General features: G+C 43.9%; 2 long non-coding RNA genes, 1 other non-coding gene and 2 pseudogenes across 3 annotated transcripts; 4 read left to right on the forward strand and 1 right to left on the reverse strand.

Annotated features, from left to right (window-relative positions):
* The first annotated feature begins 7,760 nt into the window (after positions 1 to 7,760).
* Positions 7,761 to 8,109, forward strand: LOC127697875 (peptidyl-prolyl cis-trans isomerase NIMA-interacting 4-like; annotated as a pseudogene).
* Positions 8,110 to 8,667: 558 nt separating this feature from the next.
* On the forward strand, positions 8,668 to 19,866 carry LOC127697348 (uncharacterized). The gene is made up of 3 exons (XR_007980452.1): positions 8,668 to 8,872; positions 16,312 to 16,464; positions 19,595 to 19,866. It is a non-coding gene; the product is annotated as an uncharacterized LOC127697348 (long non-coding RNA).
* A 5,247-nt stretch (positions 19,867 to 25,113) lies between these two features.
* On the forward strand, positions 25,114 to 38,040 carry LOC127697499 (uncharacterized). The gene is made up of 4 exons (XR_007980475.1): positions 25,114 to 25,200; positions 28,555 to 28,645; positions 29,441 to 29,527; positions 37,417 to 38,040. It is a non-coding gene; the product is annotated as an uncharacterized LOC127697499 (long non-coding RNA).
* Positions 38,041 to 41,135: 3,095 nt separating this feature from the next.
* LOC127697053 (60S ribosomal protein L17-like) lies at positions 41,136 to 41,699 on the forward strand (annotated as a pseudogene).
* Positions 41,700 to 70,939: 29,240 nt separating this feature from the next.
* On the reverse strand, positions 70,940 to 71,066 carry LOC127697972 (small nucleolar RNA SNORA17). The gene has a single exon (XR_007980632.1). It is a non-coding gene; the product is annotated as a small nucleolar RNA SNORA17 (small nucleolar RNA).
* Between the last annotated feature and the right edge of the window lie 1,023 nt (positions 71,067 to 72,089).

A 72,089-nucleotide genomic window follows, 5' to 3' on the forward strand; every position in this document is an offset into this window, starting at 1 on the left:
TTGGTTTCTTTTGCTTATTTGTTTTATTTTTCTGAGACAGGGTCTCATTGTCTAGTCTGGAACTCTCTACATAGTCCAGGCTAGCTCCACATAGATCCATCTGTTTTGCCTCCTCACTGCTGGGACTAAAGGTGCGTGTTCAATGCCCTTCTCAAAAGATATTTTTTTTCTCTGAACTTTAATATGCCCTTTAGGAGCTGGGAAATAAAATTGTCCTTTACTTGTTTTATTTATGCATTTATTTATTGATGGGTTATCATATATCCCAAGGTGGCTAGGAACCCATTATACAGCCAAGAACAACTTTAAACTTCATGCCTTCTTGCCTCCACCTCCTGAGTGTTGGGATCACAGATGCATGCTGTTGTGCCTAGTTTCTGTGGTGCTGGGGACTGAAGGCAGGGGGCTTTGTGCATGCTACAGAAGAACTCTGCAAACCATGTTACAAGCCCAGCCTTTGTTTGGCTCTTGGGAGTTTGGCTGATCATAGCTAATTTATTCTAAACTTCCCTTCCTCTCCTGATGACTTTACTTAATCAAAAGTGGCGCACACCTTTAATCCTGATACTCTGGAGGCAGAGGCCTGTAGATTTCTGAGGTGGAACCGTGCCTGGTCTACATAGTTAGTTGGAGGCTAGTCAAAGCTATTTAGTGAGACCCTGTCTCAAAAACCCAACCTAACAAACAGAAAAAGCAAATGGCAGTTGTGTTCTGAATTCTGAACTCTGTATTCTGTATGCAAGAGGTTTTTAGAAAAAAACAAATTCTTTTACCATATCCACACTTTCTCTGTGGTGTTAACCATGGTTCTCCTTCCAGCTATGTTTGCAGCTGTGGGCTTCCTGTTCACAGGAAGTCTAGACCCCCATGGTGTCCAGCAACTCTGCAAAGCACAACACAATTCCCTGGCCTATGTGGCAGTCACAGACACAGTTTATGACCCCCTTGGAAAATGCCCAGGCCTATGTTTGTGCTCCTATAAGAATAGGATCTAAGCTTTAGTATTGCTATGGAAATTAGTTCCACTTTCTCCTTGCTTGGCCATTTTCTGCAGTCTTGCTCCGCTGCCCTATGGCTGCTGCTTTGAGACAAGGTATCACAGTGTAGCCCATCTGACCACAAATTCAGGACACTTAGGCTGCCTAAAATTGCACACTTTTAGGATTGAGGGCATGCACCACCATGCCCTGCTTGCAACAGCTGTGCCATTTGCACTGTTACCGAGGGACGCGGCCTCACCTCCAGGTCCTACTAGAAAACCCTTTGACCATATGAATTTGTGTCCTTCCTGTTGCTTGCTTCCTGGGTTTGGCAGAATTTCACCACTTGTTAATTTTAGGTTAGAATATCTACTCTCTGTGACTTCGACCACTTTTATTCTCGGTATATTTTCTTAGTCCTTGATTTCATTTCCACCTTCTGAGATAGATTTTTGAATCTAGTGATAACAGTGGGGGAGAAAAAACATGGGCTCAAAGTATGTGAAATGCTAGGCAGAGGTTGGTGCCTTTTAGAGAGCATGTCCAGTGGAGGCCCCACTCAGAGGACACCTTTGAGCACAGTGCTGGAGAAAGGGAGGGACTGAGCTGTGTAGCTGCCTAGGGAAAAGTGTGTCTGACACAGTAGTACAGAGGTCCTGCGACAGGTGCAGACCGCACATGATCTACAGCTAGTCAGCAACCAGTGTGTCTGGAGCCCCAGGACAAAGGAGAGAACATGAACAGATGATTCAGGAAACAAATGCAAGGGGAGCAAACTCTATAGACCGAGGGTAGGAAGGACTCCTTATGTTTGTGCTCAGAGAATGACAGGATGCAGTTGGACACTGAGATGTCCTAGGAGACTTACAGTCACCCAGGCTGAGAAGGTAGAATGACTAAAATCTAGTGGACCGGATGACAAGTTCTTCCTCTTAAATGAAGAGTCGGGTAAGCAAGCAGAAGCGAAGAGCGCATGCGTGTGGCAGTCGCCAGGCTACAGGCTCAGACCCCAGCAGGCTGGGAGAGTTTACCGCTTGGTTTGCTGACAACTCTTCATTTTGAAGCTGGAGATGGAGAAGTGTGTGTCGGTGAAGAGGGAAGTGGAGTCTGGTCTCTGACTGAAAGCTCGGCACCATCTCTGTGCAGCGAGAGGATCTCAGAACTAGGAGAAAGTGCAAACGGAACTCTTAGGGGCCCCCCAGAATATCCTGTTCTGAGTCACATGACATTAAATCTTTTGTGCACTGCTTTCTGTGTCTGCTGTGTCTGCTGTAAAAACGCTTCTGAAGGTACATGTATTAAGTCAGCGTCTTTAATGAGAACCCTTCAGAAAAACCTTCCCCTTGTTGAGGACTTCGAGTTATTAAAGCTTCTAATATGTTCCAGGCACAGTTCTAAGAGAGCCGAGTTCTTGTGCTCATGATCTTACACATGAGACGAGGGCATAATAAAAGATTATCGTGTATACAAATAAAAATATTTTATGTGGTTCTTAGGTACGATGAGAAAAAGAGCAAACAAATTCTGGAGCGAGGAAGCAGAGCCTGTGTTTGAAAACGGGGTTTCTAGCTGAAGCAGGAATGTGGAGAACAAGTTGGGTGTGCACGTATGTGAGGGAAGAACATTCTAGAATAAAGAAACAAAGGCCTTACAGAGTCCTTGGGTGACTTCTAGTGACCTTGGCTTGATTGAGGAACAGAAGGGAGAGTATGAACAGATGGGCAGGTGCTACTGATGAAGTCTACGTTGGCAGCAAGGAATTGCAGGCCTTCTGGGTACATTCAAAAACATCCAAAACTTACAAATACCTGGGTAGTTTAGAATGAACAGTAGCCATATTTGTCTGAGCCTGTGAACTGTGTATCTTACTCCGTTTTCCACTTATCTGTTCAAACTCTTTGAGCCAGATCGCAAGCCGCCTTTAGTAAATTCCTAAGATTCTGAATGCTGTGCACTGTTTGCACCTTCTCCCAATTGTTTGCTGGTGTTTGCTTACTCTCTGTCCTGTGAAGATACAAGAAGACAATGTGAAACCTGGGGCCGAGCCTTCACCATGCCTACCTCCACCTGGGACTGTGACTAATAATGTCTGATGTTTAAATTAGCCAAACCCAGGAAATTTCTTAGAGGAGTCATAACCAAGGCACAACATGTGTTAAATTCATTCCTGGCTGCATCTTGTGCTCAGAACCATTGGCCTTTTTTCTTTATCTCTGGCAGACTTTGCTTTACTTAGGTTACATTGTCTTTCTGGTAGATCCTGACAAATGTATTTGAATGGAGGTGTTTGTACAAATATATTCATGGAGAAAAAATCGAGGAGGCAGAGAGGTAGTTGAAGTTTTTTCAGGAGCATCATCTTTAAGAAAAAAGCATTAAAGGGCTCAGGGGCTGAGGTAGGCAGCCTAGCTCCATTGTAGCCATTGCAGATGCCTAGGAACTGAGGCGCTTGTAGGTGCTAGGGTGATGTTACAGGCTGGAGTGGAGGAAGGTGGGGCTGAGAGGCTATGTGGACCTGGGGGCATATGAGCAACCTCAGTCAGTCCTGGACAACAGGACAATAGGACTTCCGAAGTACTCCTACTTGGATCTCTGGCTCTTCATGGGATTGTTTTGTTTTGTTTTGTTTGATTGCTTGTTTTTGACAGGGTTGTGGTTTCCTTTCTCTCTTTCTCCCTCTCCCTCCCCACCCCGCATGTATGTGTGTGTATGTGTGTGTGTGTGTGTGTGTGTCCTTCAGTGGGTTTCCTTGAGCAAATTCTTGAGTTAAGATGGGATTGTACAGCTGCAGAATTTCAAACCTCTAAGGGGTGGGCCTGTTGGTCTATCTGTCTGTCTTTTTAAATTTTGTGTATGAGCATTTTGCCTTCATATACGTATGCGCACCATGTGAGTGTTTGGTGTCTTTGGAGGTCAGAAGAGTCCTCTGCAAGAGCTACGAGTGCTCTTAACCACGGAGGCATCTCTCCAGTCCCAAGGGATCTTCCTTTTATTTGATATGCTTCAGGGCCAGTGGATGGCGCAGCAGCATCTGAACATACTTGATATGCAAGCCTGACAACCGATGCTGGTCCCCAGAATCCACAGGAAAGATAGAACTGATTGCTGAAAGTTGTTCTCTGATCTCCACACACAGCACACTCTCCCTCTCTCTGTCTCTCTTCTTTCCTCCTTCCTGCTGTCTTAGCTCCCCCTACCCCAACATACCATATCATAAATACATACAATAGTAAGATAATTTTTAAAGTTAGCCAGGTGATGGTAGCACACGACTTTACAGGAAGGAGGAACTCTGAATTTGAGATCAGTCTGGTCTACAGAGCAAGATTCAGACAGCCAGTGCTACACAGAGAAACTTTACTGTGAACTCATTCAAAGAACTACTTAAATGAGTTGTGGTCATACTCATCCGTTGCTAAGACCTCAAAACTAGAGCCTTTCGTTCATGTTTAAAAACATACAGGAGCTTCATATAGAAATCTTTGAACTTAAGGGTTCAGGATCTTTATTAAGACAGTGATGTTGGGCTGGAGAGATGGCTCAGCGGGTAAGAGCACCAACTGCTCTTCCTAAGGTCATGAATTCAAATCCCAGCACCCACATGGTGGCTCACAACCATCTGTAAAGAGATCTGATGCCCTCTTCTGGTGTCTTGCATATAATAAATCAATTTAAAAAAACAAAAACAAAAAAACCAAAAAAACAGTGATGTCTAACCTGTAAGGGTTAATCAGGTTAGATGAGGTGGAGACATATAAAGTTAAAAGTAACACCTAAAAATCAAGGGAGGGATTTAAGGGGAAGACCGGAGGGCTGTTGGAGCACACACACACACACACACACACACACACACAACTATAAAAAAGATAGCCCACGGAATATGGGCTCAAAGTTGTTTAATGTTTAGATTGAGACTCTTATGAGAAGACACCGTGGTAGGGAGGTTGATACAGTCATAGAGAAAGCAGATATAAGTGAAAGTGGAGTTATTAGGCATGTCCTTTAATCTGGATGCTGCCCTTAGACTGCAAATTCCCGAGCTCCCTATAAAATGATGGTGTGTTTCAAAACTGTGTTTCATGACTGTTATATTAAGTACACTTATAGCCAAAGCACATGTTTAAAATATTATTTATTATTGAGTGTGTGGGTTGGTTCCTTCCACCCTGCACCACAGGAACTGAATTTAGGTCACCAGACCTTTGAGGTGAGCCCTTGCTTATCCCAAAGCATTTTGCTTTAAAATGCCTATATGTGGGCTGGAGACGTAGCTCAGTGGTTAAGAGCACGTACTGCTCTTGTAGAGGACCTGAGTTCTATTCCCAATGCCCATGTCAGGCAGGCTGTAACTGACTGTAACTCCAGCCCCAGAGAATCTGATGCCTCTGTGGACACAAGCATTCACGTACACAGAGAGTCATACTTACATAAACAGAAATAAAATCTTTCAAAAATTATCCTAAAGTAATTCAGTCATGCCGGTGTGCAATTGACTCCTCTAACATATATTGGCTTCCTTACTGCAGGTATTATTTTAGACATGGCAGTGAACAGGACAAAAAAAATCTCATCTTAATGAAGTTTACCTTCTTGTTTATGTGTCATTTAAAAATGCAGGCAGCCGCCAGGCAGTGGTGGCGCATGTCTGTAATCCCACCACTCTGGGAGGCAGAGGCAGGCAGATTTCTGAGTTTGAGGCCAGCCTGGTCTACAGAGTGAGTTCCAGGACAGCCAGGGATATACAGAGAAACCCTGTCTCAAAAAAACCAAATCTAAAAAACAACAACAACAACAAACAACAACAACAACAACAAAAAATGCAGGCATACAAGATGGCCTAGATGTTTAAAGGGAGGCACTTGTGTGTAGGTAGGCCAGACAGTCTGGGTTGGATCTCCAGACTCAACAAGGTAGACTACCATCTTCTGGGGGGGGGGGGGGGGAGTTCCTTTGACCTTCACGTGTGTGCTTTGGCATGCATGCATCTGCACATACACACATGCATATGTGCATGCACACATTCAGAAAGATAAATAGATAGACATATACATGTCTATATATATTATATATAGTTTTCAATATATATAATGTGACTATGCTGTTTAACGGAACTTACTTTCTAAGGTTGAACAGCTAGCTCTTAATCAGAATGGCCACCACACTCCTGTATTAACTATTGTAAGCCCTTTACAAGTCATCCCCGTAGACTTAAAAAGTTTCACATCGGGGTATTAGGTCATGTGGCATGACTGCTTTGAGGAAGGAAAGGAACTGGCAAGAGGGAGGGCAGAGAGATGCTGGGGGAGGTGTGGGGGAAAGTTTGTAATTAGTGCCAAAAGGAAACCTGCCACTTTTCATAACCAGAAAATGAACAGAAACAATAGATGCTAGAAATTGATGCTACAGTATTTTAGATTTGTAAGTAAAGCCTGGGACTGAGTACACCCTTATCAGTTAAGTCTTCAGGATATGGTTGCATATGTGTGTACAGAGAACCGAGAACACAAGAACAGGCTAACTAACACCAACTTCACCCAAAAGATTGTGTGGCTACTTACCATGTGCTGCCTACTCAGAATTTTTTTTTGTTAGATGTTTAGTTTTTCATTTTTTCTTTTATGTATGTGGGTGTTTTGCCTACATGTATGTCTGTGTACCACATGAGTGTGGTGCCCACCAAGGTAAGAACGGGGTGTTGGACCTCTTGGGACTGGAATTGCCCGATCTGTTGTTAGCTACAATGTAGGTACTAGGACTGAAAGAAGGTCCTCTGGAAGAGCAGTCAATGCTCTTAACTGCTGAGCCATGTCTCCAGCCTCCAAATGTTTATTTTTATTAGATGAGCTCTTAGTATCTGACTGTATGATTGGGAATGGATTGAAAAGGACTCACTTGAGTCCTTTCTAAGGATATGGGCAAAGTGAAAGGCCAGCAATTGTTCAGTGGGACCTAAAGTAGCATATCTGTTTTTGTTTAAGTATCCTTCTCTCAGTCTAATGCTAATCTCAGCCCAAATTACTTCCATCCATTACTCTATAAGTATCTTATGTGCACTTTGCTGGTCACTGGGACAAACTATTAACCAACACATGCTCTTCACTTTCCTGAACACTCAGCTCTGAACTTGGTGGTTTACTGTTGGAACAATGAACAATGGATCTGGGAATGAGTGGAGTCAGGAGAAGAACTTGGGTATTAGTTCTTGACTGGCTCAACATTGTTGCTCTGTCAGGGACCCCATAGGCCTCATGGCTGGCTGGGTGACAATCCCAGAGAGGTGGAGAATGAAACTTGAGTCATTATTTGCACACACTGAGTCAAAACCCTTCAGAGTCTGACCTTGTGGCTTATTCTTCTTACACACTTGAGCATAGTAAAACTTTGGGAAGGAGTTTCCATGTGCTGATGATCACAACAAAGTTTTAGGCATAGCTACATAGACATTCCCTAGCAAGGTAACAAAGCACCTGTGTGACCTTTATAGTAAAAATGAGTTCTATTAACTGATGAACAGAGCTCAGGGCTAGGGCCTAGAGGAAGGATCAGTGATAACTATAAGGAGAGACTCTGTTGGTGGGAGATGCAAAGTACTTGGGGTCTCTTTCCTAGGAATGGCTTCTGGGAATGGCCTGGGCAGCAACAGTCTCAGGAAGCACAGGATTGAAAGACAAAGCTCAGGGCCAGGGCCTAAACACCGCTCAGGATACCGGAGGAGGACGGATCCAGGTGGAGGTTGGCTCCTGAGAGAAGAGCAAAGAGTTGAGAGTTCACCTGAAAGCTTAAGAGATGCCACCACTGAAGGCGAAAAGTGGTTCTGGAAAAGGAGGGAAAGAAGGTGCAGCCTTTCCTGGGAGTGACAGTGCTGACAAGAATCTCAGGGTCCTAAAGGTGGTGGCAATGCAGTAAAAGGCCACACATTCTAGATCCAGTGAAGTGGCCACACAATATAGTGAAGATAAAGCCAGCCAAGGGGGTGACTTGGGTTGGATGACCAAAGCATCCATGGCGGGGCCATTTCAAGAAGCAGCATTTGCCTTGCCTGTAAGTGGGATGGATAAGCCTGCGTTTACAGACCAACCAGTTAAGACACAATTCGGATGTCATTATTATGGTTGAAGGGAGAAAATAAAATCACATGAAAGACTGAAACAAAAAAGAATAGCAGAGTCATTAGGGAGTTCGACCACTGTCGCTCTGGCATGAGGTGACTGATTAGGCAGCATTCATTCCCTCACTTTGAAGAAAACAGGCCTGCAAGATTGTGACTGACAATCCTGTTCTCTCCAATGCTTACTCTAAACTGTCATATGGTCACCGGGGATCAACTCCACAGTGGCCCTGGCTGCTTTCTGCACACTGCACACTGCATACCGCACACCACGACCCTTCTTTGCAAATGTTGCATGAACTGACTTAGTGATTTTTTTTTCTTCGATTCATTGTCTTTTTACCCAGGACTTTCTCTTTTCATGGTTGCTTTTTAAAAAGTCAGAGATAAACCAGCTTAAAAAAAAAAAAAAAATCAAACCCTAAAGCAACTCAAAATAGAACAAGAAAAACTGGAGGGCATATTCCTTCATCGTTTTTTCCGGTCACACCCCCTCCATCTGGCTTTTGCCACAACTGGCAGCATAAATGCTGAGCCAGCACGAGAAAAGCTCCTCTTGGGACATGTGGCCTGGGGCAGCAACAGTAGCAGGAAGCACAGGAAATCTCATGAGATGGCCTGTTCGTGACCACTTGCCTCTCTCTGCAGATTCATGCGGTGGACATGTCTAAGTCTCTGCAGAGGCTGCTGGAACAGACTCTCAGCTTTCAACTGTTTGAGCCTCATTCACAGCTGACACAGTAGCTGCTGCAGGGCGCAACTGTCAAGAGCCGAGCCACAGTCTGTGAGGACAGGGTCAGGGGGATGGGGGAAGGTGGGAGTGGGTGGGTGGGGCAGGCTGAGATCTTGTTTGAACCCTGTGAAGCATGGGGAACCCAGTAGCTAATGTTGGCAATGAATGGAAATGAAGCACACGCTCTGCTAGTGCTACCATGAGCCAGATCAGTCAGAAATGCTACGGAGTCCTTGTGAAGTTATTGAGAAGGAGGAAGGCATGACCTGTTGCTGTGGTGCCAAAGAGCAGCTGATCACGAGGGAAAGGGGAATGGTTAGGTTAAAGGCCAGAGCTGACTTGTTTGAAAGGTTTAGGGCTCGCTCAGGCTTTGTAACCACTCACTGATTTGCATTTGGGGACAATTTAACTAACTAGTCATACATGAGTGTAAGCTTCTGGATGAAGATGCCGGCACCAGGACATCAAGCCACCAGACAGCCAGAAGTTTCACCATTTATTAAGAATAAAGAGGAGAAAGTTTGGGTGAAAGAGAAAGACAGAGACAGGTAATAGACAAACAGACAGACAGACAGACAGACAGACAGACAGACAGACAGACAGATAGATAGATAGATAGATAGATAGATAGATAGATAGATAGGTAGGTAGATAGATAGATGGGTAGATGGATGGATGGATGGATGGATGGATGGATGGATGGATGGATGGATGGATGGATGGATGGATTTCTTCTGTTCCTTCTAAGGAAAATGTTTCCTGACACAAGTCCCTGCTGTAGTCACAGCTGCTCTCTGCAGTGTTTGCTTGGAAGTGCTACATAGAAACCAGCCTAGAAAGACTAGATCAAGGAATAATAATAGGGCAGGTCTCAGTCCACCAAGCCACATGCCCAACTACAGCACCCAGTTCTTGTTTTGGGCTGTGTCTGATCACCTGCACACACATCTCAAGAACTGGAAACCCGAGGTGATTTGATTCTGTTGTGCCAAATAGCAGGGCCGGACCTAGCTTCTAGTGAGGTCAGAAGGTCATCCATCTTCAGCCAAGCTCTTAGGGACAACAATTCTTCAGTGAGATGTCAATTCATACCATCCAAGCAAATCTACCTTTAAACAAGGTTGGCTCTGCTAACCCTGGCTATGTCTCACATGCTTAAGAGAAGGGTCAATGTTCAGCTTGCTAAACAGGGCTTACATTGCTGTCTCTCTGGTTGAAGGCTAAGCACAGGCACTTGGGGAGGCAGGAAGTGCACCAGAACCTGGCTACACAGGTTTCCGGGCTGTTTAGATACAGCACAGAGCTCTCATGCATCACCCAGCCTTACAAGGCAAAGGTTTGGGATTTTAACTTTACAGAAACTAAGCTTGGTTCTTTAGGGTCAGTTTTATTATTTTCAGTATGGATTTGGCTTCTCTAGGGTCCCTCACTGGCTTTTTGAGCCTATCCTCTCCTTCTAGGGACTTAATGGTCCAGGATGTAGCGTGTACATAGTCCACATAGAGAACATGCCAAAACAAATCCCTGTGAAACTTCATCCCCTGCTCTGGGTGAGGGCCCCACCTGGCACGGACTTCTGAGAAACTGAGCAGGGGCCATGTGATTTTCAGTATCAGGATTAGCTAAGAATAATACAGAGCCATTGTAAATACACTTGAGGATATGGGGGAATGTGGTGAAATTTGCATTTATAACTGATCAAGCATTGGGGGTAGAGAGAAGAGATTCAACTATTAACTACTTTAGCTTATAATTTAGACCTTAGTCATGTTAGGGGAAGATGAAAGGCTATGCTGAGATATTCTAAGACAGTGTTCTCAACCTTCCTAATGCTGTGACCCTTTAATAGTTTTTGTCACCTGCATGTATGTGTGTGCACCATGTATGTGCAATGTTCAAGGAGGTAGAAGAGGGCATTGGATTTCTTGGTCACAAAAAGCCAACCTGGACTACAAAGCTGGGACTTCTTCCTCTGTTTCTCAAGGTCACCAAGTCCCCAGGAAAGCTGGTAAAAAAAAAATGGCCAAGCAAGCTGGGAGGGGGAAGCTCTTTGAATCTTCCCTGTCATAGTCTTCTATTTTTATTTAAAAGTTATTTTACTAAGGTACAGCTTGTTATGCTACAAAGCTAACATTATTTATAATAGTATACAGCAAATAGTGGGTCAGACTTTACAGGTCAGCGTGGGCTATGAGGTCAGCATGAGCAATGGACATTCGGGCAGGCACATCACAGCTGCCTGGCTATAATCAAGTTAAGTAAAGCTTTTCCATGCTTTCTGTAACACGTTGCCACTGTTTGTACAGCTCTGATAATTCTGTTCATGCCTCCTTTGCTCTACCTGATCTACATATCAGATGAAGACCACACCCAATACCACCACTGGTGAATAACCTTAAAGCTGGGTTTATGTATCTTCAAAGCAAAAAATGTTTTGAATATATTATGATCTTATTAGTGATGCTATTAATCTGAACCATGTGTCCTCAACTGTTATCTTTGTCATTTAGGGTTGATCCACACTTTGGTAGTCTTTTGACAATCTAACATCTGTCTATCTATCTATCTATCTATCTATCTATCTATCTATCTATCTATCTATCATAATCCCTTGGTTGCCAAGCAATGCCTTGACATCAGCAAGAGTGGAGAGCCTAGGGCCGGTCTATACCCTCCAGGTCAGTCAGTAGCAGTCAAGTGACTTCACAGCTGCATCCTAAGTGATTTTAGGGTTTTAGTGCTTGAGCTCTTTAGGCAGCTAGAAAGTTATTAGCAGGCTTGGAAGCTGTCGAGGACAGACTTTCCTCTCACAGTTTTCTCCTCCAAAACCTCTGATACCAGACACTGTCTGAGACACCTCCCTGCCCCCCATGAGGATACTGCTCCCATTTTTTGCAGGATATTGTTGAGAAAATGACAACTTTGCCTTCACCTAGCTAATAACACAAAAGTGTGGATGTCAGCCAGGGCCACACCGTTTTGTAAGCTCCTTCAGATTGGTTGGACTGTGACAGACGGTTACAGTAAATACAGTCACTTGGGGCCTAGAAGTAAGTTACCTTGGTTCTTGGGATTCTTGATTTCTCTGCCCTAGGAAACCCCAGCCAGGTGTTTGTCGATCTTCTAACATTCAAGTGACTACTCAGCGGGTATTCCTAGCAATGACCAACTGTGAGTCCCAAAGGAAAGTTCCCAACCTCCTCCCCGACACCCTCTTTGTGATACAACTACCCAGCTTGATAATAGAATTCTGATTCATACAGATTGCTCCTTCTGCAGCTTCCCCCACAAATAAAGACTTGCATCACCATTAAATCACCGTCCTCTTGTCTGTCTTCTTTCACTGGCTTTTCAGAGTTGATAAGTCATTGTGTATGTTCAGAATGCACTGTAGAAGTTTTATAAAATTGAATCAGGGCAAAATATGCAAGAATTCTGATGACAGTCACAGTGACAACATAACACTTTTATCTTTAGTAGTTAGCTTTTATTTTTAAAAAGTCAAGTGGGATGTTTTGAATGTACAAATATGTGCCCTCTGTCTCTTGGGATTAAGATCTTTTTTTTTTTGTTTGTTTGTTTGTTTTTTGGATTTGGTTTTTTTTCGAGACAGGGTTTTTCTGTGTAGCCCTGGTTGTCCTGGAACTCACTCTATAGACCAGGCTGGCCTTGAACTCAGAAATCTGCCTGCCTCTGCCTTCCAGAGTGCTGGGATTACAGGCGTGTGTTACCAACGCCCGGGCGATTAGGATCTTTTAAAAGAAAACAAACAAACAAACAAACAAACAAACAAACAAACAAACATTGTTTTAGGTTAAGAAAAAGTAATAGGACTCATTGTGGGCCTTCCTTTCCCTCCAGAGGAGAATGAAGAGAACAGAGGGATGAACAGGGTTTCAGTCGGCCTGTGGTATGATGGAAATGATGTCATATTCTGGGACCAGCTTTGGGGAGACAGATCAACTTTAACAGGGGTGAATCAAGGGTCATATAGTTTTGGGGAAGGGGGTAGAAATATATAGGGTGTGAAAAGGTCATTGGCTGAAGGCTAAGGTACTGAGATGCCTCATTAGTATGGGGAAGCACTCCAGGAATCTCAGGAGCACTAGTTGTGTTCTAATCCGGAGAAAGGAAGCTGAGATTGTAATCTAACCAAGGCATTCCACAGCTAAAGGTGTGTGGGGGTTTGAGATCTCCAGACAAAGTCAGGGAAGGAGAAACCCTGCTTACTAACGAGAGTCCACCATTTTGTGCTGAGCTTAGAAGATTATCCAGACAATGCTGGATTTCAACCTTAATTAGAAGGGTCTTTATCATGAACTTTATACATGAGTCCTTATACATTGTTCCTGTTCGTCCTTTCTATATACTGCCCCAAGATACAGTTGTATGATTCTAGGAAGGGGATATCTTATAATTTCATAGAGTCCCATGGAAACTTTAAGGGGAGCCTGGGTGGGAAACTATTGAACTATTTTGACTTCTACTGTTTAGTTCTATCCCCACAGGAAAATATTCACTGTATATATTTATGTCTATATGTGTGTTGGGGGCACTAAAAGAACTATAAACAAGAGATCTGTAGGAATCAGGTAAACTAAAGACTGCTATTAATGACAGTGTACTCTGTACTTTGGAAAGGTTCTTTTAAAATACATTATTGTAGTGGGCGGTAGTAGAACACACCTTTAATTCCAGCACTGGAGAGGCAGAGGCAAGGGCAGGGGTGGAGGGTAGAGGACAGAGGCAAGAGGATCTCTTGAGTTTGAGGATATATATATATATATATATATATATATATATATATATATATCCTCATATACACATTCACATATACACTTATACACATATATACATATATACATACACATATGCATACACACACACACATATATATATGTGTGTGTGTGTATATATATATATTTTTTTTTTGGCCTATATTTTGGAAGATCTTCCCTGTAGCTTTAAGTCTGTGTTCAGTCTTTCTCCCCCAAGTATTTTGATTCTTCTTCTCCTCACCTGCAGGAACCTGGAAGTCCCACATTTTTATTGATTGACCAAGAACCAATATATCAATGATTATGTATATGTAGATGTCCATATTTCAAATGTTGTGTCCAGTTATTTGTTGATAATTGGTCTGTATTAGTAAGGTTAATGTTTTATGACTTTTACTTTAACTTCATAAATGAGAAAATTATTGAGTGTCAAACCAAAAAAAAAAACCCTATTGTCCCATTTTATTGACACTTGTGCCCAGAACCTCTAAGACACCTGGACTTCATATTGCTCTGAGGTTGTGACCAAGGTGTTTGTCTTGTTCTTGTCCTTGATGCCACTGAGTTATACACCTGGAAAATTTTCACCTTTGAAGTGGGCATAATAGAGACTGGCTCAGGGGTTGAGAGTACCTGCAACAAGCCCGATGACCTCAGCTCCTTCCTTGGGCTTCTCCTACAAGAGTAATAGAGAATCTATAACTCCCTGAAGTTATCCTCTGACCGACAGATGTGCACTGTGGCACACACACACACTAATTTTTAAATGAATATAACAATGATTATTTTAATAACTTGAAAGTACTTGTAATGTTAAGTTAGAAGCATTTTTCAAAGAGCTAAACACTTACCTGCATTTGTATCATTTGCAGTCTGTGTTCTATTTGTTTCACATATAATTCGACCCATGGGTCTCAATCCTGTAGCTGGTAGTTTTGGCTACTCCCCTTTGAGCTCCTGGTAAGTCACAGCTGCACACCAGCCCAGGAGCTACCTCAGATCTGTGGATGAAAGACACACATACATGAGCTCATTTTTGACCTGCCTTACTGGCTCAATGGCTGGTCTCTTCTAAGCCTCCCATGGCTAGCATGCCCTTACCTTTACTCCTAGCTCAGCACCTCTAAATCTTCCCTCAGCTTAGTTGCCCAGTTACCTTCTGTGAAGCCCATGGGCCACTTTCCCTTTTCACCAATATTTTAGAAGATCTCCCCTGTAGCTCTGAGTTTATTTGTCTTCCCCTACCCCCCAGTATTTTGATTCTCCTCCTCCTCTCTCCTAGCCTGTGGGAACCTGAAAGTACTGCATCTTTACTGATTGTTCAAGAACCAACTGGGGAAAAGGACCTTCAGCAGCAGTACCCACAGATTCCTGATTAAATCAAAGCATCAGAACCCCTCCTCCAACACAATCCTATTTCACAAAAGGAAAATTTAGCAAATTCTATTACTTAGGCCTGTATTTTTATTTTGGTTACATTCTTATCTCAGTAGCAAGATGATAGAAATATTAACAAAGTGTTCTCAGCAAACTGACTCAGACATATATCTCCTAGGGGCCTCCCTTTTCCAGGTTATTCAACAGTATTCTGTCTTACCCCATCTTTATTGTTATACTATTAAAAATATCCACTTCCAGGGCCCAAGGAAAGTGTAGTCGTTTCATTACACAGCACCGGAGCAGCGGAGTGGTATTGCTGTGGGCATGGATGAGCAAGTGGTTATGAACAGAATGTGCATACCCACTGTGAAGTACCGAATGCATGTCAGTGTTGCTCCTGTTGGCGGTGATGGTGGGGATGACAGTGTCAATAAGAGTGGTACCCAGCAGAGTTCTAACCACAAATAAATAGGAAAGATCATGAACTACCTGGTCCCTACCTGAGTAGGAGATATACCAATGGAGTCATGGCAGCCCACAGTGAAGCCAAGACTGACTGGCTGGAATGATGGTGGTTCCAGGCTTCCCTGTCAACCTTGTCTGATCTGAGAACTACAAAGTGCTTGGCCTTCCTAGCACACTTGTCTTATATCCTTCATTCTGAGCCTTGTATGCATCCTCTCTTGTTTATATCCCTCTTCCAACACCATATGCATGACTTCCATCCTCAGAGGCCATAGGATAGGTGTCAGCCTTGGTCACCGAAGGGTGCAGAAAGGCAGGACGGGATGGCGAGGAAGGAGTTTCACACTCTCTAGTTTGGTTTGGATGCTCTGAATCTATGTCCCCATAGCGACATGCTGAAGACATGGTCCTCAGCATGGTGAGGTCTAATGAAAGCAGAATGGGTGAGTTTCCTAAACTAAATAAAAGCAATGATGTCCACTTTCTCTTCATCTCTCTCTTTTCTTTTGCCCTTCAGTCTACTACTAAACAAGAACCCAGCAGGGTCATTGCCAGATCTCTATGACTTTACAGTCTCTTGAAGTATAAGGGAGGATAGGGGGACAATCTTTTATTATAAACCACCCAGTCTCAAGTATTCTAGGTTAGTCACACAAAACAAAGTAAGGCACCCAGGATAGTTGCGTGGCATACCACTTACAGCCCACTAACTGCTCACCGGATTGGCTGAGTTCTCTGGAGACTGTATACTTGGGAGGACACCTGGGCTTGTTGTGAATCAGCAGTCAACTTTATGTGTGGCTGTGCTACGTCAGTCTTGTTTCTTGTGTGTCAACTGGGATTAAGTGTACCCACACTGTCTTTCAGGAGTCTGCAGGCTGAAAACTGCCCTGCTCGGTCCTGTTGCTTCCCTAAAATGTCAGTCTAACTGAAATGCTCAGTGAAGGGAACTCTCCTGATGGGATGGACCAGGGCTGTTCGCTCCTTTGAGGAATATTTCACTGCTCACCAAATCACCAGGTTTGTGTGCTTGGCCCTGGTCTTCTGGGGAGGCAGAGAAGGTGCCGTGGTAGAGATGCAGGAGTTTCTGCTTTGTTTGGGAGACAGCGCTTGGTAAAGCATCTTTAAAAAGTCTCTGCAAGTACTCCTGGGACTTAGTATAGGCAGCTATAATCCCATTTTGGTGGGAATATTTAAACAAGAAAGTTAAAAAAAAAAAACCCAAACAGATATCACAGGTAAATGAGCACTAGAAAAATCAAAAACATTTGTTTTAAAACAAAACAAAAAAATATTTTCTAACATTCCAAAGACCTTCTTTTTTGTTGTTTTTATCGCTGTTGTTCTGAAAAAAAAAAGGAGGGGGAAATTTGCTATTTTAAATTGGAAAATGTACCCCCAAAGGACCTGAATATGGATAAAGTCAAAACAGAGAAACCTTTCTGGCAGAGAAACCTTCCTAGGCTAACGAATTCTCTTAGTCTTTAACAATGGTCTTTAGTTTTTTCCCCTGCCTGAGACTGACCGCCCCTGATCCCTGCAAATCCAGCTTCAGATTTAGATTTTACTCTTGGATCTCCCAGACTCCAGCTGTCCTTGTTTTCATGCAGATGTGACCAAAATATTATTCTCCCCCTCCCTCTCCTCTTCCCCTCCCCCTTCTCCCTCTCCCCTCCCCCTTCTTCTCCCTCTTCCCCTCCCCCTTCTCCCTCTTCCCTCCCCCTTCTTCTCCCTCTTCCCTCCCCCTTCTTCTCCCTCTTCCCCTCCCCCTTCTTCTCCCTCTTCCCCTCCCCCTTCCCTTCCCCCTTCCCCTCCCCCATCCCTTCCCCTCTCCCTCTCCCCTTCTCCTCCCCCTCCCTTTCCTTCTTCCCTCCCCGCTCCCCCCACCTCTCTCTCTCTGTACTTGTGACAACCACAGATCCATTCTGTGCATCCTTTTCTATTGCTGTCGGCTTTTTCCCATTTCACATGGGAAAATCTACAAATTTTTGTGTCATCTTTGAGCAGGGCCATGCTAATAATGTTCTGTATTGTTCTGTGGCACATGTGCTGCCAAAATGAGGCCTGCTTATCCTCTTAAAATTAAAATGTATTGTTAGTATGTTATGAGGGGACAAGTACATGCTGCGGCATGTTCGTGGGTCAGGCTAGCTGGCCCATGGGCCTCTTCTTCATTCTCTCGTGGTGGTCTCCGCCTTCCAGCTTACCATAGGACTCTGGAATTACTGATGCACACCTGCACATGTGGCATTTTTACCTTAGTTCCTGAGATAGAATTCAGGTGTGGGTCGCAAGTCCTTTAGCCACTGATCCATTTCACCAGCAGCCTACCCTATCACATCATCATCATTACCACCACCACCATCACCACCACCATCTTCGTCATCATCATCATTATTTGGAGACAGAGTCTCTCACTGACCCTGGAGCTTGTCATTTCGGCTAGACCAGCTGACCAGTGAGGTCCACTCCCCCATCTTCTTGTCTTTACTCCCCCATAGCTGCTGTTAAAGTTTCCCATGTTTGCTGGGGGGTCAGAATTCAGGCACCCACACTTGTGTGGCAAGCACTTTGCACACTAGGCCATTTCGCCAGCCCCTTCTTAGCATTTTACTTTAATTATGTGTTTTATGTATCTCAGTGCTCTGTTTGTATGTAAGCCTGCAAGACAGAAGAAGGCATCAGGTACCATTATAGATCGTTGTGAGCCACCTTGTGGGTGCTGGGAATTGAACTCAGGACCTCAGAAAGAGTAGCCAGTGCTCTTAACCACTGAGCCATCTCTCCAGCCCCTACTAATATTTTAAAGTACAAAATGTGGTGAGCACTTAGCAGCTCAAAACTAAAGACAGGTCTAAAAGAATGCTTTGTAATCTGCTGTAAGACCAAATATTCTCTTGTGCCTTTGCAGCTTTGAACCACTGTACTCTTCCCAGGTTTTCCGCCCTGCTTTGAATGGGGGTAGAGGGGAAGGTGGAACTCTAAGGAGGCTTCCAGCTTTTGCCCTCTCTCAGCCCTGCTGGCTCACTGCAGAGTTGTGGCCCTGAAGAGTCTGTTTCCCATGTGATCAGTGCGGCCTCCCACAGAAAGCTCCAGCTCTGTAGATGAACGCTCTCACATGAGGCCACCAGGGAGGGACATTGTGTCCTCTCCCCGTCGGGAACATGGCTTGATAAAAGCAAGCCTCCTTCTAACATTAAGAGCTGGTAGATAGAGGGGTTAGTTTGTTTCACCTTGGGGAAGCCAGAGGTGACAGATTGCAAAGTTAAACAGCAGAAGCAAATAGCCTCAGATTTCCTCAGGCAGCATCAAGAGTGAATGAACAGAACAGGTAGGGAAGATAATTTTTTAAACTAAAACAAATAAACAAATAAACAAACACAACAAAGCCCCCCCCCCCAAGCCCACCAAAACCTAAAAGCCAACAAACCAACAACCAACCAACAGCCTCTGTAAGACACAAAGGCTCAGTGAAGAGAGAGTGGGGGTGGGGCGGGGAGGATGCCCTAGTCCTGAGGAACCCTGCTTGGTATTAAATGGAGGATCAGCTCTGCCTGTGAAGACAGGGACACACAGGTGAACAGATTAGACACCAATCCAGCTAATATTCTTTTGAGCATACAGATGTGTACATGCACATGCGATGTGTGTGTGTGTAGTATGGGTGTATGTGTGTAAATGTGCACACCTGTGCCAACCAGAGGTCAACGTCAGGTGTCATTCTTCAAGAGCTGTCTATCTTGTTTTGGGGACAGTTTTGTTTTGTTTTGTTTTTGTTTTGTTTTGTTTTTCCACAGGGATGTGGAATTCACCAGTTAGGTCAGGCTGGCTACTGGCCACACTCAGAGATTCACATATTCTCACGTGCTAGCACTGGGACCATAAGTGTGAGCCACTATGCACAGCTTTTTTTTTAAACACAGGTGCTGGTGGGGGGTGGGTAGGGGGGAGGGTGGGGGGGAGGGGGGTGGGAGGAGCATCAAGCTCAGCCCTTGTGCTGGGGCAGAAAGCACTCTCCAGCTCCGTAATATTCTTTTTCTACGAGACTCTGCACCTCTTGGCAGTGTGTTCTGACAGGGCTCTGTGCAGAAGCCCCCTCCAAAGGTGTGCTACTCCGTGGATTTTTTACTAGGCTGCCATTTCCCTGAAGGTATCTTGGACTTTACTCCAAGCAACTTGCATCCAGAAGAGCCCTCCTTCCCACGGACAGCAGAAGCTCCCGATAGTATGGACACTTTATGGAATGACAGGAGCCCACCAAGTATCATATCAGGCTTGGCGAGGAGCACCTGCTCTCCTACCCTGCCTGTACTGCTGACTGGCCATGACCATGAAACCAGAGCAGGTAGCTTAACCTGTTTTGTCCTTGTTATTTTTACTTGAACCATCTGGGAGTTTTGCCTAAATAAACTCTGAGATCCTTCTCGGCACTGATACTGGATCATTTGCTGTTATTTGTGTCCTGTCTGTGCCAGAGCTGACTTGAGTTCAGAGGCACATTAACAATGACAGTTGCTGCTCTATAGATCCTAATGTCCTCCACTGCTCTAAGATCTCTTTCTACTATATTTCTAGGACTCATCAAGAAACCCCATACGAGTGCTCTTGTACCTCTGCATATGGCCTCTGCACGGGCTTTGTCTTTGGCTGTGCCCCTCTTATTGACATTCACTGCCCAAGAAGTCATGTAAGGATCCTTAACAGCACTGCTGTTAAGGATGACAGTGACATTCCTGATGGTGCTGATGTCTGCTAATGACACTGTCACCAAGCTATAGACCAATGAGATATTAGTCTCAAAGATCATTATCCCTCAAATGCCTCGACACTTGTACAGAAGAATAGGACTTCTCCCTAGTGTTGGCTGCCCTTTGGCACCTGGTGTCCCACTGATCATGCAGCCGATATCCTCTCTAGGTTCTGGAATGAGCAAGGCTGTTGTACCTTTAGCCTGCAGCTCTTCTTTCCTTCTTTTCTGCCTCTTCTGCTCTCCAGGATATGAGAGGGCTCTGCTGATGTCTGGGAAATTGAACTCTGTTCTGTCCAAAGATCTCTGCTGCCACCAAAATCTCCTTCTCAAACCACTCTTGCTCCACCTTTGGGTCACACTCACCCAGAGAAGTCTGAATTCCTGGAATGGGCACTCCCTAGGCTGAATTGGGAGGACTTTGATGTGCTATTTGAGTGGGGGAGGGGAGAGAATCAGGAATTTTGAAGCTATTCATCTTGAAGACTATTCATGGAAACAGAGGAATTAAACACTGTATCCTTGAATATATACCATCCAAGAACGAGGGCTGGGCTATTGTTTTCCTCATAATGACAGTGTATCTCTGGGGGCTTGTGAAGTGGGCATAGGCGTCTGCTCAGCACAATGGCACAGCGCCTATCAGGTATCAGAAGGAAACAAGAACAAAGCAGTATTGTCAGGAAGCCTGAGGGCTGACCCAAACTCAGCAGAAACTCAGAAAGCTATTTTGGAAAATAGTTGCTATACAGCTAGCTGCCTGTGGCTATTCAACCTGATTCTTAAGTCAGCCTGGGCTGGAAGGGGAAAACTACTGATCACTCAGGCGAGGGGCCTTCTTGTTGTTTTGTTGTTTGCTCCATAGAGAAGACAAGAGCAAACAGAAGAGTAAGGAGAGTAGGTTGGGCCACAATTCAGAGGAGTCCATAGTTGTGCTTTTTTTTTTTCTTTCTCTAATTGCAGATGTCATTAAAGTGACTGATTCTAGTTAAGCAGTGAGTTGGTATTAAAGAGTTCCTGCCTGGTTACCTGGTTACTTGATTATCTGGAGGGTCAATAAAAGTTGGGATTCTCAAGAGGGTGAACCCAGGATCTCTATTAATTATGATTCAACATGGAACCTCTGAGCTGGTTATCAGTAACTCCTGCTCTTTTTGACCACGGTCTAGAATGCTCTAAAGTAGATCGGATGCCTCAGTAGAGGACACAGAGGGTATTATGACTGTTGGAGCGAAAATTTGAATCAGGATTCTGTGGTCAGATTTTTCATGTTGCTCATAAATCAATTCGTTCCTTTAAGCATGTAGGGGAAAGACCATTTGGAGGAGTCCTGAAAAGAAGTGGAAAGATGGAGCTGCCACTCTTGAGTGGGTCGCCTCCTGCGGATGGCAGTGACCTCTGGGAGAGCGTTCATCCATCCATCCATTCAGTCCACACACATTTATAGAGCCCTGTGCCATGTCAAGGGATTGAATAAAGAAGTTCACTGCTTCTGTGAGCTTCCAGCCTGGCGGAGGAGGCAGAGCAGCAGGAAGCAGAAGCTTATGTAAGGGTACTTGTAAGTTCGAGGAAGGAGAGGCATAAGGTGCTATGAAAACAAATAGTGAGAGACTGGTCAGGGGTTAGAAAAATTCCCATGGAGGAAAGCTGAGCCCCCTGAGGGATTAGCCAGATGCAGGGGGTGGGAACCCAGGGACACTGGAGCAGGAAGCAGTCGCAAGAGTGAAGGGAGGGGCGGCCAGGGAATGAAGTAAGGTCAGAGTGAGCAAACACAGGTAAACGCAGAGGAAACAACATCAAACCAAGAGCAGGGTAAAAATCCTGCTACCGGCAGCTACCCGCTAAGGCCAAGAGTGTGCAGGACCTCTCGGCTTCCCGGAATGGCTTTGGCTCGTTTGTTTGTTTGTTTATTTATTCATGCATTTATTTATTGTAAGACAGGGACCCACTGCATAACACGGGTTGTTCTTAAACTTATGTCTTCCCATCTGAGCCTTCCAAGTCCTGAGAGTACAGGTGTATTCTGGTTCAGTCAGTGGGTTCTTCCTAGTGTTAATGCAATTGTCCAATGGGGGAGCGGCAGTGCAGGAAGTAGAGATAAAACCAGAATGACTGAGTACCTGTGATGGAACGGGCAATGCCAAGACACGCTATCTTTCCTATCTTATTTAATATTCCAGTACACCTGTATGTGCATTATATTCCAGAGAACTGAGCCCCTGGGAAGGAGAGTAATCTGTACCCTCCCCCAAAAAGGAAGGTGGAGACAAGCCTAGGGTGACTTCTGTATTCCCACCATGGGTCACAGTGTTACCAGAACGCACAGCCCATCAGATCTGAACTGTTACTTTCTGGAGAAGACAGTGGCTCACAGAGCCTCTTAGGCAGGAGGAACTGGCACAGAAGGTAGGACTGGTTCAATGTTGCTATTCTACGAATATCCCTACTTCTTTCTGTTTAAAAATAAATAAAAACCAGTAATACACATTTAGTTTGTTAATTATATGAGTGCCCAAAGGATACATGAATTCATATGTATTCTACATTATTTTCCATGAGTTCCAACCCCTTCCCTTTTTTAAATGGAAAACTCAGAGTTAAAATATATAGTGAAAAGCTGGCTGTGGTAGTGCATGCCTTTAATCCCAGCACTGGAGAGGCAGAGGGAGGTGGACCTCTGAGATCTAGGCTAGCCTGGTCTATAGGGCTAGGTCCAAAGCAGCCAGGGCTACACAGAGAAACTCTGTTTTGAAAAACAAACAAACAAACAAACAAACAAACAAAACAGAAACAAAAAAGGAAGGAAGGAAGAAAGAAAAAAGAAAAGAAAGGAAAAAGAAAGAAATATGTAGTGAGAATTTTCTATTATAACACAATACAACAAACTAAATGACACATTTCTAAGGAAGCAATCACACTTCAATGTGTTTTTAAACTTGGAGTTTTGTATTTTGAGGTCTCTCAAGGGAGTGTATACTTGTATGGAGCAGTTTACTTATGCTTTTCAATAAGTCCTTCCACATTCTTATAAAACACAAGTGCAACTACTTAATTACCTAGTAAAATGCTATCCTCAGAAGAATATCCATATTTTGAACTAGTGGAAAAATACTGTGCTATGGGAAGATGAAAGCAGTGCCCGTTGCTCCATCAACGGGCGACTCTGACATTTGCCGTTACACATTGCTTCAAATTAGGTCTGACTGAAGATGTGTCTTCCATCTTCTGGCCACAGATTCAGCATCTGGGAGAATGCGAAGTTGTACCCAGTGTCCCCTGTGGTCACTTACAGCTGTCATCTCGCCTGCTGGCTCCCTTATTTTAGTCTCTAGCCCTTCCTTCCCTACTGGATCTTGAAATACTAAAGGGAACAGTTAAGATTTTCAATTCCTGGACGGGAGCGCCCCCTGAGGCTGTCAGAGCTAAACTGTGAGGTGCTTCGACTGACTCAGGATTCTGGGAAGTTGGTGACCAGGGTCTGGCTGATGTCCGCATCAGATCCTTGAACTTCCCGGTTTGTATTGTGAGGCAAACACCCTGGGACTTTCCTGATTTGGGCAGGGAGGGTGCAGGGAAGGAGACAGGGGAGAGGAAGTGGTAAACCCTGTCCAAGCAGGCGCTGGAAAGGCTACGCAGGGTTGTCCCTGTGTGGGGCTAGAGTGGGGGTGGGAGTGAAAGAGCTACTAGAGACTCAGGAGAGGCTGTCCAGCAGGAAATATTCAGCAGCCGGTGAATGCACGGGGACTGAAGAACCACCACTTAAAAAAAAATCAGCCTTAGAGCAGCTCAGTGTGGTGTTCACCTTTAAACTCAGCATTTGAGAGGCAAGAGACTGGAGAATCTCTGAGTTTGTGGCCTCCCTGGTCTACAAGGACTAGGACAGCCAGAACTACACAGAGAAACCCTGTCTTGAAAAAAACAAAACAACAACAAAAACTTGTTAGAACAGAACAACCCATTACATGTCAACTATGTTCCTGGTACTACTCTCTTATGAATCTTATATGTCCATTTTAAACAATGATTCTTTGTGTTTATAACATTTTTGCTGCATTTTAATTTTCTTTCCTCTTTTTTTTTATTCTTATCTCCAATATTCAGAGATAACCAAAGCTTTGTGTCATTTTGTCTCTGTATGTATACATTGTGGTGATCTAGTGCATATGACATGTGTGTCTCTGTGGTATATGTATGTGATGCATACCACATATATGTATTATATGTTTCTATGTTTGGTATTATTGAGTGTTGTATGATGGTGTGTGTGGTATCCATGACTTTGTGTATTTGTGTGTCTGTTTCTGTGTGGAGTGAGTGTTACTATATGTGTACTGCATATATTTGTGGTGAATATATTTCTGTTTCTGCAAGTATGGTTTATGTATGTGTGTCCAAATATGTGTGTGTTAGGTGAGTGTAAATGTGTATGTGTGTGTGTGTGTGTGTACACTATGTGCATGTTTACCCACTCTAGTTTTTCAGGTCCACATTCAGGCCTCAGTAACCATTCTGGAAAGGGAGACTTCCTAGGAGCGTCTGAGACTGTGGCTAGCATCTAAGAGTTGGGTAAGGCACTTTACATGGTAGATGTTTGAGAACCTGCACAGTCATTGTGTGTGCCGCAGCTTCTGCAGAGACCAGCGTCTGAGTTATCAGCAGTCAGCACCCTCAAGAGCCATTATCACACGCCACAGAGTGCTTGACTTCACACGCTATGTGTTTTTCCTCTAAGATACATTTTCATTCCCTCCTACAGTCGAAAAATCTCTTGGGTGGATTGGTCAGTCCTTTTCCTCACTAAGTCAGTCGACATCAACACCCGTCAGCCTTTTTGTCGGAGCAGGAAGGGGTGGAACGTATCCAAATCAGCAAGGTGGCCTTTCCCCTAGTTTCTAGACACAGTTCTGACTTGTGTACACAGCTCTGCCTCCCTCACCCAGCACAGTGAGCATGTCCTTCTGTGTGGTTCAGTCAGCCTCCTGCCTCCTGACCTGGCTCTTACCCAGAAGGTGAGACAATCGTGAGGCCAAAGCATTTAAGGTTTAGTTTAATCCCATAAATGGATTCCTCCAATAACCACCAGGAGGTGTGGCCATACCCTAGGTTAGATGCAGGGAAGGGAAGAAGACGGATGGCTGAGAGCTTGACTCAGGGTAAGCTAGAACCCGTGCCCATCCAGGTCACTCCTTACTCTGTGACTGGGATACACAGGATCCTTGGGCTCTGATTCCTCTGTTGTCCCTGCCTTACTGAGCGTTGGGTGCAAACCTGGTACAGGGTTCATAGTGGAGTACATAGACCATGACCTTTAGTTCAGTGTATGGGTTGGCTTCCTGCCTTCAGTCTGAGGGAGAACAGGTTGGGAGCAGTGTTCTTCCCAGACTCCTCTGTAGTCAAGGTTCTTGAAATAAGTCATCGTTTATACTCCAACTAAGGCCGGGTGAGTGTGTGTGTGTGTGTGTGTGTGTGTGTGTATGTGTGCGCATGTATGCATGTATGCTTGAGGGGTTGTGTCCATGCACAGAGAACAAAACCAGAGGAAGATGTCACTTTCCGGCCTTTATTCTCTGGAGACAAGGTCTCTCACTGCACTTGGAGCTAGGCAGCAGTCAGCAAGCCCGGGAGTCTTCTGTTTCTGCTCCGGTGCTGGGGTCGCGGGTGCTTGTGCAACGATATCGGCTCAAGTTATATGGATTCTTATGCTTGTGACAAGAGTGTCCTCACCTGTGAGCCATTTCTCCACCCCTCCACTACTCACATTTCAGCTCTTTCACCCTGACTTCCAGGGGCCAACATCTCCATATATCTGACCTTGCACGTCTCTGCCTCCTCCAGCTCCAAGAAAATGGGGTTCCCTGAACTTGGTGCTTTCTTTCAATATTTAAAAAACAAAACAAAACATCCATCACCACCACCAAACTTTTCTCAGGAACTGAAATCCTGAATTTCTCTTCACCTAAATTGAAAAGCATATGCAAAAGCTTCCAATATGCTTCTGAACTATTCTTTGATGAGACAAATATGACCTTCTTTTTGCCACATCTCCAAATGGAAGGTGCAGCTTAGCAACTAGGGACAGCTGGCTTGCATTTGTTAGGGACTTGGGCATCTCTGGTAACAGGAAATAAATAAATTTTGTGTGCTTAATAATTTATGTTAAAAGTATATAATAATAATAACAATAACAACAACAACAACAACAATAATAAACATAATAAATCCCCCAGGAGCTGGAACAATGGTTGGTGGTAAAGAACACTGGGTGCTCTTCAGAGACCTGAGTTCAATTCCCAGCACCCACCTGGTGCTTCACAACTGTCTGTAACTCTAGTTCCTGGAGATCACGCCGTGTCTTCTGGCTTCAGAAGGCACTAGGCATGCATGTGGTACACACAGAGACATGCAGGTATGACATCCATACACACAAAATAAAAGTATTAAAAAGCAAAATCTCCCAACTGATCATTGCACACCTAGGATTTTTAGAGGTACTGTTCCTGTTCCAAAGGGGGCAGGCTGTAAACTGGGGGCATGGTGGCTGTGTGCCTCATCCTTATACAGCCAGGGTCCCTGAACCTTGACTAGGAGTGATGAGGGAATGAAGAAATGACAACCACAGAGACACGGAAAAGCTGGGATTGGATGGACTGGACTCTGATGGAGAAGCCATGGCACCCTGAAGGGCAGCATTTTTTCTATGTACAGTGACTAAGGAGGCAGGCTTACTATCTACAATAAATGAGAAGCAGGGCTATGGTATACGGCTGAACAAGAAGAAAGATTTAGCCAATCTCAGTAAGGACAGGCTCTGTAGAGGAGCGTAAATCTGGGGGAGAAAGCTAGGGTGCGCATGTTCTGTAGGCGATATCACTCAGACCAGGAGAGGAGGCATTACCATGTCCCTGAGCCTAGCAGGGTTTGCCACACCTGTGGAGCTGAGGCTAGGTATTGTAGTCATGGCCATGGCCATGCCCTTGTTAAACAATACACATCTGATGAGGACTTTACCAGATCCCCAAATCCCTGTCTGTAATCTTAGCACTTAGGAGGTAGGTGCTGGGGATTGAACTCAGGTCCTCTGGAAGAGTACCCAGGAGGATCAAAAGTTCAAGGTTGACAGACAGTAGTGTAGATGCATGAATGGAGTTCTCAAAAAGAACCAACTAACCAACCAACCAACCAACCAACCAACCAACCAACCAACTAACCAACCAGCTAACCAAATAAATAAAACTATTTTGAAAAATGTTCGTTATCCTTGGCTAGTTTTTGTATAAACTGAGGGCCTGACTACTCCATGTTCTTGTTAAGGGGAAGATTTTTATTGTGTGTGTGTGTGTGTGTGAGAGAGAGAGAGAGAGAGAGAGAGAGAGAGAGAGAGAGAGAGAGACAGAGAGACAGAGAGACAGAGAGAGACAGAGAGAGACAGAGACAGAGAGAGAGAGACAGAGAGAGAGAGAGAGAGAGGTCAGAGGCATTCAATAGAGTCTAGGGCAGAGAGAGAAAGTAGCAGACTGAACATGACCATAAGAGAAGCAGGAGTTGGGTATAGAATGTGGGAGCGCCCAGCAGGAGGGAGATAGAGAGCAGAAGACAAAGGCAGGGAGAAATAGCAGGGTTATAAGGACACCGAGTAGCTGGGGGTGGGGTGGGGCGGCGGGAGCCCGTGAGCTGGAGGGAGGTTAGGGGAAAGGAGGAGGTGGGAAGAGCTAGGATGCACGGACTTTGGACTGTGTGACAGGTTCCTGTGGTACCCAGGGCCACCAGGGCCACCATGGGCACTGCTATGTTCACGGGCAGCTCAGCAGCCTTTTGTCCCCTTTGCCTTTTGGAATTTGGGGAAATGGAGTTTCCTTTGGACCTGACAGTTCTGAATTAACTTGAGATACTCGAGATTTATCTTACACACACACACACACACACACACACACACACCAAAGGGCCTGGCGTTGTTTCCCTAGGCTGCACAAGGGTCCTTGGGCCAGCCTATGGTGTCAGCCGGATGGTGAAGCAGGTCCTATTGAGGACATGGGGTCACACTCTAACCCCTCTCTAGATTTTACCACCATTTCCTAATCTTCAGGTTTTGAGTCACATAAAGTTTTATAACTGGAAAAGGCAGTCCTTTCACTTTGAGCTCAATCCTCCCACCCTCATCCTCCTCCCACTTTTCCCCAAGATAGGGTTTCTCTGTGTAACAACAGCCTTGTCTGTCCTGGAACTCATTCTATAGACCAGTGTGGCCTTGAACTCATAGAGTTCTGCTGGCCTGTGCCTCCTGAGCGCCAGAACTAAAGGTGTGTGCCACCACATCTGGCTAAGTTTTCTTTTTTTTCTTTCTTCCTTTCCTTTGCATTTTTGAGATTATCTCCAGTATATGCAAGGCTGACCTTGAACTCTACATAGCCAAGGACCCTCCTGCTCTCTTGAACTCAGGAACATAATGGAGTCAAGGTAATTTCTGGATAAATCCTTTGTATTTAAAGCTGATCAAGTAAGTATATTGGACAGCCCACAGTTCCTCAGTGTCTGCATGTTCTTCTTTAGATGGAGGTGGGTCCTACTCCCAATTACCAAGCCTACTATGCCAGGCAGTGTGACTTAGGCAGCAGTGACCCAGCCATGCTCCAGGTAGATGCAATTCCTTGTTCTCTTGAATCTAAAACTCTGAATGGTCAACACGCCTGAACTTTTCATTAGAACGAGTCTTTCCTGCTAAATGGAGCCAGATTGTCCACTATCCTTCCATTCTCTTACCTTTATCTTCTATCCTACAGCTTAAAATGAAAACTTTTCTCATTTTGAGATAACTTCAGTATCATATACAGCTAATAATATAGAAATAGAGAAATAAAGAAATAGAGAAGTGAATTTGGGTCTTTTGGACGCAACCTTAACCACCGAGCTGTCTCTCCAGCCTCCATGTTGACTTTTAAAAGACTCTTACCTTTAGCCCTTGACCTAGGGAATTTACAAGTCTGTTCTGTGTTTTTACAAATTTATCATTTTGAGAAAATGACACCGAGAGAATCATATATTACATGACTTTTGAATCAGACTTTTTTTTTTATTCTGAGTAATTTTCTAGTTCTTTGGGAATTCATTGAAACTGTTCTATTTCTCAGTGGATAGTGTCCCATGGTGTGGCCACAGCACAGTTTATGATGTAAGCATTCTTTCTTTGTAGGATGTTTGGGTTGTCTCTAGTTGTATTGTGGTTTATTTTTGTTTGTTTGCTTTGCTTTTCAGTACTGAAAATTGAACCTAAAGCAAGTTTTCTACCATAGAACTTCGTCATCAGCCCTTGTCAGTATTTGTACTTTAGTCAGAGTTGTGGTAAGTTGTGTCAGCTGGATTTGAACCCTTCATGTGACCAGGCAAGCCTTGACTTTATGATGCTCCTGCCTCAACCTCCCAAGTAGCTTAGGGTATGGGCCTGTGCCATCATCCCAGGCTGTGTTTCCAGTTTTTGAGTGTTAAAAATAACCTGGCTTGCTCTAAAGGCTCACAGGATGAATGCCTAAGCATGCGATTCCTAGGTCACATGTAGCTTCGTGTTCAGTTTTAACAGCGTCACTAATCTGCAGTCTAGAGCATCTGTGTCACTGAGTAGGCCCATCAGTAATGCTGAGTGACTGGCTTCCCCACAGCCTCAGCAGCAGGTAGATGTCTGAGAGCTGTTCTAACAGTAACCCAAAGACTGGGCATCTAAGAGGGGACACTATCTTCTGCTCCCGGTAATCTCTTTAGTCACATGCAAATTAACTTCCATTCAACCCTGGCGGGGTGCAGACATGCCTGAGGCCTCATCTGTGGTCAGTCAAAACAACTAGGCCAAAGTCACAAGTTCTTCTATGTACAGTTGGATATTTTAGGGTTCTAAGAAACAACCACTCCCATATTCCTTCCTGAAAGTTACCCCCGGAGGCCAGTTTGTACTATAGGACCCTGACCTACCCATATGGCTTAGGGGTTGAGGGTAGCTTTCTGTATGACTTTTAGAGATAGACCAGTCCCCTTTCTTGGTGTGTGACTACTATTTTAAAACTCTATCAGATGTCTCTCTTCTGTAGCTACAGCCCATCCCATATTCCTCCTTTTAAGTTGCTTCTCTCAGATAATCTTGTTATACTGGTGAAAAACTAACAAGATGCTACTGACAGATTTTTATTTGTTGGGGATCTTTGAGTAATTTGTTTATTTTATCAATATAAAATATTACTCCTAAATACAGAATATAGGTTGCAGATATAGTACCAACACTTTCTTCCTTAATTTGGGGAGCTATACATCTGCAAACAAGCAAAGGCCCCAGAGACCCTTGGGCAGGTTCTGTCCTTGTTGGCTGATTGTTGTTTTCTGAGAGGTTATTGGCTATCACCCCATCCTCCCTCTCGTGTGTGTGTGTGTGTGTGTGTGTGTGTGTGTGTGTGTGTGTACTGGAAGCCAACACACCTCTCTCATCTTGTGCTATTACAAATGATTTTTGGGCAGGAAGGAATTTATAGATCTATACCACATCTGCCTTGCTAGCTTCAGCTTGCCATTAAAATACTTCTGCTTCTTGAACCAGCTTCGGATCATTCATGTGAGTGATGACAAGTCGGCTCAGACCAAAGAAAGTTCCAAATGCTGAAGAGGACAGAAGTGAGGTTCACCTCGCCTACAAACTAACATGCTCATTTAAGCTTCTCAGGGCTCAGACGCTTAGTGAGCCAGGAATTCACCCCGGGTTTCAGAAGCTTCCCTGGGAGAATGTGGTGATCTCGTTAGTCAAAGGTTTTCTCGGACCAAGCTACACTGCATTACTTATTCTGTAAATCCATCAAAAATGTAAATCTATATTCAATGGGACTTGCTTTTATGATTCCTAGTTGGTGTCTAGCATTTGCAAACGTTTTGTAGTGCTCCCTTGACTGGCTCTGCCTTGAACAGTTAGCCTAGACTTCCTTTGCCTCTTGCCTCACTGAACACAAAGAAAACAATAATCTCTGTTGTCTTTATGTTTTTTAAAACCTTGGCTTTCCCTAAGTATTATCCTGTTAATCTTTTGTATCCATTCTTTTAATACCCGAGTAGCTCCTGAGGGCTCATGTGATGGTTTAGTGGGAAAAGGTTCTTGCTGCCAAGGCAGAAGACCTTGGTTCAAGTCCCAGGACCCACAGGGTAGAAATAGAGACTTGACTCATGCAAATTGTACTCTGATAGAAAACACACACATCCACACACACACACACACACATACACACACACACACACACACACACTTGAGAAATAAGGGAACAAAAGTAAAAGAAAGAAGAGGCTTGGCTAACAAGTGGGCTTTAAACTCAGATAAACTTGGGTTAGGTTTTGGGGTTCTTTATCATGTGCTTGTACCTTGAATTAGCTTTCCTGTTTACCCTTCAGCTTTTTCATGTTTAAAATGGGGGCGCATTCTTAAGACTGTGAGAGAATTTCAGTAATTCCCAGTGCATTGTAAGCATCATTGCTTATATAAGTATTTATTTCTGTGTTCAAACTTGCTATTTGCTCAGTAAATGGAAGCTATTTTTGTTTCATGATTCTTGCACACATGATTGACATCATTGCTCCTCTCTTTATATACGAAGCTTGAATGGCGTTCTGTCCAATAAGGTCCTTGTTTCCTCAAGTGTCTTCTGCTTCTTTAAGGAAGGTGTTTGCTAGATTACGTTTGGAGACTCAGGCTTCCTGGTGTTCAGATAGGATTCCTTCTCAAAGGCTGTTCTCTTACTGGAGTTTGTCATGTAAAAGCTCGAGCTTTGGTAAACCTAACAAGTTGTTCTCGGCCACTCATCTGCGATGTACTAATTAAAAAAGTCAAATAGTGAAAAGCAGATAAAGGAGATTTAATCAATGTGGTCATATTGGAAAGAGGACCCAATACAGATACCCGGCATATTTTGAGATACCGACAGGAAGTTTAGGCTTAAGTTAAATAGGGAACAAGAGGTATGCATCAAGAGTGGTCTGGGTCATGGGGAGATCCCATCAATTGACTCATCTTTGTCTAGATTAAGTCTGTCCTGCAGCCGGGTGGTGGTGGCTCAAGCCTTTAATCCCAGCACTTGGGAGGCAGAGGCAGGCGGATCTCTGAGTTCGAGGCCAGCCTGGTCTACAGAGTGAGTTCCAGGACAGCCACACAACTTCACAGAGAAACCCTGTCTTGAAAAACCAAAAAAAAAAAAAAAAAAAAAAAAGGTCTGTCCTGTAGGTTGGTCTGATATGTTGTCAGAACTGTGTAAAATCTCCTTCTGGGAGACAAGTTCCCCCTGTGGCTACTACCATCAGGGATCAGCCTCTCCTTCCTCTGTCATGGGACTGTGAGGATAGGACAGCCAACCCTAACCTGATGGCCCTGTGTTTTTGCCTGCCCAGCAATGAACAACTCTGTCCTAACCTTTAGTGTTCAGACCTAAGTGATGATTTACAGGTCCCCTGGATAATACTTAATGTGGAACCAGGAATCCCCTAAGGTCTGCTGACCTTTTGTTCTGGAACACCTGGGAGAGCCCAATGGCCTTCAGGTGAGATAAGATAGGCTAATGGGCTGTGAGGTATTAACAGCTAGCTAGCTGCCTTTGCTTACCTGCTCATTGCTACGGGAAAGGGATGAGATTGTCTTTTTTATTAAGATATCAGGAAAGTAAGGAACAAATGAGGAAAAATAATTTTGCTGTCCAACTGTGGAGTTCGTGGATGTAAGGCACACCTTTCTGATATCTGCCTTTAAAATCCTACCTTACCCTCATGCTTCTGTGCAGTATACTGTTTGGCTCTAAATCTGCTGTCCTGCTAACAGTAAGACTAAATTATTTAATCTAAATTTGAATTGAGTCTAAGGCTTTGGTCTTTCAGTGGATTCAGCCACAACGAGACTCCTGGGGAAGTTCCAGTTTCTTGGGGACCTTCATTTCAATACTGGTAGTTAAAGGGAGGGCCTGTGAGTCTAGAGTGTCTCCTCTCCTGTTAGGAGGCATTTTATCATGCTAGTTTTCAGATCTATATTTAAAAAAATGTCTTCCACATCTCTAAGTGCTTCCCACAGTCTAACAATTCTGCTCTTTCATCCTCCTCTAAGATTTCGTAGCCTCTGTGCTGTTGACTCTAGAGCTGGAGGTAATGCTCTCAACATTGTAATTTCTCCATTTTTCCTCCAGGTAGTTGTGATTACTTTGGGTAATGAAGGCTCCAAACTATGGCAGAAGTTACTTTTTATAATTATTTTGTTATCTTTTAAAATGCTTTATTTTTAAGACTGTATGGTAGTGGTACAGTTCTTTAATCCCAGAGCTTGGGAGGCAGAGGCAGGAGGATCTCTGAGTTAGCCTTGGCTACAGAGCTAGTTCCAGGACAACTTGGACTGTTTCACAGAAAGATCCGGTCTCTGGGGTGTGTGTGTGGGTGAAGGGGGACCAAAAAGAAAGATTTTTATTTTATTTTATTTTTTTATTTTATTTTATTTTGGTTTTTCGAGACAGGGTTTCTCTGTGTAGCCCTGGCTGTCCTGGAACTCACTCTGTAGACCAGGCTGGCCTCGAAATCAGAAATCTGCCTGCCTCTGCCTCCCAAGTGCTGGGATTACAGGTGTGAGCCACCATGCCCAGCTATTATTTTTATTTTTAATTATGGGAAGAGGGAGCTGTGCAAGAATGCTCAACAGCTAAGAGTTATAGCGTTCTTGCAGAAGGCCTGATTTCAGTTCCCAGGACTCACATCAGGTGGCTCCCATAGCCTGAAACTCCAGCTCCAGAGGATCCAGTGCCCTCCTTTGGCTTCTACAGGCATTGTACTCACATGTACAGCTCCCTCCCTAGCGCCTCTTAATATTTTTAAAATTACATCTTTCTATCTATCTATCTATCTATCTATCTATCTATCTATCTATCTATCTACCTATCTATTCATCTTTCTAACTACCTTTCATGCACACAGACTGTAGAGGCCAGAGGTCAACATCGGGTATCTTCTGATTCCTCTCCTACTCTTACTTGTTTGAGATAGTGTCTCTCTCTAGGCAGGCTGGCCAGTGAGCTCCAAGGATCTACCAGTCTCTGCTTCCCCAGGCCTGAAGATTACAGACATGAGCCTCTGCTCTCAGCTTGCTATTTATTTATTTAAGTGCAATTTAAAACTCATTCTTTGAGAATTTCATATGCATTATATAATGTATTTTTATCATATTCATCCTTCATTTATCCCCACCCCCAACTCTTCTTGGTTCCTTCTGTCAATTTGATGTCCCTGCAATGTTTTTTTTAATAACTCGCTGAGTCTAAGCAGTGCTCCCTATACGCCCATGGGCATGAGGCTATCTAATGGGGCACTCATCTTACGAGGGCCACACCTCTAAAGAAAACTGACCATCCCTTCCTAGCGGCCAGCTCCACAGCTAGGGGTGGAGGCTTGTGCAATCCTCCCCTATGCATGATACAAACGTTGACTGAGTTTGATCTTGCTTTGCTCACCATGGCTGCTGTTAGTTTATCAATGCATGGTCCTGCCATGTCCAGAAGACACTATTTTGCATCGGTCCTCCCTGATCTGTCTCTTATAGTCTTTCTGTCCTTTGCGCCACAGTGTTCCCTGAGCCTTGATGGAAGGAAGTGTCATAGACACGCCCAAAGTATGGCTAAACGCTGCACACTTACTCTTTGTACCTTAACTGTAATGAGTCTCTAAATCAACCACTGTCTAGTCCACAAAGTGATGTCTCTAAAGAGGGCTGAGACTGGCACCAATCTATGGGTAGAGAGATGCAAATTTAGAAGGCAGTTTAATACTGTATCCAATTGGCAAAATAGTAGTAGTGGGATCTTCCCTGGGGTTTATAGCCTACTTGGCCATGCAGTTTGGGCCAGATTTATAGAACTGGACATCCATTTCCTTCTGTGGAATGTGCATGAGCCTTAAATGTAATCAGAAAGTGATTGGCTACCCCTGCCACATTCATGCTAGTATTGCAAAACTAAGTACAAACTGTAACTTGTGGGGTTTCCAACTGGGTAACACTATTAGTAACTTTTCTCCCTAAGAAGCTAGGACAGCACCAATGGTATTATGAAAGCTCTGCAGCCTAGGAGAGCTTCAAGAGCAGTAGTAGCTTTTTATGTATGCAATGGGGATCTCAGGTCCTAACTCTTGAGTGACGGGCACCTTATCAGCTGAGCCTCTTCCCAGCCATTATTGAATTGCTTTATTTTTTTTTCTTTGTATTGGAAACATTACAACTACATTCTTATTAGTTTTGCTATTAGGGGAATTGGCTAGGTGGATAACAAAATAAATATTCCATCAGTTTCCTTTTATTTTTGACAATTGAATAAATATATACAACATATTGCAGTCATACTCACTCCCCCCATTACCTTCGTTTGTTCTCTTCCTGCTCCTGATGCTCCCTTCTTTACAACTAGTTCCTCTCCTACTTTCATATCTCCTACTTTCATGAGCAAGTGCTTGTGTGTTTGCACGCACATGTGCAGGAGTCAAACTTTTGTGTAAGCGGCCACAGTTGGTATAACTGCAACAGGAGAGTCGCATCCAGAAACTATGACTTCATAGGGCCTCTGCCATCCTCCATCTTTCTCCTTACATCCTCTCTGTCCTCTCTTGCGTGGCGTTCCCTGAGCCTCAAAGGGAGTGATACAGATGTCTCATTTGGGACTGAGTACCCGACCTTCACTTACAGCGTTTAGTCTGAATCTGAGTATCTACATCGACCATTATCACCTCTCACAGAAAGGAGCATCTCCCACCAAGGCTGGCAGTAATGCTAGTCTATGGATATAAACCTAAATACTTAGAAGGCAGTTTAACTCCATGTCCATTTAGCAAAGGATCAGTATTTCAGCCCTAAGGCCTGTTACCTTCCCAGTCAGATTTACAATTCCAGGATACAGATTCCTTTCTGTGGAGCAAGCCTCCGATCCAGCCAGAAGGCGGTTCATTGGTTGCCTACCCAGCAGTCAAGCAAAGATTGGTTGGTGCTGCTGTGACCTCATCCACAGCTGTGTAAGACAGCTGAGGACTCTTCTTCTCCGAGAGCCCACATAGCACTTTCCAGAACTGTGAGTGTTACCAGCAGAGAGGAAGCTTCTGGCTCAGTTCCAGCCTGATTCCTCTGAGCCCTGAATCCGAAATGTGCTGTTTCTTCAGCAGTAGGTCTTGCCACCCTGGTCTGGTGAGCAGCCAAGGACAAAGGTCTGTGCTGAATCAGAAGGCGGCTGTGTGTCTTCCCAGGCCAGGAACTCTTGGGATGATATTCCACACTGTGCACTGGGATATTTTTTTAAATTTATTTAAAACCTATAGCTTCAATATATATTTGGAAGCATGTTTATACATAATAAAACATGATTGGAGTAATATTGTATATGGGGGCTAATTTTTTTCTTATTATAAAAGAAGTGTTCTTCCCTTTCTGTATTATTGATGGCTTACATCTCTGAGAAAAATGTCACCTCTGTCCTAAGTAAGCCTTAATTCTAAACATCTCTTCTAAACTAGACATTCTTGCCACTGGGTTTTGGGAGGATATGAAATGGCATTGAACCTTTATTTGATTTGATCCATTAAGACTTTTGCTTTTGGGGCCAGAGAGATGGCACTGCGGTTAATAGCACCTGCTACTCTTGCAGAGGACCTGAGTTCAATTTCCAGCACCCACTACCATCCATAGGCACACACGAGGTACACATATACACACACAGAGAAAACCTTCCTACACATACAAAAATAAAATAAATCATACAAAAACAACCTTTGCTTTAAGATGTTATGTGTGCATTTTGTCTACATTTATGTTTTTGCTCTATGTGCTTAGTGCTCAAGGATTCACAGAGGACACTGAATCCCCTGGAACTATAGCTACGGATGGTTAAGAGGCATGATGTGGGTATTGGGAACTGAATCCAGGTTTCTTGCAGAAACAGCAAGGGCTCTTTACCACTGAGCCATCTCTCCAGCCCTACATTAAGGCTTTAAATAAGTTTGATTATTTAGTATAATATCCTAAATTTATTCCTTCAGAATTTTATATGGAAATACACAATGTATTTTGATGGTATTCCTTGTCTACTTTCCTCTCCCACTCTTCCAGGATTCTCCACTCTACTCCACGAGAACAAACTATGTAATGGCTCTAATATACTTCATGATTTACATGATCTCTTGCTAACATCTCCCCTTTTCTTTAATTACAGAATATCATTTTTGCTCTAGGCAGCTGCCAAAGGGCTGTGTACTTCTGTGTGCCTTGCAACCAGATGTGGTCACGTATATGACCTCTGGCCAGTGACATAAGCTTCAGAACACTTATGAGAAGATAACCAGGACAATCTTGACCCTTACATTGACCTAAAAAATGGGAGCTATCATCTGGACCGCTTTCTTGGAGTCCTTTTATGTGGCCTAATAAGTGAAAAAAAACCCCGCTATTGTTCAGGGAAAATCAAATCAAAACGTTTATTTAATTTGAACCTGCCTGTTTCTGGGATCTATATGAAAAGTGAAAGATTATCAGTAGCTGTGGCTGGAGAGATGACTCAATGGGCAAGACCACTCTTGCAGAAGAACATTGCAGTTCCCAACCGCCTGAAATTCACACACACTTGGGACCATGTTACAGGAGCCTTCCTAGCACTGTTGTCTGAGTAGTGAAAAGAGTAGGAAAATTACCTAAATAATGTATACTTACAGATTGGACTAAAAGACAGCACAATAAATAAGGACTTACACTCCAACAACAGTATGAATTAATTTTAGAAATTTAGTGGCCATTAAAAAAAATAAAAGCCTCAAAGTATGCCTTTTAATTACAATGTATGTAAAACAGAATAAAAGATTAAAAATCAAGAAAGCTGTCACTTGAGGTTTTGGATTATTTCTACGAAATGTAAGAGATGTGACCTACTTATGGCACAGCTAATGTTTCTCTGCTTTGTTTGTTCTGCCAACCACCTTAAAAAAAAATGAATCACGAGTCTGCACAAATATCTTCAGAAACGAATTTATGAAGCCTAAAGTACCGTGGTACTAAAATCTGACAAAAAACCCTCTAAAAGTAAATTATAGATCAAGATCTTTCATAAACACAGATGTAAATATTTTTCATGTTTTCATGGGGAAGTCAGGCAGGCCTATCAGCACAGTTCCCAGAAAGGAAGAGAATATGCTTGTGTATGTAGGAAGCCATAAAAGAATAATACTGAGTAAAAACAATAAGAGCTGAGGTTGGGAGATGGCTCAGTGCTTGAGAGCACTGGCTGCTCTTCTGGAGGATCAGGGTTCAATCCCCAGCAGCCACACGGAAGCTCACGACCATTTGTAACTCAATGTCCTCTTCTGGTTTCTGAGGGCACAGCACACACATAGTATACAGATACACAGGCAGAGCAACCATACGCACAAAATAACAACATTGAAAAGTCCCAAACAACTGTGATATTGTTATGAAAACAACTATAAGGCTCAATAAACAAAGTTAATAACAAAGTTAATAATAAACAAAGTAAATAAACAAAGTTAGAGACTACAGTTACTTGGGATGTTAAACAGTAATTCATTTTTTAAAAACTGGTTGCATTTTTCTATATTAGAATTAAAAACTGGAAATTGAAATAAAATATATCAAAATAATATTTAATAATATCAAAAATACAGACCATGATGTTCCAGAAACAGAACAGTACTTAAAGATCCTTACTACTCTTGCAGAGGACCCATGTTCAGTTCCTAGCACTCACAGAAGCTGGCAACTACCTGTAACTCTAGTTCCAGAAGATCCAATGCCCCCTTCTGGCCTCCAGGAGTTTCTGTATTCATGTAACACACATAAACTTATGTAAGCACATACACATATTTTATAAACAAATCTGATAAGCAGCAAAGATCATTCAGTATATTTAAGTAAGAGTAATATATTTGAAATTACAAAATTTTCTGAGAGAAACGAAAGCATACCAAATGAAATAGAAAACTATACTGTGATTATGAGTCAGAAGTCTTAATATTATAAATTTATCAGTACTCTTCAAATCAATCTGCTGACTCAACAAAAATAAAGAATGTCTCTTAGTATTTACATTTCTACTTCTTTATCTTTGGTATTTCAGTTTTAGAAGTTCCTCAAGTCAGGTACTTTTCTTCAAAAGCACCGGTTGCCTTTCCATGTAAATTTCAGAATCCATCTGTGAAAGCCCCTTCTCATACAAATGAAAAGGATCCCCCAGATGCCCTTTAAAGACACTTGCCACCAAGCCTGGTGACATGAGTTTGATCCCTTGTGTGCACAAGGTGGAAGGAAAGAATTGAGTCAGCATGGAATCATTTATAAAGCACACCTTAAAGGTTTTTGAGAGGCAGCCAAGAGAACTGGCCTGTGCGGTTTTGGGGGCCATCCGGGACCTCCCTAACCAATGACTCATAAGAACATGTTCCATGCCCAGCATTTTGGTAAACTTTTAATAACCTATGGCTTCTAGGAGCAGTGGTGCCCACTCATGCAGGGGATGCTCAATTCAAACTCCAACTCTGAGCTATGTTTGCGTCAGCCATTGCATTGGTAAACTTTGATATGCATTGTATAGATTCACCTGGATCCAGGTAACTGTTAGCCATCTAGAGACATTTACATTTTTTCCTCAAAGGATCTTCACATCTTCAAAGCGGGAACCACTGTATATAGAAAGAGAAAGCAGAAAGCACCCTCAACATTCTGTAGTCCAGTGTTTCTCAGCCTTTCTAATGCTGCAACCCTTTAACACCGTTCCTCATGTTGTGGTGATCCTGAACCCTAAAATTAATTTTGTTGCTGCTTCATAACTGTAATCTTACTACTGTTATGGATCATAATATAATATCCGAAATGCAGCATATCTGATATGCAATACCTGTAAGGGTCCTGACCCGCAGGCTGAGAAATATTGCTCTAGTCAACTCTGTTCCGGAAGACAAAGAAACTAAGTCCCAGGAAAGTAGAGGAATGCTCATTGGGAAGCACTAGAAGCCACACTTCTCTCCCTGCTCTTAGCTGACAGTGTCTGCCCTCAGAGGTTCACCTATTAAGAAGAGAGAGCATTGCCTGCCTCCCTCCCTCATTCCGTGCTGATCTACGTGGAGTTCTCAGGTCCAGGTGTGATGGCACACGCCTGTACGAGGCTGAAGCACGAGGACGGAGAGTGTCGGGGCTTGTGGTTCTCTGAGGACAGATCTGGTCATCTTAACTTTTTATTTATTTATTTTTTTGTCTGTCCTCATGACTCACCATCCTAGGCAGATAAATACATTGAGATATGGGGAAAGTAAAGGTAGTTTAATTTCTCTCCCTCCCTGTTGATCTATTGTGTTTTTTTTTTTAATGATTTACTTTTGTCTTCAAATTATTTGTATGTGTGTGGGCAGGGGTGCGGTAGGGGTGTGTGCATGTGTGTGTATGGGACCCTGAAAGGCCAAATGCTTGCATCCTCCTGCACATGGAGTTAAGGTGCTGGCAAGCCATCGATATGGGTGCTGGGCATTGAATTTGCATTCTCTGCAAGAGTGGCATGTGTTCCTAATTGCTGAACCAGATCTCTAACTCCCCATCTTTGTCTTTGTTTTAATTGCTGAGCCAGTGCTCTTGGTCCCTTGTCCTTGTTTTTTAATAATGTATTAAAGGAAATACAAACCTTCAGATAAAAAATGATTTTAATTGTCATGGTGTGGGATAAGTGCTTAGCGGGGATGGGAAAGAATGAATTTATATATGAATCTGTAGGGGTAAACATAATACATACAGGACTTGTCACCACCCGGAATTTAGGAAACCCACTGAAGGCTTGGAACATAACCTATGGATGAAGGAGAATTCCTGTATCAGTCTCACAGTGAATAATAGAGGGAATTGAATAAAAATCTAGTTCTTGCCTGTAAGCGGCCAGAAATGACCTGTGACGATGGTTCGCGCTACTCTCTTGACCCAGAAAATGCCACAAAATCATGCAAATCAAGAGGTTCAAACCTTTGTGCTCACTCTAAGATCACCCAGGACATTGTCCAAGTCATCAAGGGCATCCACAAAGCCACCAAGTATCTGAAGGATGTCACTTTAAAGAAGCAGTGTGTGCCATTCCGGCGGTCTAATGGTGGAGTCAGTAGGTGCACCCAGGCCAAAAGTGGGGCTGGACACAGGGACAGCAGCAAAAAAAGGGGGGCTGATTCCTTGCTGCACATGTTTAAAAATGCAAAGAGTAATGTTGAACTTAAGGGTTTAGATGTAGATTCTCTAGTCATTGAACCCATCCAGGTGAACAAGGCACCTAAGATATGCCAATGAACCTACAGAGCTTGTGGCTGGATTAACCCATACATGGGCTCCCCCTGCCACATTGAGAAGATCCTCACTGAGAAGGAACAGATTGTTCCAAAGCCAGAAGAGGAGGTTGCACAGAAGAAAAAGATATCCCAGAAGAAACTGAAGAAACAAAAACTCGTGACACGAGAATAAATTCGGGATAAAATATATGTAGATAAAGAAAAAAAAATCTAGTTCTTTCTCTGTGTAGCCCTGGCTGTCCTGAAACTCACTTTGTAGACCAGGCTGGCCTCGAACTCAGAAATCTACCTGCCTTTGCCTCCCAAGTGCTGGGATTAAAGGCCTGCCCCACTATTGCCCGGCAAAAATCTAGTTCTTGTGTTAACTTTTGGTAGTTTTATTTTTTTAAGATGATTAATGCAAAAACATTTTTTGGGGATGGTCAGGTGATGATGTTCGTGTACATAGATTATTGATAGTCTAGCCTAATCTGGCAATGAAAAAATGGAGGAGTTAGCGCCATCGTGTCTCTTAGCCTTTTAAGTAAACCCAGTGTAACTCCCTGCTGGGGTTTTTGATGGGGGTTGCTGGAGGCTGCTAGACTTTCAGAAAAGTCTTCTCATTTACAGAGAAAGACAGATGCACATGATGTGTGTACCGGAAGGTCAAGGTTTCCTATAGCAACCGAGAAGCCTATGAATAACATCACAAAAAAGGAAGGCATGCCTCGCCCAAGGACAGGTAAGCCATTCGAATCTGTGTTTATCAGAGGCTCCGAAATTCACCTCAGAGAGAACAATGTGAGCATTTTAAGTCAGGCCACAAGAGCCTAAGGGAAACATCTGCAGGGTCTGGACAGACAGTCTAGTTCTAGGAAGCATGGCTTCTCTCTGGGCTCCTGGAATGAATCAGCCACCAAACAAAGAAACACAAGCACACGCACATGCAAACGCGTGCATGCACACACAACTCTCAGCAAACTGTAAGCACCAGCTTACAGAAAGAGTTATGCATATTGACCAATAGATCTTATATCTGTCCCATCTGAGGTCAGTTGTCTTTGTTTTGCTTCTTCGCCTGGTTAGTGCTATGCACATGCACACTCAGAGCAACTACTTAAAATCATGGCCTGGAGTTGTCAAACCCGTTCCTCCCTGCTGATTTTAGCGGTGGAGTTAGAATGCAGATTGTGCAGTTCTGTCCAGGGGACCTACATGAAATTCTTCTATGGCTTAGTTCACGAACATACCCAGTGATCAGGAAGGATTTATTCCTCCTATTAGCTAGACTCAGAAAAGATATTAAAGGATATTCTTGATTGACTGATTGCCTGATTGTGTTAATTAGAGGACTCAGATTCAGAAAAAGCTATTCTTATGAGATGTAGCGGTTACTTTCTGGTTGCCATGACTGAACATCTGACATAGCCGACTCAAAGGGAGGGGGGATTGTTCCCCATCTTTGAGGGGAAGCCTCAGGGTGGACCCAGATCCTGGACATGGTGACTGTGGCATACTTCTTGCTCATGCCTTAGTAGATGAGGAAGCACGGACAGGAATATTAGCTGGCTTTCTCCTCTTTCCCATTTTTTTTAAAATTCAGGTTGTGACTTCAACCTATGAGATAGTGACACTCACATTGAATATGAGTTTCCCCCACTCAGTTAGATATCACAGACATTCCCAAAGGCAAACTTCGGGAATAACCCAGATATTTCCTAATCCAATGAGACTGACCATGAAAATTAACCACCATGAAGATCTTTCATAATGTATGTTATACCAGACAGGCATTCAAGCCAAAAAAAGGTTTCATGTCTCCTCACTACTCTTTGGTGAAACAAAATTTCTTTACTTGACCCTTTGGGCTTGTGTACTTTGGCCATACTATCTATCTAGTCATTTTCTTTGCAACACTAGACTGTCATTATCTGTCCTACAAAAGGGCATCTTCTACCCCGCTATTCCTGCTCTTAAGAATGCCCAATGCCTCCTGCTAATTCTTGTCTTTGTTGTCTTAGGTTGAGTCCCTTCTCTCTCCAGTTAGATTCTCTCTATGCTCACACACACAATTCGCTTTTCCCTTATAAGCTATACCATGGTTTTAATGATTTAAATAATTACCCAAACAGAGTATAATTACTCATGCATTTGTTTGAGTAATGTACAGTTTGCCAGTAGATGGCAAGTTTCAGGAAGGAGGTCAGAGACCTGTTGTGCTCAGAGCCCAGTGCCCATGTGGCAGGAATTAGAGTTCCTGAGTGTCAGGTTATTAGTTCCTATAAGAATAGCTGTCCAATGAGGCACTGTACTTGGAATATTCATTAACTTCCTTGCACAGAGTCAGTTCTAATCATCACTTTAGAGTGGAAGTTATAGCTGACTTTCTCTCATACCTAGCCTAGCATGCCTTCTATTATGCCATTATTATTCTATTATGCCTTCTATTTTGCTGGGTAAGGAGCCCACTTGCTACCATGGGAGGAAGGGGTGCTGACCCTGCAGATAGGAGACAAGAGCCAGTAGGAGATCTGGAATAGCATCCTATCAGTTGGAAGGTAGCCTTGGGTGTTCTGAAAGGCTGTGGGGGTTGGGGGAATGTAAAGGCCCATCAAGGACCTTTATCATTCAGGAAACATTCAAACAAAGAACAACTAGCAACAGTCTAGAGGCCCTTCCCCTCTTTGGACAATTGTAGGCCAGAGACTGCCTCTTGCAGAGCTTCTACAGGCCTAGAGAGACCTCCCTGTGGAGTGGCATCCCTAGAGGAAGAAATCAAGTGGTACAGAAACCTGGTAATGGATGATGCAATTGGTTTTCACACTAATGGGGGGGAAAAAGAAAACAACTTTAAGTTATGATTTTCCTGTTTGTCTACAAACTCTGAATTTCATAAATAATGAATTCTAATTTATTTGCACATAGACTAATCTAGAAGGAAATAAACTGTATGCTTGTGGGAAGATTCTAAGAAGGGGCTGATCTGGTTTGAAAGCTCAAGACCAGAGTGTCAAGAGATGGGTGTGGGTCCTAGGCTTTGGTCTGCTGAATCTAGTTGCTTCCCCTTGCCTGAGTCCTCAGTTCCCCCCCTGAAATGCTGGGTGTAGATAGGCTAATGACTCAGATGCTACCTACTTAGTGCAGTATTCTAAAGGGAACAGAAAAAAAGGAAGGGAACAAACTGTAAAGTAGAGAGGACAAGAGGGAAGGAATGCTGGCTATCAGAAGCTAAAAGGACTGAATAGCATTAGTTATAAGTGATAGAAAACCCTACATAATGGTGATGAACATGTCTTCTTATCTCAAGTGAAGATATAGAATTTGGCTGTCTATGATTCTAATGGGGCACTAGGTACAGGGACTCCTACCTGAGTTCTCTGCCTAGCATGGTATCTTTTTTCTTCCAAGGCTGAATCCTAATCTAAAATGATGGGTCATTGCTTAACAGCATGAGAGAGAATGTAACCTCATTGTTGACTGCATTAGTGAGAATTTAGGCAGCCCACCTGGGAGAAGACACCTGTCGCATATGGTTTTTTACATGGTTTCAAAGCTCCCAAAGGAGACAGATGTTAGAGGATATATATAAAGGCCGTGCTAGAGTGGGATTCCCAAGAAGTGCTGACTGGGAGAAGAGCTGACCTCCAGTCCTGAAAATAGAATGATGATCATTAAGTCTGCTTGGTCTATAATTTAGCTCAAGTACAATGGAGCAATCAGCTTTTTTGGCATCTTAGGGAAAGAGATTTTAGTTTGGTTTGAAAAGGGAAAGGCATGGTTAACAAGAAGAGAAAAGCAAACTCCGTATTTCATACAAATTTAGGGGCCAAGATGAGACCGAAGATGCTAGGACACAGGGAAGATGGAGGCTAAGCAGAGAGGAACCAGAGCTAAGGAAACGTAAGTATGATAGAGAAGAAATGAAGGTTTGAGTTCGAGGCCAGCCTGGTCTACAGAGTGAATTCCAGGACAGCCAGGGCTACACAGAGAAACCCTGTCTCTGAAAAAAAAAAAAAAAAGAAACGAAGGAAGTCAAGGCAGCTCTTTAGTGAGCTACATACCTACAATTTCCTGTGTGTGGCCTCGAGGTAGATTTGAGGTCTACTCCCAACTGTCATTTCTCTGTGAGGTTGCTGGTGACCCATGGGAGGTGAGAGCAACAGAGGAATTTAGGCACAGGGTTGTAATTTAGAAAAGGCATCCCGGCCCTCCTTCTGTGTCTCTGTCAGCTATGAAAATGGCAGAATATCTGGTGTTCAGGGGAAGGTAGAGGACTGCAAAGGAGGACCACGGCAGGGCAGAGGGGACCTGGGACTTATACTGTTGCCCACCTGTGGCAAAGCTTCATAACTGCATTATGAGAAAGCTGCTCTAAGATGGGCATTGAAAGAAGGAAGATACTGAAACCATTTGAGAGTTCTGTCTTCACCTACACCTAGACCACATCACATCCTCTTCTCTCTCTCTTAGACCTTCAGCACTTCAGAGAACAAAGAGCAGCAGCATAACAAAACAAATCAGCAGCCCCTAAAAAACAAGACAAGAGAGGAAGACAAATGAAGGTGGGTGCGTTAGCTGTGTAAGCTGCTACAATAGCTTAATACAAAAAAGTTTATTTCTGTGGCATCTCATCTAATGAGTCAAGGGATGGAGAAACTGAGGAGTGGTGGGCTCTGCCTTCTTCATCTCTCAGGGGCCATCACTGCCCTGATCTTCAGCCTTCAGCATGCAGGAGAATGATCATGGGGGATTTCAAGTGGGAGGCTTTTATCACAGGCCTGGAAATGCCAGGGATCATCACTTACTTAAATTCCACTGGGTTGAATTAATGTTCAACTTAAGAGACTACAAGGTGTGGATTATCTGTTTGCCCAGAAAAGAGGAATGAATCTATGATCAGCCTATGGTTTAGGTCATAGTCGACTTGAGAGGGCAAGCAGAACATTCTGTAGTGATCTGTATTCAGTGGTAATGACAGGACAGCATTAAACTGGCCTAGATCCTGGAGATGCAACTCAACAGGCAGAGTGCCTCCTTAGCATACACAAGGGCTTCCATTAGATCATCAATGCCACCTAAACTGAGCATAGGGTACATGACTGCAATCGTTTTTGTAAAGTGGAGGTAGGAAGATCAGAACTTCAACATCATCCTTGACTACATATGGCACTCAAGGCTTTGACAGAGACTGACAAACTCAAAAAAGGTTAATCTTTCTTCAAGTTGTTTAGACTATAGACTAGAGGAGAAAACCAAGGTTTCTATGGTTATTCTTTCCCTCTGGGCAACTTTGACTCGGTTTTATTTCCCCTATTCCTTTTTGATCTGTTGTGGAAATCAGATCCAACTATCTCCCACAGTTAAATTGCTGAGCTTGATGCACATGGTCTTAGGGTTACTTTTCTATTGCTATGATGAAACACCACAGCACGAAGGAACTTAGAGAAGTGTGGTGGTTTGAATATGCTTGGCCCAGGGAATGGTACTATCTGGAGGTGTGGCCTTGTTGAAGTAAGTGCGGCCTTGTTGGAGGAAGTGTTTCACTGTGGGGGTGGGCTTTGAGAGCTTCGTCCTAGCTGCCCAAGGATGCTCCTGTTTGCCTTTGGAACAAGATGTTAAACTGTTTAGCTGCTCCTGCACCATGCCTGCCTGGATGCTGCCATGATCCTGCCATGAAAACAATGGACTGAACCTCTGAACCTGTAAGCCAGACCCAATTAAATAAAATGTTGCCTTGGTCATGGGTTCTCTTCACAGCAGTAAAACCCTAACTAAGACAAGGAAGAGTTTATTTGCACTTAAGGAGCCCACCCTGCAGGAAGCCATGCCGTGAGCGGTAGGCATGGCAGCAGGATCAGGCAGCTGGGGCTTCACTTTCTGGACCTCCAGAAGCAGGGAGAATGAACTGGAAGTAGTTTGAAGCTTCTATTCTCCAAGTTGCTCCCTAGTGGCATACTCCCTTCAGCAACCTTACCACACCTTGTAAACTCTTCCTACACTGTGCCAACAATCGTTAAAATGCCAAGACTATGGGCCACATTTCTCCATCAAACGACTAAGATGAGCTTAATAAGAACTCTGAATCAACCACATCCTCAAGATACTTGAAAACTTCTACATGGTTCTGCCAAGGAGCTATTGCCTCAATATTGTTTCTGTGTTGAATATTTTGTTGTAAATGTTAGAAGGGAGACCAAGTTATCAATTATATATATATATATATATATATATATATATATATATATATATATATATATATAAAAGATTTATTTATTTTATTTGTATGAGTACATTGTAGCTGTCTTCAGACATACCAGAAGAGGGCATCAGATCCTACCATAGATGGTTGTGAGTCACCATGTGGTTGCTGGGAATTGAACTCAGGACCTTTGGAAGAGCAGTCAGTGCTCTTAACTGCTGAGCTAACTCTCTAGCCCAACTAAATATATTTTAATGCATTCTCTACATTAATCACTAGGATATAACATGACAAAGAATCTTGCCCTTGTAAACACCAAGGAAACAAACAACCCCATTTAAAAATTAGGCAAGGAATGAAAGAGAATGCTCAAAAGAAAAAAATACTAATGGCCACGATGTATTTTTTTTTAATGTTCAACATCCTTAGCCAGTAGGAAAATGAAAATTCAAACCATTTTGAGATTTCATCTTATCCCAATCAGAACAGCTGAGATTTTAAAAAAGAAAAGTAAAGGTGGGCGGTGGTAGCGCACGCCTGTAATCCCAGCACTCTGGGAGGCAGAGGCAGGCGGATCTCTGAGTTCGAGGCCAGCCTGGTCTACAGAGTGAGTTCCAGGACAGCCAGGGCTACACAGAGAAACCCTGTCTCGAAAAAAAAAAACCAAATCCAAAAAAATAAAAAATAAAATAAAATAAAAAGAAAAGTGAAAAAACTGACAGCCAATGTCACCATGGATATGGGGAAGGGAAACATTTATTGCTGTTGATGGGGATACAGACTGATGTGATCACAATGAAAAAAAATGTGGCTGCTTCTTTAAAATGCTAGAAATAGTTCTGCCATATGAACCAGCTATATCACCCCTCTGCATGGTCCCAGACGTCTGTGTCCTATTACCCATACATTTGCTCATCCATCCATGATCATCGTTGTAGTCACAGTAACCAGAAATGGAAACACCCTAGATGTCTATCAATGGCTTAATGAGGAAGGAAAATGTGGTGCATATGCATAATGGGATATTATTTAGAAGCAAAGAAAAAATGAAATTATGAAGCTTTCAGGAGAATGGATGATGCTAGAGATAATCATTCTGAGTGAGGTGACCCAGACTGAAAAAGACTAATGCTACCACCTGTTCCCTCTCATACATGCTGCTAGATCTGGATCTCTATACACGTGTGTTCAAACTGGAGCACTGTAGAAGGCTGGAATGTGGCAGCGAGCCAATGGGGCTGTGTTTAACTTAGGGATGACAGGATAAGATGATGTGAAGAGGGGAGGGCAATAATGGAAGAGGAAGAGTTCACTGGGGTTGGGAACTGGAAAGCAGAGGAGAGGAGGCAGCATGGAAGACGGGATGAGTAGTAGTAAAGACCTTTGGAAATACCATATGGGGGCTGGAGAGATGGCTCAGCAGTTAAGAGCACTAATTGCTCTTCTGAAGGTCCTGAGTTCAAATCCCAGCATCCACATGGTGGCTCACAACCATCTGTAATAAGATCTGACACCCTCTTCTGGTGTCAGATCATATATATGAAATCTGCTACTATAGATGCTTCCTAAAATGTATACATATACAAAGGACAACATTCAAATAAAAAGCTCAGTGCCAGGTATAGGTTACCTCTTTTTGATGTCTTTGTCAATGGGGACCCGTAGTGTAGACCCCTCCAAACACTACAACCTATTGCTACTTCTCTTGGTTACCCTCCAGAACTCAGTGGTAAGATCCTATTGTCAAAGAGAGCACATGTTATAATCAAAGGTCATGGATAAATCAAGTTGATACTCATCTGGAAGTTCTATCGTTCTTGGCTTGCTTTATGGTGCTGAAAGGTTCCAAGCTGCTAGTAGGAGAATGATCCACACCTTTACTTGATGAATGACAAGTGGCCTGGTAAGATAGGCTCATAGGGACAATAGTGGCCTGGGTGTTGTGGGAGTAGACAGCCACTTTTTGATTAGATTTAGGCCTGATTCACAAGTTAGAACTCATGCCTGGTCCGGTTAATTGGTAAGATTCGTGACTAGCCAGGTCATAGCCTTGGGGAATCATCTTATATTTTCAGTGTGCTAAATAGACATAGTAACAAGCTGTTCCCTAAGTTCTTATTTGTATTTTTAATGGTGTGTATATATGTGTGCCTGTGTATGTTTGTGTGTCTGATAGCAGGTCTAAGGAGGCCAAGAGAGGGTCCCCTAGAGGTTGAGTTATAGATGGTTGTGAGTCCTCTGACATGGGTGCTATAAAACAAACATATATCGTCTGGAAAAACAACATATGCTTTTAACTGGAGAGCCATATCTCCAGCCCAGGTCTTTATCTTTATACCCATAGAATAGTGCATCTTTCAATCCTTACTGGAGGAGCTTTTGTTTTCTTCAGTAGACACAATTAGTAAAAGCACCTGCAACTGGTCAATATTAAAACCAATAGAATTGGTCAAGAACAAGATTGTAGAGTGCTTACTTCTAAGTAGGACAGCCATATCCCACCCCCTTCCCCAAGGCTCAGAGCTCACTGTGGAAGAGAAGTATGTGCAGAGAAACTAAAGCTGGATGTAATGGACATTTGTAGAGAAACGTGACACTACTGCCTCACGCACAAATTCACAGCTGCTGTAATTGCATGCACAAGATCAAACCAGCCGAAATCCAAGGGGGAGGGGCTCAGGAAGTCCCACCCTTATGTGTGGAACTATTAGCAACTGATGACTTCTGGAGAAGAGAGTTGGTTGTCTTCAGGGATTTAGCCCCTGAAAGGCTACTCAGTGCTCTAGCAGATAATTCCATACCTCCACACACATAGGCAGCACTGAGTAGGCTCAGTGGTTGCTGTTGTTGTTGTTCTTTGTTTTTGTTTTTTAAAGAGCATATGGAATTGTGAGGAAAAACAGTGGTAGAGAGAATGAGGAATGGATTTGATCAAAATCCATTACTTACACATGTAAAGTTTGTTTAGTATGTGTGTATATATGTGTGTATGTATATGTATGTATGTATGTGTATATGTACACAGGCACATCTATGCCACAATGTGCATGTGGCAGTCAGATGACAGCTGTTGAGAACCAGTTCTTGTCTTCTGCCATCCAGGTTCTTGGCTGAGCCATGCTGTCTGGCCTGACTCGCAGCTTTGAATCCATTTCTTAGCTATTGTGTTGGTCAAATTGGGCTGCATACTTGACTTTCTGGTGATGTCACTATGTTCTGTTGTACAGGTTGCCCTTCTCCACTCCAAACCAGGAGTGGTTAGCCATGGTTCGAATCCCCTCCAGATTTCTTGGGGTGAGAATAATCCCCACTGTGCCTGTGTGGGGCATTGGGGTATAATATTGAGGTCATGAGAACTGTGGTATCATGAACAGACTTAGGCTCCTGTGAAGGGGGCCTTTACAAATGAGCTTTCTCGGCTTCTCTTCTGCCATCCCAGGAGCAGTATTCTTATCCTATGGACAGTATTGTATTTAAGGTTCCACACTGGCAGCAGAGCCTGGATTCCCTAGATACCAAACCTGCTAGAACCTTGAACTTACACTTTCTAGTCTCCAAAAGATAACCAATATTTTTCTATTCCTTATAAATTAAAAACAGACTAAGACAAACCCCAATCCACTTGACCATAGTTATGTCTAGAAAAGTCACCTCCAATTCCCATGGAGCATTTGGAAACTGCCCACACAATGTTTTCTAAGCCTGCTTCTCTCCAGGGAACATTCTGGAGTCAGTCATTTGCTCAGATGCAGAATTGTGTCTCCTTTGCCTTTCCGTTTCAGGCTTCTAAATGTGGTCCCTGGGTCCCTTTCAGCATCTGTAACTGGATCATTTGGGCCTGAGCCTGTGGTGGAGTATCTCATCCTCTCGTCACTCTTGTCCATATTTATCTTGGGGGAAAAAAATAGAAGCAAGCACTCACTGTTCATTGCAAAACTTGCCTATGCTCCTGATTTCAAAAGCATTTCAGGGCTGCATCTGTGTCGTGGTCGTGCTCTCAAAGCCACCTCCCACTCGGTGTTGCCAATTCAAAACATATTTGTGCCTAGAAATAAAGATGATTTTGAAATTGTTCTGGACTATGTTCTGAAAGGTCATTTAAAGACCCTGACTCCTCCCCATACTGCCCTCATACACACTGGCCCATCTCTCACTAAGAATGCTTCTCAGCTCAGTGCATCAAACTCTGGTGTGGAGCTGTCATTAGGAGATTGGCAAGCAAAAGTTATCTCTAAACATCCTAATTTCAGAATGCAGGCAAAGCTCATTATATCCATAAAAATCTGCCCATTTTCTCGTACTGGTTTCCCTTGTTTTAAACAGCCCTGGGCTGTTTTAATGATACTATGAGCCAGCAGGGACCCCCAGCAAGTAACTGGGGCTCCCTTGATACCTGATGTGCCTTATCCTGTTCAGAACACCACCCCCACCCCACCTGCAATTCCACCCCATTATCTCAATGCTGTGTGAAGGTAAATGAAGCACAACCAGGCCAGTCACATGTCTAAGGCCTCCACACTAGCAGGCCTCACATGTCTGACTTCAAAGCCCAGGCTTTCCACTGTCCCTTTCAATTAACTGTCTTATTTGACAGTAGGAAACAATAAGGCATATGACTTTGGACAAGCCAGTTCACCTTCTCTGAGCCTAGTTCCTTCCAAATTGAAGGAGTTGGGTTCAATAGAGACCTTACTGTTCTACCTCTAATGTTCTCTCTATTCTCACTGTTTCAGGACTGGCTCTGTCTTGAGGAGAATGATACATCAACATCTGGGCATCAGACCTAATGTCAATCACGTACATTAGTTGAGTACCAGCTCTGTATGTGGTGGGTTATAATTTTGTTTTAATCTTTCTGACAAGATTGTGAGGGCCTAATAATTATCTTGTTTTGTAGCTAAGAAATTCAAAAACCAAAGCCTGAGTCACTCAGCAAATAAGATACAATCTGAAAGGATTGTCCATGAAGTCCATGTCCCTGTGAACGCCATGTTATGTCAGGAGGGAGGGATGGAAGTCCTGTCAGAAATTCTTACATCCGTCCAGGTATACAAAAACACAACACGACATCTCATTTGCACAGTTTTCATGGTTTTATGTACTAGTTTAAAACAAGTGGAATTAGTAACAAAAATTAAAATCCAAGATGGAGGAGCTAGAGAGATGGCTCAGTGGTTAAGAACACTGGACACTCTTCCAGAGGCCCTGAGTCCAATTCCCAGCAACCATACGGTGGTTCATAATCTTCTGTAATGGTATCTGATGCCCTCTTCCGGCATGCACCATATATGCACACAGAATATTCATTCACAAAATAAATAAAATTATAAAAAGGGGACAGGGGACCAAATTTAGAGCCAGACCAATCTGTGAATGTTAAAAAGTAGTCAGAAGTGGTCAACTGAAAAGATAGCAGATGCCTGGAGGAAAGGTAACTAGACCAAGCTGGTTTTGCAGAGGAACAGATAGATGTGGATGTGGATAATACTTTGGCGTATTCCAGTCTGGCCTTAACTATAGCCTCAATCAGTAATAAAAGGATGCCTGGAACTTTGTAGGGTGGCGCTAAGTATCATCAAGAGAAGGTGTAGCACTCTGAGCACACCAAAGAGACAGAGGGAAGGATGACGCCATTGCCTTGACTACAAGCAAGCGTCATCAGTTTTCATGCTGCTCTGCTTGTCCAAAAAGTAGGGTGTGACCACTTTGTGAGTCAAAGCTGACAATATTCACCGGACACTGAGTCTCTGGAATTAAAAAACTAGCTCCCGAGGCTGCCAGGACCTACCACTCAGAATCTGAATGGAGGAGTCATATACTTGTTTATGTAGGGAAATTTGAAACCCACTTTTTTCCTGTTTCAAGAGAAATGCAGTTATGGCCTGAATTTGACTGTTCTATAAGGGAATGAAGGAATGATAACTCAAGACCAGTAAAAAATGAAGACAGATCTGTCACAGCAAAGAAAATCACCCGAGAAGCAGGGTAGGCTTTGAAAGGTGGGTGGGGCATGCAGGATGATTGACAAGCCCCCCCGTTGAGCAGCTGTTCTCTGAGTGAGGGTCTTGTCCAGGAATGGTTTCCAGTAGCACACTTGTGACCAGTCATGCTCCACGAAGGTGGTAAAGTCTTGAGTCACTTAAGACACAGAATATAGAATACAGCTGTTTTAGAATATCATGTTTATATGAGAAGGGGAAGCTACACATGCTGTCTGAGCCACAGAGCTCTCAGTTATCCCAAGCAGGACACTCTTGAGAAGAAACTTCCAGAACTTTGCTTCGTGAGTCAACAGATTCTTCCTCATATCATTACGGAGGCTGGTCTGTTGCCTGATGAATTGGAAGCTGAGTCAGAGGAGACAATGGGGGTTGAGCAGCAGTAGGGGTGGAGTGGGGTGGGTGACCTCAGGAATGCTAGAGCATCATTAGTCACTGACTTCATTCTATGAAGTCAAATGGAAATGAACCAAAGGACCATTTCTATCCATTGCAGCTCTGTCTGTCCTGGGAGGCAGAGAAGTAGAGCTTAAAGAGTGGACACCGTTAGTCAAGGGCCTGGCTCACCCTGAGTCATCATCCCCGGCTTCACCCTTTGCACACGCATGTGATCTGGGGCTGTGGGGGCTGTCAGGAAGGGTCCAAAGGGAGATCGTCACTTACTAACCTTTGAAAGACAAGGACGTCTGAGGGATCGTGTCTGTCCAAGCCCCATTGGACGTGCGTATGGATGTCCGTGTATCCGATGGGTGTTATGAATAGGCCCTGCTGATTCAGGATATGTACAAAGGCTACCTCATCCCTATCCTCCCCATCTTGGGGCCTCCTGTGTCTATTTCAGAGCTCTAGAGGTAGGCTGATCTGATTTCTGTCCATCCTGTCCCCTTCTTGTTTACTGGAACATTGGGTCACTGCAGTACAGCTGGAATGTGTGCTCTGGGCAGTCCAGGGAGGCTGAGGCGGCCCCGCAAGGCTTCTTGTCATTGCGCTGTTTTTTCCTCCCCTCCCACTGCGTTTTCTTGGAAGTTCCCAGCCAGGCTCAGAGTGTGTCTCTCCAGAGACACATTCCACATTCCCAGCTGCTTTCAACTCGGCAAGTCTCACGCCTGCCGCTCCCTTCAAAAGCCCCGTGGCCTGCAATGTTAGAGATAAGAATGCCTGCGCATAGGCAGAAAGGGAACGAAACAAACACCATACGATCCCAGAAATGGGGGCAGCCAAAGTTTCTGTTATGGCTTGAGAATGTCCTTTTTCACTTACAGACTAATCGTCTGTTCCCTTCTTCAAAGGCAAAGATGAGAACAATCTCTGGATAGGAGGCCTTTGTGATGCAGCTGAAAAGATTGAGGTGCCTTGAGTTGCTGCTTAGTAGAGGTGACCTGAGGTGGCTATGCTGCCCTTTCTCCCTGATTACCGAGCTCATGTGACACTCTGCCATCTGAACCCTAGGGACCCACAACAGCCCCAGTTCCCCTTTCCCCTCAGCCCTCCAGATCTCTGACTTTCCCCACCCACTCTTCTTTCAGGCAGCTACTTTATTCTTTCTATACTATAGGAAATAAATAAGGGTGGGTAAGAGAGAAAGACTACCATATGTTAGCTATTTAAAAATCATATTTAAGGCCTAGGAGATGGCTCAGTTGATAAAGTGCTTGCTTATGGGATCTCACGTAGCTTAGGCTAGACCCAGACTTACCATGAAGTTGAGGATGACCTAGAACCTCTGATCTTCCTGCGTTTATCTTCCCATGCTGGGATTCCAGGCATATGGCACCATAAAGAATTTTATGCAGTACTAGAGACTGAATCCAGGGCTGTAGGCATGCTAGGCAGACACTACCGGCTGTGCCAGCCCCCCAGCCGTGAGTTGTTCTTGGATAATTTAAGGTTGAGACAATTCTCACGATGTGGATGTGATCCTCTGAGCTGCAGTAACAGCATCCCTCCAGACTTGCTGAGTGCAGAACTGTTGAGGGAAAGCACAGAAATCTGAATTTTTATGGAGCCCAAAAGAAGTTCCACAAGCCTGGAACTAGAGGAGTCTTCCTGGAGTTGGGGTGAAGGGAGGTGCTGGGGCTCCCACACCTCCCTTCTCTGTGCTCTCCACATGTGGTCTAGCTCAGTCTGGGGCAAGAGTGAGCAAGCATGTGAGAAGGACCTGGGGGTGACAGTGGCCATATCTGACGTTGCTGAGATATCTTCTCCTGCATCTAGTCTCTGGCTAGGGCTGTGGAGTCGTCCGGTCTTCACGTTGTGCCCGCACCACTGCACGAGCACAAGGCGCTGCCACCTGTTCTGAAAGGTTCCTGACTCTGTCATTTTGTGTCTGCTTTGCCTTAGGCAATAGGGAGGAAATAAAAATGGTGCTTTCTATCCTTTTAATCGTTTTCTCTTATTGAATTAAATGCACTTCCCCCTCTGAGTCTTGTAAGACTCTCAAAATGAGCTCCCAAGAGCGTGGAAAGGGTATAGGAATTACTGCTTGTCAGAGTCACTCTTGCGATTGCTCGTCGCAGGTGGCTATTGAGCCATGGAAATGGGGGTGGTTAGGGCTGAGATGGGCTGCACGTGTAAAGCATACACTGCACTGCACTGCAAAGATGTACACAAAAATGTGTAAATTGACTCATAAACAGTTTTGTGTAGATTTCATACTGAAATGGCAGCTCTCTGAATATACTGGGTTAAGTAAGATATCATGAAAATTAACTTCGAACAGCCCTTTTTTGTCTTTAAAAAATGTGGCCACTGGCGAATCTAGAACTACAAATGTGGCCTGTGTTGGTGACTTACACTGTATTTCCATTAGGTAGCACTGGTCTGGTCCATCTGCGGCTGTAATCGAACCCAGGGTTTAGAAAAGGCCAGTAGTTACAACAGAAGCAAATGCAAGGGACAGGTACCCTGCACAATCCAGCATTCCAGGAAGTAACTCACAGAGACGGCAGCCAATCAGGCCTCGGGAACTGGAGTGCTCGCGTTGGCTCTGTTCTCTGCCGCTTGCTGGGTGAGTAACAGTGAACTTCTTCCCTCTCCTCCCCTCTTCTCTCCTCTTCCTTCCCTCCTCTCGCCTTCTTTCCTGCTTCCCTTCTTTCCTTTCTTGCCCTTCCTTCCCTTCCCTATCTCCTTCCTTTCCTCCTCCATCCTTGTGTCTTCTCTGTGCCAAGGATTGAACCTAGGCCTTGAGCACATCAAGCCGCATGTACCACTGAGCTTCCCTCCCTAACTCTTTCGTCTATAAAATGAGATTATCTCAAAGGAGTTTTGTACATTAAGAAAATGATTGTAAGCCCGGCGGTGGTGGTGCATGCCTATAATCCCAGCACTTGGGAGGCAGAGGCAGGTGGATTTTTGAGTTTGAGGCCATCCTGGTCTATAGAGTGAGTTCCAGGACAGCCAGGACTACACAGAGAAACCCTGTCTTGAAAAACAAACAAACAAACAAACAAACAACAAAATGATGGTAAAATATTTAATTCAGTTTTAGGCTGGTAATAACTATCCAATAATTTCCATTTATTTATTTATTTAATTTATTTGCTTATCAGTGTATAACTCTTACTATGTAGACCAGGCTGACCTTGAATTCACAGTGAGCCACAGAGGGCTCTGGAGTTCTTGGTTTACCATTGTGCATTGTACCCAGCCATTAAATCTTCTTAAATAAGAAGAGATTTTAGGGTATTGGAAAAGTGACTCAGTGGGTAAAAGCACTTGCTGCTCTTGTAGAGGACCCAGTTTTTGGATTTGGTACTCACATGTACCAAATGACAGTGAGTACTCACAGTACTCACATGACAACTTATAGCCCACTGTAACTATAGTTCCATGGGATACAGTGCCCTCTTCTGGCCTCCAAGGGCATCAGGCACACAGGCCGAACATTTAACACATGTGCATGCAAAGCACTCATTCAAATAAAATAAAAATAACAAGTCTTTGAAAAACAGTGTTACAGAAAGAGGTGGTTGTTGCTAGATGGTATTAGGTGTGTGTGTGTGTGTGAGTGTGTGTGTATGTGTGTGTCTGTGTCTATGTGTGTGAGTGTATGTGTCTGTGTGTGTCTGTGTGTGTCTGTGTGTATGTATGGGTGTGAGTGTGTGTGTGTGTGTGTGTGTGTGTGTAAACTCTGCTTCTAAGAGTCTGTAGTATTTAGATAAGCTTTTTATCTATAAGGACTAGCTACAAAAATGGGGTGCTTGCACCTTCTCCATCTTCTTCAGCTGTAAGCCACTGGCTGGCTCTGAGCTTTTCCCAGGACCATGTTACTCTAGGTCCTCCTAGGGAGACAAAAGGTTACATACAGTCTGTTCCCAGACAGCGACTGGACTGGTTTGTTAAGCCTACAAAACCTGACAGCTTAGGTGTCATACGCAGTGGATGGAGTCTGGGAGTGAAGAAAGGCAGCCCGCTTTCTGAGTGGCGAAGCAGTCTCTTACTCGTGCCTGGAGCTGAGAGGAGCTACAGGAGTCGAGTGTAAGGCTATGGTCTAGCCTGAGATTCCCTACTGGACTCCAAAGAGGAGTTCTAGTGGTTCCATCTAAGAGACAGCTGGTAATAGGTTATATTTTTTGTTGTTGGTTTTTCCAGACAGGGTTTCTCTGTGTAGCCCTAGCTATCCTGGAGCACAGTTTGTAGACCAGGTTGTCCTCAAACTCACAGAGATCCAGCTGCCTTTGCCTCTTGAGTGCTGGGATTAAAGGCATGCGTCACCACCTCTTGGAGATGTTACATTCTTATTCTTCCTCAGAGAAGGCAGGCCACTTACTAAATTCATAAGAAAACAGGATAAATGAGAAAATGGAGGCTGTCCCAAACCAACAGAAAAAGGTGGCACCTGGCTCTCTTCCAGAAGATGCTGAGTGTGGAGTCCTAATAGCATGTATCTAGGTATGAGTTCTCTAAGCTCCTAGAGCTGACCTGTGATTAAACCTGTAACAGTTCATTCAGTAACAACAGTAGCAGTAACAATAGCACATCCTCGGCTTGCCTCCATGGATACTGTTCAAAACAGCTACGGTACAGAAACAGAGACTGTGTACAGGGCGCCCCCCTTCCAGGTGCTCTGAGCTATCGCCAACCTTCAGAAAAGAAGCAAAGGGTGGGAATGCCACAGTTGGCTGAGGACAGGATTGGAGAGTCTTCCGTGTCTCTCTGAGTAATGTTACCTCATTCATCATCACCACCGGCATCAGGGCCCTCATCGTCATCCACATCGAAACAGACGTCTTTTGTTCAGCTCTTCCTGCACACCCAAGCCTTTGCTTTTCTTGGTTGATCTCACCTGATTCTCCTGACAGCTGCCTGGGAAGGACTATTATTAAACCATTTCTACAGATGAGGAGACTGAAGCTCACAGACATCAAACACATACCTTGCTAAGAGGTAAGGCCCCTGCTCTTGGCTTTACTGGAATGGAGACTGCCTTTGGAGAGCCAAGAAGGGATCCCCGGACATGAGACTCTGGGCCTCATGTCAACTCCAAAGGTTCTTTTATAAGAAATATTTCAGGCTGGAGAGATGGCTCAGTGGTTAAGAGGACTGACTGCTCTTCCAAAGGCCCTGAGTTCAAGTCCCAGCAACCACATGGTGGCTTGCAACCATCCGTAATGAGATCTGACGCCCTCTTCTGGTGTGGTTTGGAAGACAGCTACAGTGTACTTAGATATAAATAATACATCTTTTTTTTTTAAAAGAAATATTTCATAATATGAGCTGAAGTTCACAAATTAGGTAACTCTTGAAATCACAGTGTTAGGAAAATGATACTTTACCATAATGAAGCATGAAATGTGTGTTTTTAAATAAGAAATGTGTATTTTATGAGTAGACACTCAAGCACATGAGATTGTTGAGTACTCTCACATACATCTAGAATTATGAATAAAGGGCTGAGGAATGGCTGGTTGGGTGCAGGACTTACCATGCAACTATGAGGATGTAATTTGCATCCTCAGAATCTATGTCAAAGCTAGGACCGTGGCTCATGTCCACAGTCCCAGTGTTCCTATGGTGAGATGGGCAGCAAAGACAGAAGAATCTTCAGATGCTCTCAGACCAGCTAGCCTATCATCATAGCAGGGAACAACAAGGGAGAGACCCTGTCTCGAAGCCACTGGAAGTGAAGACCAACATCTGTTGCTATCCTTTCACTTTTAGGTACTGTCAGTGCTGTGCTTCCCTCGATCATGCACATTCATGAATATGCATACACACATACACACACACATGCATACACACACACACACACACACACACACACACAAATTACCAATAAAAGTCATATTTGCCAGTGTAATTTACTCAAATACTGCAAAGAGTACTAACATCAGTGATGGGGCTATCTGAACAGGTGACCCACTTCCAAACAGAGTGAAACACAATCTATAGCATATATTATTTATATTCTAAGAAAATATAGTACATACCGACTGAGTCAGGCAGTATGCTTTGGGTTTATGGGAAAGGTGGATTTAAGTTCTAACTCAAGTGTGTTAATATCCAAGTGTATTACTATCCAGTTGGGCAGTCAAACCCCACACCCCGTCACAAGAATGCAAGCGATGCCTCCGCATCAGTGATCGAATAATAGTGGGGGAAAAATAATAGTTTTGTCCCTTAACAAAGCCCTCTAACTCAGTCTTAGGAAGGAGTTTCTTATTTTTAGCCTCACACTGCAATAATGCCATTTGATGCCATCTATGGAGATTCTGATGTAACAGCTCAGGGCCATCACCTACTATCAAGGCTTCAAGCAGTTTACTTAGCTGAGTTCATTTCTTAGCTTTAGTTGAATCAGAATCCCAGACTATTGGCTTGGCAAACCTTTGTTCTGTCTTGTGGAGCTGGTTCTTGGTCAGAAAGAGTTTAAGGCTCCTGAACCTGAAGAAGCCCATCTTTAACTATAAGACACTGAAGGGACTATGTGACTCCAGGATCTGACAAGTCAAGACTCCATTTTGAAGTGAGTTAAAGATTAGTTCTTCAAGGCCCCATTTTGAAGTGAGTTAAAGATTAACAAGTTAAAGATTGTTAGTTTACTTCCAAATGTAAGCGGAACAGAAGAACAGAGTTAAACTAAAGAGAAATCCAAATCAACCCAGGACTAACTAGTTTGGGAAACTGGGTCACTTCTCCCCAGACCAGACTTGGACCTTTAGCTCTGCTAGAGTCACTCTTTATGTTCTGGAGGGAATGTCCAATCCTTAAATCCTTAAATAGCAGGTATATTTTATTTCCAGTGCCAACTTCAAATGGCTGTCTGCAGAGGGACTCAAGGCCCAGACCAGGGCAATTGAAGTATGCTGGGGTAGGTTGGTCAAGGCCATCTGTCCCTGGCACCAAATGTGAGGAGATATTGAAGTACCCCTTTTCCTCCCTGAGATTCTACATTTCATCATGGGAGAGGAAGCACATTTCTGAAGAATAAATAGCACATGAATTGCCTGGTCCTCATCAGCGTCTGGAGTTACTTTAACTATTGTTTATTAAATTCAGAATTAGAGGTCAACTCGGGCCTTGCACCCGTGCTCTCCTGCACTCTGCCTCTGAGGTTTCCCCTTGGCTCCAGCTTTTACATTATGACTGGATTTAACCATTCTCTTTCTCCTCTCCCTCTTCCTCCTCCTCCTCCTCTTCTCTCTCCTCCTCTCCCTCTTCTCACTCCTCCTCTTCATCCTTTTCCTCCTCTTTGCCATCATCCTCATTATCTGTTGAGGCCCAGGTTAGTTGTCTTATACCTTATAGAAATTTACCTCATAATCTTTATAATACTTTATGTTAGATTTCTTTTTTATCAGAGTCTGAGACTGCAAAACTTTTCAAAGAAAATTGTCCTCAAATTTGGGTCTGCATGACCAGTCCAGTCAGGTATAGAATGCCTTTAATTCCAGCACTCAGGAAGCAGAGTCAGGAGGATGCCTGTGAGTTTGAGGCCAGCTCGGTTTAGAGTGAGCTCCAAGCCAGGCAGAGTTATACAATGAGACCCCATATCCAACAAAACTGTCTCAGTACAATCGTTTCACATGAATACAGTTGAAGATTCACCTCAAAGCACTAATATTCTTTATCCGGCACCCACATTCTTGGCTTCTTTGTAAACAACGTCTCAGCACTTCTATGTAATTTTCAGGTATCAGATTTTTGTTGTTGTTGTTTTGGTTTTTTTTTGTTTGTTTTTGTTTGGTTTTTTTTTTTTGAGACAGGTTTTCCCTTTATAGCCCTGGCTGTCCTGGAACTCACTCTGTAGACCAGGCTGGCCTCAACTCAGAAATCCGACTGCCTCTGCCTCCCAAGTGCTAGGATTACAGGTGTGTGCCACCACTGCCCAGCCAGGTATCAGATTCTATCTATGAATTTCAATGAAAAAAAAATCAGAGACATTTTGATGTAAAAGTTTTCTATGTGTTCTCCCCTTCCCCTCCAGTCTTCATCCTTCTCTGTTCCCCCTTCCTCTCCTTTTCCTCTTTTTAGACAGGATCTTATTTAGCCCAGGCTGATCTTCAACTTGTCTTATGGCCAGTGCTAGCCTTGTCCTCCTGATCTTCCTGCCTCTACCTCCTGAGTGCTGGAATTGCAGACATGTTCCTACTACCAGTGAACCTAAGATGTTTATATTCTTGTTTCAATTCACTATAATAGTGAATTTAATTAGGTGCCATGGACTAATACCTAGCAGGGAGCTGATCTGTGGTGGGAAGTAAAGATTTTAGAATCAGTTAATCAATGTTATTTTAAGTAGAGTAGGCTTTAGCTTTTGTTCAAATATTTGGTTTTCTTGGAGTGAGGGGATGTCTCTTTATAGTTTAGGTTGGTCTATAACTTTCTATGTGGTTTCAAACTTTCAACTCCCCTGCTTCAGTCTGGTGAGTGTTAGAATTACAAGTGTTAACCACCCTGACTGGCTAGGTTTTCATTTTGATGAAGTTTCTTTTATGGTTATATCTTTTCATCATGGAATCTAAGAAATAGAGGCATAACCCAAGGTCAGAAAGATGTCCTCTTATGTTTTCTTCTGGAAGATCTGTTGTGGTAGCATTTACTTTTAAGTTCACTATTCATTTAGTTGTCTTTCTTTTAAAATTGGGGTTATTCCTTTTTATTATTTTAAGTTACATGTTTGGAGGGGTGGGAAGATGCACCCAAGTTCAGGTGCCTGTGGAGGCCAGAAGATTGTGTCAGTGAGACACCTGACATGGGGTCCAGGAATCAAAGCAATAAGCATTCTTAACTACTCTGCCGTAACTCCAGCCCCAGCATGAAGATTCTAAAAACATCATCATATGCTTTGGAGACACATGTGGAAGTTTAAGAGTTTAGTATGATGTTTTCTCTCTTGAAATGTCGTCTTTAAAAGTTGTTTTCCAGCAAAATCTACTACATTACCATCTTTATCAGTTAACTCCTTCTCCTGCCCTCCCTCCTCTTCCCAATTTCCAAATTCTACTTCCTCTAAGATAAAAATGAAAACCAAACCAAACCAACCAACCAACCAACCAAAAGAACACCAAACAAGACACTAGTTAGAATGTCTTCTTTGCTGAATAACTGTCCAGAAAATAAAGTATTGCTCAACACTTTCTGCTCTCTACAGCCCCTGACCACCATTCTCAGATGCAGTCCCTACATTGTTTACAACATAATCTTCAACCTAGGACTCAGGGAACAGACCAAGAGGAAGGCAAGGCCTGCAGTAGATGGTGTAATTACAGAGGCCAAGGACATCCGGGTTAAAGTCTAGCTGCTCTAACCTTGCACTGAGTGCCCTGCGAGCAGGACACTGGATGTAGGAAGTTAGGGGGAAAGGATGCTGTGCAAAGGACCCTGTTCTCTGAATCCATGCAGCTCCAAAAGACTTGATTTTGGAGCTGAAATAGAAAAGAACTTTCTGTCTGCTCACAGTCTAATTGCAAGTTTTGTGGCGCATTCCTTAGCCCCTTTGACCTTCTGGGAAGGACAAAAAGAAGCAGAAAATGGACTTTGTTCAACCTTGATTAGATATGTAGAAGAACGTTCGCTTCTCACAGTTAGGATCCTGTTCTTTACTGTTTGGGTCACATATTCTGGCTCATGATTGTCCTGGCAGGAAAGTCTCCCTTCCTGCATCCTGCCTGTCCTTCCTTAACCCAGTCTTTTCTGTAAAGCCAATCTATCCAGGCATTTTCTGTGCTTTAAAACACTAATATATTAACACACGTGTACATATACACACAGAGAGACAGAGAGGAGGGGAGGGGAATGGAGGGGAGGGAAAGAGGGCAAATGAACCAAAAGCCAGCAGCTAGGAGAGATGCTGGAGCACACAGAAACCGTTAGTGGGTTTCCATCCTAGTAGCAATATTAGGAGAACCAACAGCTTGTTACAGTGCAATGAAATGCATGTCCTGCACAACAGGGATGTGAAAGCCAAGCACTTCACACAGCCTGCCTGCCACAATGCTAAGTATGGAGATAGAGGAGATTCCAAGGAGGAAGAAAGAGTTTCCATTGAGTTTTGAGATGATCAAAACTTGGTATAGGATATCAGTGGGGTGGCCTCAGAAATTCACAAGGCACGGGAGAGCTTGGCAGCTCCAGAGAACAATAGATGGTCCTGTGGACCACAGCCTACTCTGGGCTGATCAGTAGTTAGGCGATCCTTGTAACTGATTTTATCTAGTTCTGCTCAGAGTAGAAGCTATTGCAATGGTGGTTAAGGAGTCGTGTCCATACAGTGTGTGTACAGGTGTTCTGATTTTCCAGGTAAGCCAACATCTTGTTTCTTTCAAGCAAAGTCATTCAGATAGGTAGCCCCATGCTCCAGATGCCATTTCACTGTTCAAAAGCAGGCACAAAGACAACCCTGCTTATTCTTAACCATGTGCTGGCTAGGTTTATGTCTACTTGACACAAACTATAGTCATCTGAGATGAGGGACTTTTGACTGAGAAAATTCATAAGATTAAGCTGTAGGCAAACCTGTAGGGCACTTTCTCAGTGACTGTTAGGTGAGGTGCCATCCCTGGGCTGGTGATCCCGGGTTCTAAAAGAAAACAGGATGAGCAAGCCACAAGGAGCAAGCCAGTAAGCAACACTTATCTATGGCCTCTGCATCAACTCCTGCCTTCAGGTTCCTGCCCTGACTTCCTTTGATGATGAACAGTGATGCGGAAGTGTGAGCCAGATAAACCCTTTACTTCCCAAGCAGCATTTGGTCACGGTGTTTCATCACAGCAATAGTAACCCTAGCTAGGACACAGTGTGTCAAAACAATGTACCTAAGATACTTTCCAATTGAGTTTTAACAATGTTGTTCTCCATGCCTGGCCATATTTCTAGTACTAAGCTTAAAACTGGCTCTCTGGAGGACTACTCTTAAGCTGTGCTTCAAACAGAATGTAATGGAGAGGTAGCAAGAAATCTGGGAAATCTTGAAAGCCAAAGTGTATGGTTTGAGCTTGCTTCTGTGGTCAGATTCCGAGAGATTATCCTCCCAATGGGCTCCATACAGTAAGTAGACTGATGCACACAGATGAAGATTTGGCTATTCTGTATTGCTTTTAAGCCAGACACCAGTCTTCCAGAGTGAGTAATATGTGTTCTAGGAGCAGCAGAAACCCTGCCTAACATTGTGTTTCTCTACACATATTCCAGTGTATAGGAAGTTATCAAAAACATACCAGTTAGTAGCTTTAAATGGTCTACCAAGGGAGAGATACAAGCCTTTAGAAAGAGACTTTGTAAAAACCTTACAAAAATCAGACCTCTAAAGAGCAGAGAGATTGGAGTTTTCATTTTTAATATAAAGTCTGACACTGCTTATAGCAAACCACTAATTCTCTTGATTTTCCCTTTTCTTCCACTAGGAGGCAGCATCATTCCTGTTGCACTCAAGGACAGGGGTCCTTTAAAGAAACACATAGTCCACACGTAAGTATAAGTCCCTACAGTGTGAACATGTACCTTAATCTCTGACCTTAATTGATAGGAATGTGTTGTCTGAGGTCATTTGGCCTAGAGCTCAAGACAGGAGGTTCTGGAACGCACGACTCTAACCTCCCATTACCCCCTAAGGAATTGCTCAATGAGCTCATGAAAACAGAAGAAGTATCTTCAAGGAAGATGGATTTCACAAGCAGCGAAGACAAGTTCAGCGATTATAGCACTCTACAGTAGAGAGAGAGTACAGAGGGTGTGCTGTGTTTCCCCGTTGAATTTTATGTAACCTTGAGTCCCTAGGGGGGTTTCTGCAAACAGTGCAGGGTGTGCTGGCTCTCTTGTTGCAGCTTGTTTTTGTACCTCAGGCTCCTCTCAGCGCTGTGGTTCTTGTGCTTAAAGACTCGGGATAACAGAAGGGCAATGCCCCTAAAGAGCTGTCCAAGCACGCCCTAGGTATGCTTTTTTTTAAGGCCCAGATTTTCCACATCTGCTGGTGTAATCTGATCTTTGTCAATTTGCATATTCTACATTGTCTGGGCATCTCAGGTTGTCCTGGGAAGTATTTGTCCGTCCAGCAGGACTTCCAAGAGCTTGTTACATCAGAGAAGTTCAGGTTATGGGTGAGTCATAAGAGGAACAGCTCAAACCAAGCATGTGGGCAGCCTCACTCAGAGACACAGCTCCTGTCAAACCAAGCTCGGCTTCCTAGTTTCTTTGACAGGTGACTAGTGTCTTGTTGGAAATTAGACAATACTACGTTTGTGTTGGGAGCAGAGATGGGGGGGGGCAGAGATGGAGCAAAGACTTAGGAGGAAATCCTCCTTTGCTCTCTTTATTGCAATATCTGCCCTAGGTCAGACATCTGGAGCTGAACCCGCGGGTCTCTGTGGTACGCCTGTATACTGGAATGGCTCATTTCCTTGCATAGTGCTTGGTTCTGCTGGTCAGTGGCACTTCAGGACCATGAGGTGAGTTACATGACTTTTGTTTCCAGGGCATAAACAAAGTTCTGTTTTTACATTATGATGTGCCTACAAAAGTACTCTAGATAAGAGATTTATTTTAGGTCTTAGATCTCTTCATTTAGATCAGCTTGTGATTTGAATCTGTAATGTCCACTATGGGCTCCAGTGTTTCAGCATTTGGTGCTGTGATTAGGATCCTTGGGAGACTATGGGATCTTTGACAATTGTGGCCTCGCCATCAGAAGTAAGTCAATTCCTGGGGGCTGGGGCCCACACAGGCGTATCTACTTCCGGTTTCAACTGAGCTCTTTGCTCCTTGGTGAGCCACCTTCTCTTTCTACCAGTGGACTGAGCCACTCCCATGCCATACCTTTCCATCACGATGGCTATTCCTTCTGAGACACTCCTCCCTAGGGCTGTTCCTGTTGGGCATTTTGTCACAGCCACAAGGAAAATAACTGACACATACTTCATTTCACAAAAATGTGTGCAGTCATCCAGGCTAGATTACCAGGTCATTATAAGAAAACTAGGGGCTGAGGACCAGTGTCCAAGAGAGACTGGACTACCTAGTACTGGGATTCTCCAGCAAAGAGAGAGGAACTGTGCCTACAGAAGAGAGAATTTCATCCAAGGAAAGATGTCCTAAGGTTTGAGGTCAGAGAGAAGGACCAGCCATGAATACTCTGAATAGCTCTGTCCATAAGGACACCAGAAGGTAGCTTAGAGCTCAACAGGCCTCCTTCAGGACCAGGGACCATTTATGCTGATCAGTGGACAGCTTCCCAATTCACTGGTGCTTGGATGAAGAAATCTAGTGATCAGATGCTGGAAAGCCCATGTGATGGCAGAACCAAGGACTTTTGAGTTTACAAATCAAAGCCTCAGCACCAATGATGTTTTGCAAAATGAGGTATGATGTGGTAGGAGGGGGTGCTGAGGCATCTTCCCTCCCAAGAACCAGTCATACAATGGGCCTAGTATAAAATGAAGTTTATTTAGGGGCATGGGAAGGAGGTTGAAAAGGGAAAAGAGGCAGAGAGAGAGAGAGAGAGAGAGAGAGAGAGAGAGAGAGAGAGAGAGACAGAAAGACAGACAGAGACAGGCAGAGACAGACAGACTGTTCAGGAACACATGAAAAGAGAGGGGGGAGAGAAGAGAGAGAGGCCAGAGAGGGGTCAGAGAGCACAAGAGAAGCCAAACAGTATTTTTATAGCAAGCCATGCTCTTATCTGGCTGTTGCTAAAGAACTGTTGGGTGGAGCCTAGAAGGAAAGCTAAAATGCTAACAGATACTCTGTGGTTTCACTTATGTGAGGTACCTAAAATTGTAAGATTCATAAAGACACAAAGTAGAAAGGTATGGTTTAGGTCCAGAAGAAATGAAGCAAGGAATTGTTACACAGGCATTATTTTAAAAACAAACCTGCTTAGTAGGTATGGAGAGAGTGCTTACAGCTTTTCCATGTTTAGGGCTCGGCACTAATACACTATCACCTATTATTTCAGTCCCAGAGGATCTGAGATGCCTCCAGGCCTCCTCAAAAACCTGAGGGAAGGGCTATAGTGTACATAAACTCATACAGGCACATATGTACACATAAGTTAAGTAAGTAAGTAAGCAAGTAAACTGGCAGACAGGCAGGCAGGCAGACAGGCAGGCAGGCAGGCAGACAGGCAGACAGGCAGGCAGGCAGGCAGGCAGACAGACAGGCAGACAGGCAGGCAGGCAGGCAGACAGGCAGGCAGGCAGACAGGCAGGCAGGCAGGCAGACAGGCAGGCAGGCAGACAGGCAGGCAGGCAGACAGGCAGGCAGGCGGACAGGCAGGCAAGCAGGCAGGCAGGCAGGCAGGTAGGTAGGTAGGTAGGTAAGTAAGTAAGTAAGTAAGTAAGTAAGTATCTTACTTAGGATTTCTATTGCAGTGAAGAGACACCACAACTGTAGCAACTCTTATAAAGAATATTTACTTAGGTTTAGTCTGTTATCGTGCAGGGAAGCATGGCAGCGTCGAAGCAAGCATGGTTCTGGAGAGGTAGCTGGGAGGTCTACATCCAGATTAGCAGATAAACACTCGACAAGGCTTGAGCATTTGAGACCTCAAAGCCTACCCGCAGTGACATGCTTCTTCCAACAAGGCCATGCCTAATCCATTCCTCAATGGCTTACATGTTTGACCACCTGATTCCCAGCTGCTTTATGGTCATTTATTATAGTAGATGTATTTGTACACAAATGTATTCCTACATAGGGTAGGAGTAACATTTATTTTTTTCTGCATCTCTCAGATGTGTCATTAATTTTAGGAAATGTCAGCCATTATTTTACACTATCTTCAAATATTTCTCTTCATTCTTTACTTTCTTTTCCTTATGGAATTTCATTAATTTGTTTTGTAATTAACTAGATTTGTTAAACCATTTGCTACTGTCTTTTAATCTTGTATCTTGCTTGCTACTTTTTTCATTTTGTTTTATATTTCAGTTGAAACCTATTATCAAGATCACTAATTAAATTATTAAACCTATCATCAAGATCAAAAAAAAATGTGTGCAATCATCTGAACCTTTGGAAGAATTACGCCAGTAGACTCACGCCACACAATGTCGCCACAAACCTTAAGTTTGTAAATAACACAACTTCTATGAAGTAAAAGAGAGCAAAGTAAAATAAAACACGATGTGGTTGTATATACTGAAGATGGCTTCAAAACCAGCAAGGGCCAGTACTGTGCTGGAATGCGCTTTAACAACTCGTTCTCAAAAACGTGAAAAATTGTTTGACCGTTCTGGGGACAAGGAACTACTCTCTGATCGGATTGGATTTCAGACAAAGCCCAGGTGTTTCTTTTTAAACTTTTTATTGGTTCTTTGTGAATTTCACATCCTGCACATAATCCCATTCATCTCCCTCATACCCACCTCTCACCTTTGCAATCTCTCCATCCCAACAGAGAAAAAAAATCACATCATGGGATCTGCAGTCAGCTCAGGGTCAGCTCTCCTATGCTGTTCAGGTCAGGCACAGAGTGCTCTCCAGCAGGTGAGGGGCAGCTCTCCTGCTCTGATGACCTGGGGGGTGGGGAGCAGCTCTCCTGCCTGCTATTTGTGGCAAGGACAGGGGCGGGGGTGGGGGGTGGGCATCTCTTCCTCACCAAAGCCACCACATAACAGATAAGGGGCTGGGCCGGCTCTCCAGAGTGCTACAGCTGAGGGGCAGAAAACAGCTTTTCCAAGTTTAAGGCTCGGCACATACACTATCACCTATTATTTCAGTCCCAGAGGATCTGAGATGCCTCCAGGCCTCTGCAAAAACCTGAGAGAAGGGCTGTAGTGTACATAAACTCATACAGGCACATATGTACACATAAGTTAAGTAAGTAAGTAAGCAAGTAAACAGGCAGACAGGCAGGCAGTCAGACAGGCAGTCAGTCAGGCAAGCAGACAAGCAGGCAGGCAGGCAGGCAGGCAGACAGGCAGACAGGCAGACAGGCAGACAGGCAGACAGGCAGACAGGCAGGCAGGCAGGCAGGCAGGCAGGCAGGCAGGCAGGCAGACAGGCAGGCAGGCAAGCAGACAAGCAGGCAGGCAGGCAGGAACAGGCAGACACCACAACTGTGGCAACTCTTATAAAGAACATTTACTTAGGTTTAGTCTGTTATTGTGACTACGATATAGAAACAGCTCTCATGACCCCAGGCCAGGTCATGAAGGGTGAGGGCGGGGAGAAGGATACATCTCTCTTATCCACACCACTGCTTGGGAGACCAGGGCCATGTCTCCCACCATGTTATCCTCAGGAGCCAGCTCACCTGCAGCTCTGAAAATGTGCGAGCCTCTCTCACCAGTACTGCAGCTGGCAAGGTGCAAGAGTGAGCTCTCCTGCTCTCATGACTTGAAAACAAACTCTCCCATGATTCCCAGGTGAGGGGCGGGGCCAGTTCTGTGTAGCCTTCAGACAATAGCATGCCTATGGGTGGCAACCCGGATCAGGGACTTTTGCCTGGCCTGTGGTGATAACAGACCCCTGATGCTGCTGGGCAGCCATGGCCCTCGGTAGCAGCCTGGCCCCAGGTGGCATCACTGGCTACTGACATCAGGCTGCTCCTCACTACCCTCAGAGCTCCAGTTCTGCCTCTCTTCGTCTTCTGCTTCTCTTTTCCTTCCATTTCTCCACATCTTATTTGCTTCTCTAAGTGGCCTGGGGAATCTCTGAGTGTCTGGCATCATCTTGGGTATGGTGCACCTGTTCCAGGTCTATGAAATGCCATCCCTTCTGATGGTTGTCTCAGGCTAGCTACTAATCTGTGCCCCCTGGCATGGACTGGTGGTTGTCTCAGATTCCCCCTTTTCAGGGAGTGTTAGGCTACTAATCATTCCTATATTCATTGGTCAGAGCACTGCGCATAGACATAGCCTCTCTCCTCTCCGCCGGCTACTGACATACACTTGACACATCAGTTCCAGCTGCAATGCTAGGTGCTTTTGTAATAGACATCTAATCATATTAGATAGATGTAATTGTCTATTAATCAGTTATGTATTAAGGGCTGTTAAATAATTCCTCCTGAAAATTAATGAAGACAAACTGAAGGACTCCAGATTTGGATAGTGAGACAGTCTCTTGAGATTTGAAGATCTCAGCGTCATTTTATCCAAACCTTTATTCATTGGAAAGCTTTCTTCACACCAAGCATGATTCTGAACTCAGGGGTACTGTGTGACTATTGTAAGTGATCGAGTAGGACAGTTGTGAGTCTCTATGTGAAGTGTGCCTACCATGCGTGAGACCTAAGACAAGGCTCAGCTTTCCAGGACTTCTCCCTCTCCAAGGGTGCAGCCCCAGAACTTATGGAAGCCCAACCACTCATGTGTTCATGTTTGTTCACATTCCAAGACTTTTAGGAACAAGCTGTTCACGCTTCTTTGGCTCCAGTCTCTGTGTCCTAACGACAGTGTTTATAATACAAACTTAGAGCCTATTTTATAGAACTGAACTCAATTCTGTTTTCAAATTGTTCAAGATGTCAGCCCTGCCCATTTTCTTTCCATTAGAAAGCAAGAGGAGGTAGAGGAACAATTTTCTAAGGGTCCCTGGGGGGAGGCCCAGCCCATTATACCACCATTTCCTTACAGCACAGAGAGGGGTGGAGGAGAGCTGGAAAGGGGAGACTGTTTCTTTCCTGAATGATTTTTTCAGACCCCCACCTCAAGAGAACAATGCTCCACCCAACAGGGAAGTAGTTCTGAGAGGCATACCAGGGACAGGGCCAACTGCTGACATAATGAATGGTCCACGCCAGGAAGGACAGGGCCAGCTGCTACTGTAATGAATGGTCCACACCAGGAAGTGGAATTTGGCAACAACCAGGAAGTCAGTGAAGGTAGGTGGTAACCATCAGAACTCAACACTTAGAATAGGATCTATCCCTTCCCAGCATGACACTGTTTAGCGTCTGTTCTAGAATGCTTACATGACTACTAAGGAACTGTGAGAATAGATGAAG

The sequence above is a fragment of the Apodemus sylvaticus genome, chromosome 12, assembly GCF_947179515.1.
Source record: "Apodemus sylvaticus chromosome 12, mApoSyl1.1, whole genome shotgun sequence".
Taxonomy (NCBI): Eukaryota; Metazoa; Chordata; class Mammalia; order Rodentia; family Muridae; genus Apodemus; species Apodemus sylvaticus.